Raw genomic sequence first — 54,156 nt, 5'->3', positions numbered from 1 at the left:
TGTGCAACTGCTGTTGACTTTGCAGAAGAGCTGGGCTCCCGCGCTTCCAAGCGATGACTTCAGCGAGTAAACACTTGGCAGCGCAGCTGGCCGCACTTCAGACCGGCCGCTGCTGTTGAGCTCGCTGTCCAGCCAGGTGCTTGGGTACGCACCGGACGCAACGCCTGTGAGCAGGCAGCGGTTCCTGGCAGGCCGTGGGGGATCCCGCTCCACGCTCGTGGAAGGAGACGTTGCCAAAGGAAGAAGAGAAAGGGAGGAGCCGCCAGGACAGCTGCTCCCGGCCGCCGCCGCCGCAGCTCCGCGCCGGGGGCGGGTCCCGCCGCCAGAGCCGCCACGTCGGCGCCACGTCGCTGCGCAGGCGCGGCGGCCGCTTCCGGGGCGGCGGCGGTGGCGGCGGCGAGGGCCCGGGGCCGGGGCTCGGAGCGGCGGCGGCGGCGGTGCGGGCCGGGCCGGGCCGCGCAGCGCCGCCATGAACTTCCTGCGGGGGGTCATGGGCGGCCCCAGCGCCGGGCCGCAGCCCTCGGGCGCCGAGACGGTGAGTCGGCGGGGGGCGGCGGCCGTTGGCGTGTGTGCCTGCGCGCGCGGGGGTGGGGGGGGGGAAGGGCGCGGGGCGGCCTGGCCTGTGCGTTTGAGCACGGCGCCGGTCTGCTGAGACGAATGGGTTTGAGGCGGGGGAGTTAGGCGCTGTGGGGTGTTGTTTCTGAACCCAGGCGGGGCTTTCTGCAGCACTGTCACAAAAGTTGTATGACCGCTGCCGCCTCAGTGCAAACGTGTCTTGTACGCTTCCAGATCCAGAAGCTCTGTGATCGAGTAGCTTCTTCTACCCTGTTGGATGACCGGAGGGATGCTGTACGTGCTCTTAAATCGTTATCCAAGGTTAGTGCCTGAATTCCTACAGATTCCTAAAGCTACATAATACTTTGGGAACGTAGTATTTAAGAAGCTTCGTTTGACGTTTGGGTTGGGCCATTAACTGTTCATTTTTTCCCCCCCGAATAGAAATATCGTTTGGAAGTAGGCATACAGGCTATGGAACATCTTATCCATGTTCTTCAGACAGACCGGTAAGCGCATTGCTAGCTTCTGAGAGTGGGCTCCAGGGGGTGACTTAGTACTGCACTCCCACTGCGACTGACCAGCATGAACTTCTTTCTCAATTCTGTAACTTATATAATGAGAACGGGAACTTGATTTCTAATTTGTGACTCCTCTGTTGCGGTAACTTCTTATGACGATGGAGCTTAATCAGCCTGTATCTAGAGACGGAAGGAGCAGAGATGATGGAATATAGGAAGGTGAGAGGGACAGGAAAAGTAGCCCTGAGGTAGTGATGGAACTGAGGTATACCTTAATTTCTGCTACATGTGGAACAGATGAAACTTAAGATTTAAGTTACCAAGTTAACTCAAAAAGGCATTTGAAACACCCAAATCAACCTGTCACTAGGACAGAAGGTGAACTTGACAAAATAAAATAAATCAAGTCAGCAAATTGATTTTTCTGAGATGTATGTCTTTAAGTGAATTGGTAGAATAGTTGTGTTGTGAGGAACAATGCAGGTGTTTATACCGAAGGGTTTGAGTCAATAGAGCTATGTTCCCTTGATGTAGAAAGGGCTGCTGTCAAGACAAACTACGCTAACCTAAATATTTTTTGTGGATTAGAAGGTAATACTTATGCAATATAGAAGTTAAATATCTTTGCTGTCCATCTCCTTCTGCAACTGACTGCATTGCTGAGCTGTGTTAATAGCATAATAGCATAATTATAATAGCATGTGTTGCAACTTGAAAGCTCTGGTACTCTGTGGAAGGAGAAGTTTCAGAAGTAAGAAAAGAAAGGGAGGAGCCGGGAGGGCAGGTGCTCCCAAGTGCACCTCCGTGGTACTCTGATAGAAGCTTCATATGCTGCTTATTGCCTGATGCTTAGGGAGACAAGTGTGTCTTTCAGTCTGGACTTGAACATAGACCTGCGGTAAAAAAAGCAGTCATAAAGCCATATAAAAATACTTGCGTGTGAATGCAGGTGGAGCAGGAGGGCATCTTCTAATGTTTAGGTGGACCAAAGTTAGGAATACAGCAGCTGAGTATCCAGAATGAGGCCTCGTGAGTCTATGTAATGGCAGCACGTTGCTCCACATGCTTAGGCAGGACAAGAAACCCTTCAGTGACTCGCTGAAGGCTCTTGCTGCCCTTGCTTGCTGGCCAATTACACCAGGTGGGAGAAGGTAAGAGGCTTGTGTCTGAGAGAGACCATTTTATTTCCATTTTACTTGCTGTTCAAGCTGAATCTGTGGGCTGCATAGAATTTCTATGATGAAGACAATCAAAGGGATGTTACGGGAGTAAGTGTTACTCCCATGAAGGGGAAGCCCTTCATTAATTTAGGTCAAGGAGCCTGCTTTCATCCACTTATCTGCTCCTGAGGCCAGATTTGAACTTTGAGAAGGGAGGCGGGGCTCTATGCATCTCCCTTCCTTTGAGATGCTGAATCAAACCTTTCACATTATGATCTGAAGGGTTTTTCTGGGCTCTTTGGGCTCTCTGATTACCTTCTCAGAAATTGTGTGTGCTGGAGCTCTGCTTGGATGCGTTGTGTGACTCTGGCTGCAGCTCAACAAGTGTTAAATACACCTTTGTGCTTTCTAGCTTTTGAGTGGTTTTAGGTTTACAAAAAAATGCTGGTTTCCAAAAAAACAGTGATAGCTTATTTTTCTATTGCATGTTTCATAGTGGAGCGGCCTATCAGCTGGCCTATATACTTGCATGAGCTGGTCCTGTATCTTGACTTTGCTGCTTTGAAGTTTGAGTCAGAGTTTACAGTAACTCGAGTTTGATAAGAACAATTGAAAGAACCATGAAAATAGTATGCTAAGCTCAGAAGAAGGAACTTTTAAAAGTGAGCTTTAAGAGTATTGCTTTTACAGTGATAAATGGCCTGAAGGTCAGGGCCTGACCTCTGGAGGTAAAGCTTTTTTGCCAGCAAGCTGTTGATGGTTGTCATCTCATGTAGATGGTAGGTGATTGGGCATGTTACGCACCTATTTGCCTGTTGTCCTGAGCATATGCCTGGAGTTCTAATGTTTTCTCTCCACCTAAACGTGATCATAACTCATGGGATTCCCCTTGAGGTCCCAGCTGAGTAGAAACAGGGCTTGACTGGGCTGTATCAGGTGAGGCAAGAGAGAATTGTGAGGGAAGAGCCAACAACAGGCATGGGTTGCTGAATTAGGAAAGGCTGTGTGTGTGTGGAATGGAAAGCTGGTCTACAAAGTACTGGCATAATGAAGGTGAGACCAGTGACAAGTGAAAACGTGTGTTGCTATTATGTATTTACAAAAAAATAAGTAGGGCCTGATGTACAAGTGTTATATTTCCAGTGGCATATTTCCTGCTGGAATACGAAAGAGCAGTATGAAAAACTGAAGCAACTTTGGTAAGAGATGGTTACTTTGAATGCAAGCTCATTGTGGAATTGCTATTTCATCTATAAGTCAGTTGACTCAGACTTTCTCAACCAAGCTTAATAGCAGATTTTTTTCCTGCAAATTATGTTAACCACTGTTCATGTAGCCCTTGAGTTTTTAAAAAAAAAAAAAAAAAAGAGGGGTGCAGGAGCCACTTTTCATCTCCAGTGTAGCTCCTGATTTTGGTGAATCAGTTGCTCCTTTCTTTGGAAGTTGATGTGATAAGGAGTAGTGGTGCATCAGCTGTGTAGTAGTTTTTCTTTACTCCCATTTGCAGCCTCTTATTCTGTGGTAATTGCTTACTTTCCTTGTAGTGAATTGTGTTTTTCTTTAGGTCTGTGTAAGTTACACTGATATTTTCTTAATTCTGAAGTTGGTAGTGCTAAGTGAGAGGCATTTAGAGCTTCATCTTCCTACTTTGGTAGGAAGAGGGGCTGGTTTACAGGGTGGCTATGCGGAAATGGTGAGCGCTTCTTGTATTGGGTTCTTATTTCTGTCCTCCGATCTTCCACGGTTGCTACTGGCAGCTTCTACTTTTTTACAGCTGCCTTTATCCTAGAGCAGAGATAGACCACTTGGGTCTTTTAAATGAACGTGGTGTTCCAGTTGTTACGTGGTTTCCTTGTAGGTTGCCTTAAACTCAGTCTCCTGCCTCTGTGAGATAGGCGTGCTTAATGTTGTCCTATAGAAAACTGATTTTTTTGCAGTAGCTTTTCATTTTTGCACATCAGCTATCCTGGAGCCCGATAGCATTTCTGAAGTAGCCTTTAAATGTTGCAGATGTAAAATCTCATACAATCAGTTTACCACGTGTTCACTTCGTAATATGAAGTAGAAACAGTGATCTACAAGGAGAACGCTTCTTCTGTTGACTTGCTCTCTAGATATTGCCACATCCTACCAGGGATTTTTAAAATAATTTGGCATTCACTGTAAAACAGGCTAGTACAACTTAACTGTTGCTGAGAGAGAACAAACGCACCGGAATGAAAACTGAACGTGATCTTTCTTAACTTCTTTGCTTTTGCTTACCTAATGTATGTTTTCAAAAATGGGATGTGACAGTGCCAGTCACTTGAAACATGTTAGAAAAGAATGATGTAAAGCTAGGGTAAGAGAAATCAAATTTTTTTTGTAACTATTAAGTTAATACACAAATCGCAGTTATCTATGTGCTGTCATTTCCAGATGTTCAGAGTTGTGATATGCTTTTCACTAGAACTTTGGTAAGAGGTAAGATGCCTTCATCCTTATCTCCTTGGATCACTTTTCCATGAGTTGAGTTTTTAGGGGGAACAAAATGCTGTCCTCTCCAGGCGCGCTTTCATTGCTGACTTGATAGAAACGCTCAGCTTTCTCAGCTGTACTTGGCAGCATAGCCCTATCTTACCTGTGTTCTAACAATTTCAAAAGTTACTTTTTGAAAAGGTGGTAAAAGCTTTTTGAGGGTTCCCAGCTGGGCAGGATGATACATGGATGCCTTCACTTCTCTATAATTTTGCTCTGCTATTGTTTGGAACTTGTGCAGTGCTGCCCTGATACTTTGGTAGAGTGCCACTTAGAAGCATGAGTAGCAGAGGGAAGATGCCTCAGATGGCTTATGCTGGATTATTGCATTGCAGAAAGGCTGCATCTCTTCTGGATGCATGAGAGACTACAAATCTATTTCTTGACTAATGAGTTTCACTGCGGAGCAAAAGGTGCACAGCTTCAGTCTGAACAGAATAATTGATAAAGTAATCTTGTATGAATTGAACAGCAGATGGAAGCAAGCCAGGGAACAGCAGAAGCTGCTACATGCTGCTGTCCTCGTCTTGTGATGCGGTCCTCTTCCTCAAGAAAAAAGGCCTGCTTTTTATATATCTATATGAAATATAGTATTTATTTTTTTATCTGCTAGGATTTTCCTGGGAGGAGGACGGAAAGGAAAAGCAATGCTAAGGTTTTGGGTTCTTTAAGTCTGCAGCATGTTGTTTCTATGTACTTTGCAGATGTGGAATTGTTTAAGTTATATGAAAAATGTAGGATTTGTAGTAGTGTTTTGTCAGAGAACTAAAATTACAGTGAAGGTAAAATGGAAAACATGCAATCTGGAAATCTGAGCATACCTGCTGGATAAGACCCTGTAAATAGACTAAAGGCTTCCTTTACTTGCTTTGACTAACAGTTTGCCAGAGGAGGAGATTTCTTTTTCTTTTGGTTTCAGCCCGAATGAAAAGCAGGTGGTGTCAGTTGTGTGGCATGCACTGAGGATAAAACTCAAAGTGAAGGAATAAACTGAATCGAGACCTGGTATTTCTAGCCTGTTTAGCTTTTGATTTAGTGGGCAGGCCTTAGAAAGGGAGGTCATGTGTCACTCGAAGAGCTTCCTAAAGCCTTTGCTGTAGTGATACAAGAAGTGTAGGTATGGATTGCTCCATTCTGTCCTCTCAGTGGATCACCTTGAGGGCAGCTCTGGTTTTCCTGGTTGCAACAACTGCTATAGGTCTGCCTTTAATTAGTGGTCTAGCAGAGATAGCTGGCCTCAGTTAGGGCTTGGCTTTTAAACCCTAACTTAAAAGCCCTTGGCTTTTAAGACTGCAGGTTAGGCAGGTTATCTTTAGACCTTGGCTGTGAACTAGCCTAGGAGCGCCTTAAAATGCAAATCATCTTTTGTGTGGGAGCCTTGTATTGTATGCCATGGAGATTAGTGAAAGCAGAAATAGTTGCACAGAAATTTGAATGAGAGGTCCAGTTTTGGCGGCCCCCTCTTCTGAGGGCTACATACGACGTGAGAAGTGAGGGCTTGGTTCCTCCGTTTGCATTGTGGAGGTGCCTTCCTCCGTGTTTTTCATTGACCAGCTGGGCTTCCATATTTGGTTTATGAGGAGACCAGCAGGTGGCAAAAATGGTTATGTTTTTTTCCCCTAAAAGGAGGAACTCCTGTGCTGTTTCTTTGTTGTAGGTTAGGATTCACAGATTGGATTCAGGCTTTGTAATGCCGAAGAAACTAATGCAGAAGAAACGGGTTTCCCCTGTCAAACCAGGGGCTGGCTTATTAAGAAAAGAGTCTTGGTGAAAGCAGGTGAAGTAATGCTTTGGGGTTAGATTGGCTACCCAGTAGCTTCTAGGTGAGGTTAGGAGTTAGAGAGCTCTTCATAGCAGGGTGTAGTCCGAGTCAGTGGCATTTAGACTGGCCTGCTCAGGAGAAGCCCCAGCTGTGATTTTTGCATTCCAGTGGAGTGCTGGAATGGGGCATGTGCTTCTGTCTGATGAGGTGGCTGGCAGGGTCTTTCCTGCGACTGTGCCAATGTACTGCAGCTTCCTTGGGTGATGTCCTCAGAATGGAGCTGAACCCCTCCCAGAGGGGTGTCTGGTATACCTGAGGAGCAGGTTGCAAGGGATGACTCAGGAAACACAAGATATTATTACAGTGAAACTTCCTGTGCTTTTGTTGCCACCAAACTTTCTGGATGTAGCCACCTGAGGGAATGTACCTGGGAGAAGTAGTTTGACTTTACTGAGAGACCAGACCACTCATGGTTGGTAAAAACATGGTATTATAAAATATACGTTAACATCAGTCCTTTCTGCTTTCTGTAATGCTGCAGAGGGAGCTGCCTGTGGGGATAAGCAATGTTACAAAGCGTAAATTGTAAGAGAAGTTGGAAATAAATAAGTCATTAAAGTGGTTCTTCTATTCGCAGTTCAGATTCTGAAATAATTGGCTATGCTTTGGACACTCTCTACAATGTAATATCGAATGACCTAGAGGAGGAAGAACAAGGTAAGCTCTTGGTAATAAGTTTTATTAACTCTGGGGGTGCTTTCCTTGATGGCTTTGTTGAAATTGTAAGCTAATAGTGTGCGATTCGCTAACAGTGGGACTTGCCTCATGATTGTGTAGCTATTATGACAATGCAAGAAATTGTTTTGTGTAGCTTGCATTAAGGTAATACTGTTACTGTCAAATGGGACACTTTCTGATGATTTAGCAGTGATACCAAGAGATGAAATCTTGGGTGCCTATGATGAAGTGGCTGTATGCAAGAGGGAGACTTCTGTTTGCTAGCCCTGCTATAGCTTTTTAGAAAATAATGCTCTTCCTTTCCTTCCCTGGATAATCAAATGTGGAAACAGACGTTTATACATCTATGTTTCAACAATTATTTCAAGAGGTTTCTTACTCTGATGCCTTGAGGGGAGCACAGAGACTAAATAGGCTTAAGCAGCTGACCAAGGCTTTTTGAAATGGACAGATAGGATGGTGAGAAATAAGCAGTGTGCTGTTTTCCACTCCCCGCAGCCTGGAGTTTGTTTTTAAGGGCCTCTCTCAAACAGACACCGAAACTGCTCTCGGAGGCCAATGGTGCTGCCGAAGCTGTTAAAAAGAACTCCTTATTTCACAGGAACACCTTCACTGTAAAGAAAATGGCAGTAGCAACGCAGATGAGGCTTGTGCAGAGAGAATGTTCTTAAAATGCAATACATGCATCGGAGCTGTGAGTGCCTAGACTGAGGAAGAGCCAGATGCTTTTGATGAGTAAAACAGCTGTTGATTTTTAATCACTTCAGGCTCTTGGAGGGTGAACGGTGAGGAGGGCAGGACTGCCCAAGTTCCCTTGTTTGGGAGAATGGGGATGAGATGGAGCTGAGGGCCTTGCAAGCAGCAGTTTGGGAAGGAGCCTTGAGATCAGAGAGTCAAGTCTCTAGGATGCTGAGTCTCTGTGCACTTGCTCCTGTTGCTGGGAAACATAGAGACCAGGTATCTGTTACAGTCGCACAGGCAACTGGCAAGGAGGTAGCTCTGCCAGAAGGGTAACCAGCTGTTATATTGAAGCAAGCTGTGCAGTGAAGGAAACTGCAGGTTGCGGTTAACCTTTTTGGCATGTTTTTTGTCTTATTGCAGGTGTTACTTGGAAAATGACTTCTGTTTTTATTTTTAAATCAAGTCTTGGCCTGACCAGTTTTTAAACTAGGAATCTAAACTGAAGGGCCAGAGGCATGCCTCTTAACATTTTTAAGAGGGAAAAACTCAGCAACAGATAAAAAAGCTCGTAGCACATGCGCTCTGCTTCTAGATCAATCAACTTAAAAATCCATTACACTGGTCTGCCAAAATAAGATTGAAGGTCTTGGGCTAAGCGTGAATACAGCACGAGCGGACTACGTTTAAGATAGGGAGAAAGTCTGAGTGTGTTTTCAAATCTCGGGCATGCTGAATATCTGTGGGTTCCTAGCGTTTTGCCTCTGCCGTGGACCCCAGGAGGCTAACTAGTCCTTGACAGCCCTTGTATCCCATTTCCAGTTGGCATTATATGCATTGGGAGTGTAAATGCTCCTGTGAAACGGCAACATTTTCTCGCTTTTGCCCTCCAAAATGTGAGGTGAAGCTGCCTGTTGAGTTGCAGTCTCTTGCTCTTCACAAGCATTGTTACTGACGTTTTCTCAAGAACAACAAAGAACTGGCCAATTTGTGTATGTGTGATTACCAGTGGTGTTAAAATACGACCTTGTTCTGCTCAATCACTTCCATGAGAAATACCTCAAGTAGTACTTTTTGCCCCAGAGAGCTAGGATGACTGCTTAGGAAATCTGAGCTTATGCTACTATTGATTGTGCTGTTTGGAAAGCTTGTGAACCTTTCTCTTCTTTCTCTTTTTCTTTTATCTGCATTGACAGATGATTCTGAAGGTAAAAGAACCTTTGCTTAACTATGGCACTTGATTTTAGTCTTAGTTGCTATTCACACCCATAACCCTCTGTGTTTACAAGGACACTGTAAAGACTTATAGTGAAGGTTAGTGAAGGCTTCTTGCAATCTGCTCTGAAATATAAATTTGCTTTAGAGCTGAAGTACCTTCCCAATTTCATTTGTGTTCTCTTAGGCAGGTTTCATGCAACTTGTGCATGTTCAATGTCAGCAGATCTCCTGAGATTGAAATAATGATAAATTCTTGTTTATAACGTCATGGAAGTGTGCAGCCTTGGTGCTGGTGGGATTTTGATGAGCAGAAGGGGTGCGCAGAGTTTCTCTTTTCGGGAAGAAGCCTTCAAGAAGTTGACTCAAATGCGTGCACAGAACTTGAGTGTTCTTCACAGTGTCTCTTCTAAGCAATGCATGTTAAAGTGTTCGCTTACACCATAGGTTTGCCACTAATGCTTTGCGTATATCATATCTTAAGCTGTTTTTAGCGAAATGCATTTAATACGTTGACTTTAAGATGAAATAGTAGTGCCGGATGTTGGTGAATCATCGAGAGCTAATTTTAAATGGACATCTTTCCTTTCATTTGGGCAATGAGAATATGTAGAAGTTAAGAGAGATTCCAGACAGGAGTCAGGCTGTAAGATCTGTGGTGTACCCGTCTACGAAACAGAAGATGCACTTTCAGTTTGCTGCTTTGCCTTTTTGTCTTGCCCCTCCTTATTTTCTTTCTTCAGTTTAGTAGAAGAACAAACACCAATAGGAAAAGTTAAGGGTTAACAAGATGTGATATAGCTTTAATTAGGCCCTTTTCTAGAAGAATCCAAAACATCCTGAACGCGAGTCATGCTTGTAGGATAAGCAAAAGCCCTGCCAAGCTTGTAAGAGTCTGTGAAAGTTTGAATCTTTAAAATCTTGGCATCTAGAAGTTGTGTAAGAGCAAGGATTGGGATCAAAAGTAATCTAAAATTCAAACACTCCTTGTAAGTTAACCTTGAATAAAGGACAAGATGTGCAGTCAGTTTGTGGCCAATTCAAAGTGAAATATTTTAACCTAAGCCTTTATTTTTTTTTTTTCAAGTTTGCAGCAATCGGTGTGCGATTCTCACCTGAAGTGCCTCTTATTTGACAGTAGCAAACTAATTCATCTTTTCCTTCAGCAACTGAACTTAGGTGGAGTTGGCTTGCTTATATTTTTTTATCCACCTAGACTGGGACAGAAGACCTTGTAAGCCCCTCAACTTGAGAGTTCTGTATCAGTTTTACCTGCATTCTACGAGAGACTTTACATTCAGTGTGAGAACTTCTTTTGTGTGCAGTATGTCCTTCATTTTGTCAGCTTTTCTTCATAGTTTCTCTTGCTTTAAGTTTACAGCAGACTCTTGCTTCTCTCTCCCTCTTAAAAGCTACCTACTGATCTGTCTGCTTCATGGGAGAAATGTAACTACACTACATTAGAGACATGATAAGGTAGTGTCTGATGACTTAAAGACCAAATAAAAGCTTCTTTCCTCTATTGGCAGTCCTTTTTTTAAAAAGTTTTAAGTTGGTGGCTAGTCATGAATCACCACAGCGGTTTGACTTGAAAGAAAATTGGATTGGTAGAATTGAAATTGTTTTCTTGGTACCAGTGGAAGAAAATACTTACGGTAGAGTCCTTTCGTTTGTTCTGCCGTATCCCTAACAAGGTACAGAGTTTCAAGATTATGGGCCATCTTTGATCCTTTTTATAGCTGCTTAGTTACCAAGGTTTTGTTAGTGATTCCTTGATAAGGCTGTGAAGTCTGCAGTTAAAGACAAAAATCCCCCTGTGATTTCAGTGACCTAAATCAGACTTTTGGGTTTGGCTCAGAAATTCTCTGGCTTTACCAAGTGTGGTGTGCGTGTTTTTTTTCTTTTTGTTTTGTTTTATTTTGTTGTTGTTGTTGCTTCAGGCTGTTCTTATGCCTGTGGCTTCATCAGCTAGCGTGAGATGGTGTCAGAAGTGCTGTATGCGCGTCTGCGTCATTTGTAGGGTAACCTGATTTAGAAGATGATCAGTGTCTTTGCTGCAGCTCTTAACTGAAGCCTTGGTTTGACTTTTTAACGGGCTTTGGCAGGAGTAAATGTAGAGTAGAGCCTGGGCAGGTGATGGCATGCTCGGTGGGACAGGAGTGGCTTTGAGGTTGTGCAGAAATGAGGGAGCAAAGAAGCAAGTGGTTTGGGAGTGCAGGTAGAGGAAGCTTTGTAGGGAGAAGGGTACTTGGCTGGAGTTGGTTATGTCCTGTTTGTCACTTCCCTAGGGGTTATTTTCTGTGCTTTTAGCCCTTTGATTTTCTATGGTGCTGGGAAAAACCTTGTGGAAATGTAACCAAGCACAGTACCAACCTATTTCTAAACTCAAGGAGATGCTCATTCATATAGGTGGTCGTTAGTGTCATGTAGGACTGTATTCCTGCTGCTATTGAGCAGGATTAGGTTTGAACTACTGATAATCAGTTGAAAAGCTAAGGTCTCAAACCATAATGGCGTTAAACAAAACGCGTTCTCTTTCCGTCAGAAATGAAAAGATGATGTCAACCCTTCTTTGATCTGCCGTCCCTGGGCAGCAATTTTTCAATGGACAATTCCTTGATTATTCCAACTAGTAGTACCTAAATGTGATTGTTTTCCTGAAATATCTTTGTAAGCGTTTTCACTTGACCTAGAAAAATGACAGTGGCGCATAGACATGGTTTATGTCTGTTCTGTTGCCTTGTGGGATACTTTCGCATTTGTTGTCTGTCTGCGCAGCAGTGGCACATTGAAGAATTGTGTAAGCCCAAATTGAGGCATAACTTAAATTCCATACAACTAAAGAACAGAAAACGGGATGAACACTTCATCCTATTTGTGAAATCAATTCGGAGTTCAATACTGAGAGGTTTTGATGCTGATCTGTGTCAAAATTACTTGTGCTGATATTTAGATCTCTTTTCTATTCCTAAATGAAAGTAAGTAAATGAGGTGCTTGAACCATTTAGCTTTGGTTTTCATGCCAAGCGGGCTGGTGGGGAATTAAACGTACTTTGGCTTTGCAGTGAGTAGTGAATGGTCCTGACAATGAACTTCTCTGCTGGTTCAGTTCAGCTGTGTGCAGAAATTGAATCATTGAATCAACTGCTCTTCAGTTCAAAGTGAGGGAGGGTTCTCCTTTTTTTCTCTCAATGCTCTGGTCACTTCAGAGCATGACTGGTATTCTGTCTGTAACAGGCAGTTGGAGCAGTGAGAGCGGTGAATCTGAACATGTATGAGTGATGGAAATAATATTTTTCTTGCTGTGAAAACTGAATCAGGTTTCTGTTTGGCAGATGCTTGGTTCTGTTTTTAAAATAACATACCTCTTTGGTTAGAAATACTGTCTTTATAACATAGGTTTTCTCTATCTGTTGTTCTTGGTGCACAGCTTGTTAGCAGTGTTTGATTTGAAAACAAGTTCAATTTACGAACGTTATAACAGTCGTTCTCTAAGCTGCCTTTTTGTCCTCTGTGGCCCTAATTTAGTAAGAATATAACCCACAACTAACTGAATTTCTCCTAATGCTATGTTGTAATATAATGTTTTTTGATTGTTACAGAAGAAAATCTACCAAAACAAGTTGATGACTTGGGAAGTCAGTTCACAGAGATTTTCATTAAACAGCAAGAGAACGTCACGCTTTTGCTGACCCTTGTGGAGGTGAGTAACTGTAAATACTGAAGGTAGCAAGCATGGTGAGCTTATCCTAATGGATGAAGCTGTAGTTTTGCCTTTCTGGTGAAGCCTATGTCAAATGCCAAGTATTCTCAGCCTCTTTCGTATACATGGGTTTGGAGGATGCAGGGAAGAAGGCAACCTGGATGAAGCCCTTAGTGCTACTTTTAAGTTAGGAGAAGGTGAAAAGTGTTTTAGATATGTGATTAGATAGGGTCAAAATTACTGCTCGGCAAAGGCCAGCTCTTGTCACTCATGCTAGGATAACTTACCAGGTGATCATTAAATGCAAGTAAGATGGAAAGGTCAGTTGAGGTACAGTTCAAGTAGGAAGGGTAACTGCTTTCTGCAATGCTGTTTGTAATGATCTCCTGATACTTTTAAGTGATCTTCCAGTGCTTTTTTCTTCATGCGCAGCCTCTTTATTCTTAATTGTTTGCATTTTGTTTCCAACCTGAGAATATTACTGTACTTAAAGGAAAAAGAGCAACATGAATCAGTCTTTTTTTGTCTGTCTCCTTCAATAGAAGGAAGCTCTTTTTTTTTTCTCCTGCCTAGAACTTCTGCCAGGTTTTCAGCTGTATTAAATAATTGTCTGTATATCTGAGGCTTAAATCCTTGCACACTGAATTTCATCCTCAGTAGATGAAGAAACAATTCAGCACAATTTTGATGACTACAGTTAGTCTAAGTGCTAAGTAAAATCCTAATGGTCTTCACAATGAAATGCTCATTTGCAGCAGCTGAACCAAGCTCATCAGTTAATTCTGTTTGTGGTTGATGGCTGTATGAAACTACATTCTGAGTAAGAAAATCTGGCATCTAAATGTATTCCTGAGAGGGGTAAATGCAGTGGGCACAGTAGGAACCTCCAGGATATACCGGTTTCATGAGTCTGTTAAGTTAGGCTTGGGCATTACTCAGCATCTTGGTTCTGTTGATTTTAATGAATCAAACCTAATGATCCAAATGTAAGATCATCTACTTAAAAACGTCAAGGACCTGTCCTACAGATAGGTGAAGCCTATTTTGGAGGGAGCTGTGTGGCTGTTGAAACTGGCTTAGTGTGCAATTGCATGCAACTGCCGTGTAATGGAATTGCACCCCATGACTGTGGAGCTCTGAAAGCATGCCGTGTTTTGTAAGTCACGTGTTCTTTTTCTCTCCAGAGGTAATAGTTTAGCATTCTGCTTGCTAGCAGCAACATGCAATTCTGGATTTGCACTGTACAAAAGAATCAATGTTGGAAAAATTCATCTGTTGTTGCAGCAGTTAACGTTAAGCCTTTTTTTTGGCCACTGCCCTGAGGTGGGGTACTGAGTAAGAGCTGTCATGTACTCGAAACTTTTCCTGGTGACTAGGAAGACATGATTAAAATAAGACAGCTTGTTTAAATTAGTGTATTAAAGCATCACCTTGAAGTAAGCCACTAAACCTAACAGGATTAGAAGTACAGAAAGCTCTGAGGTGACTCAGTTGAGACTGGGTCTAGTTACCAGCTGAGTTGAAGCTGACCTGCGGAGCCCACAGTTTTCTTGTGGTTGATCAAAGCCTGTCCACGGACTTGAGCTGTTGTGTCTTATTTTGCTCTCAAAACCCATTTTTAACAGAGGAGCTGCTGTTACTGGTTAGGAATGGGAAGAAGGTACAAAAGGGCTAGTTGGGGTTGATCCCTGGAGGATGGGCCTTCCTGGTTTTTAGGAAGAGGAGATAGCTCGGAAAGCCAATCCTGAGGGAAGGCAGTGAAGCAAACTGCTGGGAGCTCATGTTCCTGATTGTGGAACAGAAAGAACCCTGGAATAGAAAAGGGTGTTGACTTGCTGTCCATATGCTGAAATAGGATGCATGAGAAAAGAAATTGTCCTGCAGGCATTAAGATCCCTTACCTGTTTGGTCCCTATTCTTAACTTATATCTAGAGAAGAAAGTTGCATACTGAGGAGTTTGTTACTTAAGGTACTCCTCTCCATTTTTGCAGGAATTTGATTTCCATGTTCGCTGGCCTGGAGTGAAACTACTTACATCTCTTTTAAAGCAGCAAGGACCTCAGGTGCAGCAGATCATTCTTGTCAGCCCTATGGGTAAGTGGTTCAGCTTATTGCTGATGAACTTGAAATGGGAAGCTCAACAAAAAAACATTGCAGAAGGCTAGAGGAGCCTTTAGCAAGGTGTTTTAATAACCTCTAGTGTGGAAAAAAACCCTGTTTTTATGCTGTTTCTTAATTACATATTTCTTGCAGGTGTTTCAAGACTCATGGATTTACTAGCAGACTCTAGGGAAGTTATACGAAATGATGTAAGTGTAGAACAAAGGCTGTTTATCCTCTTAGTTAACAACTGCCAAATGAGTTGTTGAATGCTTGTGCAGAGTTTGGATCAAGTTAAGTGAGTGCATGTAAAGAAAGCATTTTGCTAATTGCAAATATTTCAGTGTTCAGTTGAGTTTGAAGCTTTTGTTGGGCATGTCGTCATAATTAAGAGAACTGTGATCGTGTGTTTGATGCAAGCATTGACCATTGTGTAGACTGTTGTCACTTCATCTTTGTCACCCTTCTGTCAGGTCCACTGTTGTACTTCCTTTTCACCCCCACAATCTTATTTTTTCTGGTTATGCACTTCATCTCTTCTGTAAGGTGTGTGTGGTAGTTTCTTTTTTTTTCTTTTTTAATAATTAGTTAGGGTCTTTCTTGGCAGTACTATGCTTGCCCTCTGAATTACACTGAAGCATGCGATAACTGTGGTGTGATGTCGGTGGTGGGTTTTGTTGCATATGCCGAACTGCGGAGTGTGGAGTTACGCCCTGTGATTCTTGCCAAAGGTTATGTTGCTTATGTAGCGTCCTGCTGAGAGTTGTGATTTTTAAAAACTTATGTTCTTTTAGTAAAACTAAGTCTAATTGCTTCTCCCCCCACCTCTCCAGGGAGTCTTATTGTTACAGCAATTGACAAAAAGTAATGCAGCCATTCAGAAGATTGTTGCCTTTGAAAATGCCTTTGAGAGACTCCTGGATATCATAACAGAAGAAGGAAACAGTGATGGAGGTACTGAAAAGTATTTCAATGCTGCTTTTGTTGTGAGTGACAGTATGCTAAAGCTAGAACTATTGAAATGTTTGCTTTAATCCAAGTGTAGGCTAAGGTTTTCAGTCTTGTGTTTCTGCAAGAACTATTAGGTGACAAGGTTTCATATTGATAGTATATGATTGCAATGAGGTGAATGGGTAAAAGGACTGGGAAACATAGCTTGTTCTTTAAAAAAAAAAAAAAAAAAAAAAGCAGAAGCAGCTTGCTCAAGTAGGCAGGGTTTCGTTGTTTTCTGAAATCTAGTCTTGAGATACTCGGTCAGGACATCAGTTAAATTTCTCTGAGCATGTGTGCGTGGGTTGATATGTTTGATATGTTCTTGTCTGGCTCAAGTCTGCGAACATAGATATTTGAAAGGCAGTGTCAGGTTTGCGTGTGCCCCATTTGTCACTTACCAAGCAGAGGGTCCGCATTCCTCCTGCAGGATCCTCAGATGCTTTGAATGGCTGGGTGTAGCAGCTCACTGTATTGTATAGGTTCAGCTTCATTACTAGCTTGACTTTTCTGGTCAACTCCTTGCCAGATCATCTCTACCTGTTCCAAAAGAAGAGTAGGAAAAGAATGAGCGGAAATGCTGCAGTACTCTACAGTGCCTCTGTGTGTCTGTGTGTGTTAAAATTTTTTTGACACCTTGCTTCTCTCCTAACTGCGGTATCCCAGGTACCTTGGCATGGAAAAATTAAGCAAATCTTAGTTTCAAAGCAGCTATTTTTAGGCAGATAATAATTTTAGGGGAGAAGGAAGCGGACTTGGTATGTAAATTCCTAAGTGCTAAGAGTTCTTTGCTTTGCACCCTCTGCTTGGATTTCCCCAGCTGAGGGCTGGGTTACTGGTTCTGGCGCTCTCCAGCGGGAGTCAGAAGGGAATGTGACAGCTGCTCTGTCTTTGTTCTCCCACTCCCAAGTTAAGCACGGCCTATGCCTAACTCTTCCCGAGCCCGAGGAATGAATCTTCATCCTTTCTATCAAAAGTCTAGGTTTGAAAGCATGCCAGCAATACTGGAAGTGGGTCACCTTTGTGTTGTCTTCTGGACGGTACTATTTGAGGATTTCTTTCTTCTCAGACTACATAGTTTTTAAGCAAGCCCTACTGAAACTCCAAGGAGTTCACTGTTAGAATTGGCTTGTTGTGCAGGCTGTTTCTAGGAATTCCTTCTATTTTAATAACAATAGCAAAAAAAAGAGTAGCTTTGAAATGAGTTGGCGTTTTAGCCAGCTATTAAACATGGTGAATGTGTAATCCAATATGATTTGCTGCATTTGAGTCCTGATGCTGTTTAAGAGCAACTTCATTTTAGCTCTTAAAATACAAAGAGCCGGTAGTGTAACCTGACTCTGGAGTCAGTGTTCTTCAAGCCACAAAGTGTTTATGAGGCTCTCTTGTAGTCTTTCCCATTGCTACCCAGCTAATGTACCATACAAACTGGATACTCTTTGCAAATACCATTTTTTTTTTTAGACTTGTGGAAGAAGAATTACAGCTTTTTTTCTCTAAGAAGCGTGCTGGATAAGCATGAATATATCTCTTTTTCAGTCACCTTTGGTTGTATTTTTTCATTCATGTGCTTCACAGCTCTTGGTCAAAATCTAATGCTTCTAAGAACGAGAAGCTCAGAAGCTGTTTCCTGTTATGCTGTATATGCTGAATTACAGTAGTAACTTCTCCATGTGTTGTCTTCCTTTACCTTCTGTCTTCACAAGGGATCGTAGTGGAAGACTGTCTTCTCTTACTACAAAATTTACTGAAGAATAATAATTCCAATCAGAATTTCTTTAAAGAAGGTTCATACATTCAGCGTATGAAGCCTTGGTTTGAAGTTGGAGACGACAATTGCGGCTGGTCTGCACAGAAAGTAACAAATCTTCACCTAATGCTGCAGGTAAAACTCTTTTTATCTAACTCTTAGCGCCAATGTCGACCTCTTCCGCTCTCTTGCAATGAAGAAAACGTGTGTTGTAACAATTACCTGGGAAATCAGTGCACTCTCTTTAGCTAAGTATTAGCCTACTCTCATTCATGAGAGAGCCTACTTTCAGCACAAGCACGGTTTCCAAGTTGTGAACTTGTGATGGGTGGCATATCAAATAACTTTATTTGGTGTAACTTAACATATAGCAGTGATATGGGTTACATATTTGGGTAGAGGTGCTTTTTATAAAGAATCCTTGCGTATGACTTCAAGCAGGATGGTGGTGCATTAACACAGTTCCCATAGCTGTCTTCACTGTGGATGGCTTGCCACCTTCTCTCTGCCCACCCCTCCCAAAAATGAAATAAGGTTATTTTCCTGTTCTATAGCACTTGCTATATATGAGTGCAAGCTGAAGATGCATGATGATGGTAGTTTTAGCCCTGACAAATTGTGAGCCAAGTAATAAACCAGTTTAGAGCCTGATTTTTCTCATCATGTAGTTCCAAGATTTGCAATGGGCTGAAATGGTTGCAGGTTCTGGAGGGGACCTCAGCTGTGAAGCTGGATTAAACTTAAAATGGCTGTAACACTCATGTGATGAAACTGCTATTCCCTTCTCTCAGGTTCCTTTTTAAGAGCAGTTGTATTTTGTGGCTAGGTAGTGAATAGGTAAACTTGTACTGTTTAGCAGTTTCATGCGTTCTCAAGCTCTCTCTGTGCAAAAATACTTCTTTTTCTCTAGCTTGTGCGGGTTCTCGTCTCTCCCACGAATCCTCCTGGTGCTACGAGCAGCTGTCAGAAGGCCATGTTTCACTGTGGTTTGTTACAACAGCTCTGCACAATCCTAATGGCAACTGGAGTTCCTGCTGACATCCTGACAGAAGTAAGAGGGAGCCAAGTACAAGTAGGGATGGGGGCAACAACAGGAGTCCTCGGGGCAACCGGTTGCTGCAGGGACAAACTGTGAAATTATAGTATTTGCCGAGAATGTATTTCGGATGCCAGACGTGTCAGCTGCTTCCTGTACAGGCAATACATATTTATGATAGTACTTTGCGTTATAGTCTGAAAAACTGTAATGTAATTCACTTTGAAACAACCAGGAAGTATTTGCATTTGTTTGGTTTTTTGTTTGTTTGTTTTTTTATTGGATTTAAGTATATCCCAAAGAAGCCTCATTGACTCCCTTTGAGAGAGAGAGGGAGACTGTCAAGAAAGTCTTCTCATTTCACAGAATTCCAGTGATGAGGGACGACTTAGTTTTGAAGAACCCTATTGCCAGTTTAGGATGAGGTGTTTTTTTTACTTGATAAAATGGTGTGCTTGCACTGAATGACTGTCTAGAGCTAGAAAAATTACTGGGTGGTGTGAACCAACCACACCTGTTCTCTGCCTCACGGCAGCCTTGAGCTGAAAGAAACTTCATCATCAGCTTTGCCTTTAGAGTGGGCCCAGAGTTGGGTCAGTTGGCCCCACCGCCTTGTCTGACATCAGAGCAATTTGCTGTAGACAGGCTCTTTGAAGGTGAAAGAGCTGACAGATCCACCTGATATAGTTTGGCAGCTTTCCTAGGAGTTACCACTAGGGCTGCTTTTCTGTCTTGAAGCACACAAAGTGGTTTGTGTTGCTGCCTGGAGAATGGAGTGTAGATTGGGCCTTTTGGAGGTGGCCCCCATTTCAGTGGTTCTTATCTTAAGATGGTTTTCAGAGGTACCCTTCAACTTTTCTTTTCTTGAACCTTTCTTCAGCAAGCCTCACATTAAGGCTGTTAGTTATTCAGTCTCCTTCTGAAATCAGTTTCTTATCCAAATCTCTATATTGAGACTTGATCTGTGTGGTTTTTTTCCTCCCAATACCAAACTGTCATGCTGATTGTGTTGTATGAATTGGATGATTGCTGACGTTTAACTGTGGTATTGTTTTTTCTTCTGCTGTTTCTGTAGACCATTAATACTGTATCAGAGGTCATTCGAGGATGCCAGATAAATCAAGACTACTTTGCCTCTGTAAATGCACCTTCTAATCCACCCAGGTAGAGGAAGAAAAGTGTTTAACTTTGTTAGGTAATGATGTATTGGTATGGGCGTTTGCAGCCTAATCCAAAGGGTTGTTTAACTTTGAAGTTTGGAGTTGAAGTACATTGAAACAGCTTTGAGTTCAGACTGGGGGTACTGGGTGTAATGTGAAGGTGTCAGGTGTGTTTCCACAGACATGAGGTCTAGAACTGATATCTTTTAATGTTAGGTGGTATCTGCAAAATGAATGAGCAGTAGTTAAGAAATAGCCATGTTAGGAAGAGCTGTTGCTGTTTGTCAAAGGACAGTATACAAAAGAATGTAGAGGCTGGGAAAATAGCCAGGAAGTTCATTTTTACTCAGATCGGGGAATGGCAAGGTGACAGGTATTTATCTCAAGATTTAAATATGACTAGGGTAGAAAAAGAGCCTTCTGTGTTGTAAGTCACTAATGGTGTTATAAGGAATCCTCTGCAGTATTACTGGAACCAGCAGGGAGAAGCAATGGGGACTCCATGTGAAATGAAAACACAGCTGATGAACACTAGCTCATTGCAGTCACATCTAATGTATCTGCTTGTGTTTTGTCTTAATTAAGTGGAAAAACTCCCTTTTGAAATAAGAAGTTTTACTCCGTTTAAATGTTTGAAATGGCAATAGATAGGGAAGACAATATTTTTTCCTTATTTAGAGCAAGTAACCCAAATTTTTTTTTTGGGGGGGGGGGGGGAGGAAGGGAGAGAAGGGATGATAAATAAAAATTTGGTAACTATGTGTTACCATACAAAAATCATGCAAGTGTGGGATTTAGATATTCCGTGTCATGATCTGTGGATGCCCTGTGCCGATGTGAGTTTCCATTGTCCTATAGTTTCCATGTTTGCTGTGTGATCAGTCCCCAATGGTGTGCACTTTTGGCAAGTGATGCACATGTCATTGCATCAGGTCCTGTCACTCTTTCCCTGCACCTGTTGACCAGATACCTGCAGTTTTGCGACCTTGTGCTAACAATTTTTCTTTCTTTGCCGAACAGACCTGCAATTGTGGTCCTTCTGATGTCCATGGTAAATGAAAGGCAGCCTTTTGTGCTACGTTGTGCTGTTCTCTATTGCTTCCAGTGCTTCTTATACAAAAACCAAAAAGGACAAGGAGAAATTGTTTCAACGCTTCTGCCATCCACTATTGATGGTACGCACGATGAACCTTTTTTAGAGCTGTGAACTAGACTGTTTTTTAATGTATCATCTGAAGTCATCTGCAAAATTCTTTATCTGCAGCTGGTTGTCAAATCCAAGCAAGATTTGGATTGTGGTTTCTCTAAACTTGAGACACACAGTCCTCTGTTTTTCTGAGTTTCAACCGCATGCTTCTGTCTTAAAGATTTTGCAGTTTCTGTAGCTTGTTTTAGTCTAATTTGTACCTCTTGGCTGTTTGTGGTAGCTACAGGTAATTCTGTCTCAGCTGGTCAGCTGCTCTGTGGGGGCCTCTTCTCAACGGACTCTCTCTCGAACTGGTGTGCCGCTGTGGCCCTGGCCCATGCGTTACAAGAAAACGCAACTCTTAAAGAACAGCTCCTAAGAGTTCAGCTAGCAACGAGCATCGGCAACCCACCAGTGTCTCTGCTGCAGCAGTGCACCAACATTCTCTCGCAGGTACAGCACTGACTGTCCCATGTCTTCATGATAAAACTCTGGGTGTGCAAGAATAGTATGTTTCTCATAAAGGTGTCTCATAGGAAGACAGTAGCATTAGCTTAATGAGAAGGAGCGTTCTCTCTCCTGCTGAAATTTTTTAAGCCCTTCTTGAAACGCTTGGCACTTGAAGAAAAAAAGAAGTCCATCAGTGACTGCAGCTTAATGTTGCTGTCTTTCTGAAGTCGGGGTCTTAAGACTGAAAGTTACTGTCTTACTCTGCCTGGCTTTCCTTACTCTCATGCATGAGATGGAGATGGATGTTAATTGAAAATAATTTCGTTACAGTCTGAAACTAAGTTGTTTGCTATGGCAAGGGAAGTTCACTATGCATTATAGAAATGAAAGGAAGGTTTGGTCAATTCGGGCAGTACAGAATGCTTTTGCAGGGCCACTCTTAAACCCTTTATGGGTCACTGCTTTTTTCGCCTTGTGAGGCGGAAACTCTTACTACTATCAGTAGGCAGAGGATCCTGAAGTGCCTAGAACTTTACCTTGGTTGAAAAGACATGGCATATGGGTAAGACCCCCGTTCGTGTTATGTTGTCCCGCAGGAAGTGCATAGTTAGTATTTAACGCGTAGCTGCTAACTTAAACTCTCAAAAATACCAGCTTCTTGTATTCTGGTGGTTGTTCATTTGGTGGTTCAAAGTTAAAAGCTTTTTTTGAGGTTGTTCACCTTTGTAACACCTGGCTTTGCAAATGACATGTGATCATACTTTACCTCATAGACCGCACTTCCTTGTGACATTCACTTTTATTGGTAATTACTTTTCCCCTAAATGACAGTAATGATAGGAGATAGTTAACTGACAGTGACTAGACATTCCTGCAATTAAGAAAAATGGCAGAATGCTGAAATTTGTATTTCATGAATGTGACTTTTTTCCATCCACTTTCCTGAAAATAGATAGTCTTCTCTGTGTCCTTTTCCCTGCGTTTTTTGTCTGTTAACGTGGATTTGAGTCAATGAAACTGCCTGTGGCTTTTTAGGCTTAAGTGATACAAGGGGCTCGAACTTTGGGGGATGTTTCTGAAATGTGTTGTTCCACTTAACAGTTCTCAAGTAATGCCTGTGTAACTTGCAGGGTGATAAGATCGACAGACGGGTATGTATTTCTTGGCACAGCTTTGGCATTTTCTTGCCACGAGCAGGCCTTTTCCTCCTGTCTTGGGTTTTGCTTGGGGGGATTCTTTAACTGCTTTTTGATGTGTTTCCACTTACAGCTTTGTGTGGCAGTTGGGTTTGGGTTTTTTCCTAGCATAACAAACTTTTTCTCTGTCTCCAGGGGATTCTCTGGGGCGCTCTAGGAAACTGTGGGATCAAGGTTTTGGGTAGCATGGGTGCTTTCTTTCCAGTGGGGCATATACATTCACCGTGTTTACCTGATAGATGCACTTTCTTGTCAGAAAAAATTAAGACTGTTAGAAATGCTGTTTTCTCAGACTGGCCTGTAGCAATCAGCTGATACAACTTGAAGTGGGAACCTGCTGCTTATTTCCTGGCTGCTAAAAGAAAAAATGTGTTGAACCTGCATTGCAGCCACTTCATATGTTCTGCTTACCAGCAGAAGCTCTTACGAGCTTTAGCCATGGAGATTTTGGTTGTAAGCAGCAGGGATCCGTTTACTAGCAAACGAACCCCCAAAGTGATGTGTTTGACTTTCAGGCCATGTTGCTTAAAGCGCTTCTGAGCTAGGCATCTGCAGCAAAACAGTTGTTTATACTGTGCTGTGATATGGTCTGCTCTATTTGCCGTATTTATCACTGTTGAGCGGTGGGACTGGACTGTTTCCAGCCTCAGATTTTGAAGAACAGCCACGGAGAACTGTAACTTATTCCAGCAGGAGTTATAACAGCAGGTCTGGAATCTAGCTGTGTATTAGTTTTTCAGAGAGCGTATTTTGGGCTTTGTGGAAAGGACTGAGCAGGATGCGCTAACCTGACCTCAGTATAGCGTGCAAAGCTTGAGAATAAGAGTTGTGCGTGACTGCTTTCAGAAGATAATTTGTCCTGTAACTCCCAAGTCATGCAGACAAATGCAGCTTTGTATTTCTGACAAGATTTTTAATAAGAGCAAGCTAGTGAAAGTGTTACTTTGGAAGAATGATGTATGCAAACGTGCTGTAGCACAAGAATGCTAGTTCAAGTGGTTATTCCCAGTGAGTAGGAACCAGGTCTTCCCTAGTGCTGGGACAATAAGCTCCAGTCTTGGAAACATAAGAGAAGAAGGGGTTCTGGTGTGTTTTTGCTTTGTTGGAAGCAAGCATCTCCCTTTCTGTTCAGCTAGAGGAGAACCGACTTGGTCTTTTCAAAAAGAGCAGAAAATTGGTATGACTGAGATCTTTGGTAATACCTGTCTAGCCATCTTCTCAATAATTATTCAGTCTGAATTTATGCTCTTAGTTTGACTCATTCTGGTCACTCCAAGTAACTTCTCTCTGTCCTAACAGGGTGGAAGCAGCGTTGCCAGAATAGTTAGCGTGAAATTAAATGTAGACTCTCAGTGATAAAACTAGTGTAGTGGAAGTCTATGGCGTATAGAGGAATAGACCTCCTGTGCCCGAGTTCCCTAGACTTGATAGGGGAAAGCACAGCAAAGGGCATAGCTGCTCTTCTGGGGCAGGAGAACTGGGGAAAGGGATTCCTGGCAGTTCAGAACCTATCCGGGGTGAGGAACACTGAACGGGAAAATGGACGTTTCCCAGTTTATTGGATCCTGGTGTTTGTTGGTGGTGGTGGGGGGGGGGGTAGACAGGAGTCCATCCTTCAGTGCTACTGCATTATGGTCCTGTTTCCCAAAAGGTTTCTGCAGCTGGCAGAAGAGGGTAGGGGAGATGCACAGCTCAGTGAAGGTGGGGAAAGCTAAGTGAGCCAGTTTCTAAGGGAAGGTAGAACAGAGTTAACTGAGATACAGGCAGCTTGGAGTGAGACCTAGGTCAGCGGAAACCAGTTATGACAGGTAGCTAGAAGGCTACAGCAGCAAGGAATATAATCTGTCCATTAATGCAACATCACAACAGGGTCACAGCAAAGCGGCAGACTAACTTATAGCGAAGAAAATAGCAATTGCTAATGTGGTGTGTAGTACTTACTGTGGAAACAGAAAGGCAGGTGCTGGGTGGTCATAAGCTGTATTCTCTGCTCTCTGGATGTTCCTCGCTTCAGTCTCTGGAAGTCGTGATGGCGATCATGAATAAAGTGCTTCCTTTTCCATCTGTGAAGCACTAGAAATGCCTGTCACAGTCTGGGTGTCTGCAATTTGAATTCTCCCTTCTCCTTTAAGGAGGTTGTTTCATCTCGGTGATTAATTGGAGCAAATCATCGAAAGCAGTCCCTGCGGAGCTTGGTCTTTTCACTCAGCATTGGTAGTTTTGATAGATGGTAGTTTGAATACCACCTGTCTCACTGGGACCCTGCTACAAAAAGATGCTTCTTGCCAGACTGATGTGTGTGGCTGTTTTGGTGGTCAAGCTGACTTATTCAAAGAGCTTGGGAGGTTTGTTTTTGTTCTTTACCTTGGCCAAGGGAAAAAAAAAAACAACAGCAAAAAAAACTCACACACACAAAAAAAACCTCAGTGCTTTTAACCCTAAAACATAGGCATGATCAGAGGCATGGATGCAAATTCAAGATGTCTCTTGAGCATGTGTAATTCTTAGGCAGGGACTCTTTATTTCTCATTGACTACTCCTCATCTTCTTTGCTGCTGTCTTGATCCCTGTGGCCATTCGTTCCAGTGTGTTTTCTTGCCCCTTTTTTGAAGACATCCCAGCTGTTCTGCGCACTTCATCTCGCCTTCCGGACTTGACTTTATTTTCCAATTACTTCACCCAGTTTACTAGGTGCTTGTTTGAAGGTTAGTTTTCTATGCAAGGAACTTCTTGCTTGGTTGTCTTCTCTGAGGATTGACTCTCTGTGAAGATGCACATGCCTGCCTTGGTGCTACTGTGCCCGTAGTATCTGCAGCAAAGACAAGGGAGACAAAAATGTGAAAAAAGGTCAGTTCTGTGGTTACTGAGGAATTAGCTAGTGCCATACTAACTTATGCAGTCTACTTAGTGTTAGTACCTCAAACTTATTTTTTACCCTGGTTGTTTCTTTAGATTGCCGTTACTTGAGACACTTGAATTCTTCAAAATAGCAGAGTTTCTTGATGTGCTTTAGGTGCTGAAGTTACTGGTGGATCATGGTTGGTTGGATTCACGGATCAAAAACCAAACTTAAAATTGCAAATTTCTCTTTTGTAATAGAAACCATCTAAAGGCTTTCTACGTAAGCGTTGTGTGTATTATGTGCGTCAGCAAGAATCTGAAGTGAATATTCAGATGAAAGCTAATTTTCCCTGGTTGAGAAAAATTCAATTACTGCAGTTTGTGTCTTACGTTGCTCTTCCTGGCTTAACGTGTGTATTCCTTTGTCTAAAGAAAAAGCTATTTCAGTGTTACGTTTCTTTATTTCAAGCGTATTAGGAACACACAGAAATTCATAGGCAGCAGCAAATGGAGGAGGCTTTAGTGATGTGCGCCGCCTTATAGCGAATCCCAGCCTGGCTTAATCTGCCCTGCCTTGTTCGTTCTCTATGGGAGTTGTGTATCCTTGTCTTACCCTAGTATTAATTACAAATGCAGAACTAATTTGTTAGGGTTTTATATTGGTGGTAATTTGCATCGAGTCATATTTCACATCTGTGTTGCTTGTTGACTTGCTCTGAAAACAGTTAAAACATGTGAATGACTCAATGTTTTTCATCAAAGCACTAAAGCTGTGTTCGGTTATAACTAACAAATGGGTATTACGGAAGATGACTTGTGTTTTGTTTTAAACTGGGTTGAGCGTTGGTGAGTTCTGGATCAGTGCAGTTTTTCTGATATTTTTAGTGCTCCATTGTGTTAAGATATTGATGGAGTTGTTGTTCTTTTCAGGGCAGCAAAGTACAGACCAGGGTTGGATTGTTGATGTTGCTTTGTACCTGGCTAAGCAACTGCTCAATTGCTGTCACACACTTTCTTCACAATCCAGCCAATATTCCTTTTGTATCCTTGACCTGCTTGCGGAGTAGAACCATGTGCCTAGGCATTACTGGGCTTACGTTAAGTTTAAATGTTTACATAGATCAGTTTGCAGGGATGTGGCATGACATAAAAGGAAAATGCGTCCCGGCAAGAGATCCAGCCAGCCTTTTGTTGGGTGTTCCTTGAGACTGTGTATGCTGACCTGTCTGTAAGATGCGTGTGACTTCAAGCACAGCAGAAAGTTGTCACTTGGGGTGGGGATTTTGCTAGTTAAGTGGGGGCAAGGCTTCACTGCAACAAGCCCATTGACATTTTAGTATGACTTACGCTTGTCATCTCCAAAATGTGTAAGCATATTTTCTGCTTTTAATTGAAGCTTGCTTTTATGCTTGCTCTTCCTAACATGATCTATCTGAAGTACGCTATGCTAAGCTGTCACCTTATCTAAATTAAGTATCGCTGTGGAATAAAACTGAGTTGTCTTGGAACAACAAAACAACTCTTTTTTACTCTTAAGCTGACCATCACTGAGGAAGAACATCTCGGGGACCATTGATGACCCAAGCCCTTTAAAAGAGGAGCTAGTCTAGGGAGGTTTTCATTGAGTAGCTCTCCAAGTTCCTAATTGAACTTGAGTTTACATGTGCAAAAACTCTTTAACAAGGAACTTAGCCTGAGATGGCATATTTGGAAAGGAGAAGTATGTTATATGTGTGGTGCTTGTGAAATATCTCAAATATCCTTAACAAAAGGTCTAGCTTACAGGGCAGATAGCTGAAAACCTTGGAGAAGAGGAGCAACTGGTCCAAGGCCTGTGTGCGCTTTTGCTGGGCATTTCTATCTACTACAATGACAATTCCCTTGAAAATTACAGGAAGTAAGTATGATACAGAAAAAAGATGACTGCTGGGAAAGACAGTGTGAAAGGTAGATGGTGGTTTAAGGGGCTTTAAACTGCAGCAGTGTAGTCTAGAAGGGTTGGAACTGTTTTCTATGCATGTTCCTTGAGGTACCGAGTATGTTCCTTACGGGGTACAAAATAATTGACCCACCTTTAGCTAGGCAAAGTAGATGATTGTTTTGCATAGGTCCTACTAACCTGCTTGTTCCTAGCCTGAAAACAAATGACAGTGGCACGCTGCAGAAATTTGAATTTCGGACACTAAGCATCTAATACAGATAAGAGTTGAGACAGATAATCAAGTTGTAACTGAAAAAAATCTTGAGGGAAGAATGGGTTCCTTTTTTTCTTGGCTATTGTGTTGTGGTTAATTGTCCCTTTCTTTTTAGGGAAAAACTGAAACAGCTGATTGAGAAGAGGATTGGCAGGGAAAATTTCATTGAGAAGCTTGGCTTCATTAGCAAACACGAACTGTATTCTAGAGCTGCTCAGAAACCACAGCCTAGCTTTTCTAGCCCAGACCACATGATGTTTGATCATGAATTTACCAAGCTTGTAAAGGAACTGGAAGGTGATGTGTGTTATGCTCATTTCTGTAGATAGTGTGACAAACTGATGACTGAACTACTAAATGTGCTGAATTTAATTCTATTAGAAGTAATATGATCATATTAAAATGGAATATTCTGAAAATCATAGTAATTGCTATAGCTAATAATATACCCAAGCTTGCAGTTTGCAGTTTAAGTATTCAAGTAAAATACTGCCAGTACAAGTCCATGTTCATGGCATGTAACTTAAAACTCAAGTGAAACGTTTCTCAGTACATGCTGTGACTTACCACACTGTGGCGAAGAAGTTTATTTACTTGTGTTCCTGTAGTGAGTTAAATGCTATGCTTTTAGAAAGCACACAAAAAGATGGTCATAGAAGCTGAATTTGTGAAAGGACATGAAGAACCTATATCTCTTTCATTTCTAACCGGTTCATTATCGGGAATACTGAACTTCCCTGTTAGAAGAGATAGGGACATTCTCCTTTTTAAAAAAAAAAAAAACAAAAAACAAAAACAAAAAGCCCCCTGCTGTCTCTGTCCTTCAAGACAGAGACAGGATGTGGAACATCCTTTACATTTACTGTTTTTCTGTTTATTAATATTGGTCAACTTAAATCAGTCTAGAGAAAGAAACTTTAAGTAGCAGCAGTAAAGATGATTTTGACAGGTCAGGTTTTATCTGCATATCACCTTTGTAGTTGTGCGTCTTCTACTTCTCTGCGCAACCACTTGGGAAAGCAGTGGGTAGTGTCTAGCCTTATTGCAAGTAAAATGCATGTGTGCTGACAGAAAGGATTCAAACATCCATTCGTTCTTCTGAAACTGTGTGAAGAAGTAAAAGTGCAAACCTTGGCGCAGGCCTATGGGAAAAACTGCCGTTTCCTGTTTTGTTTAAACCTGTATGTGACCATTGCCCTTTTCACTTCAAAAGGACGGGTTGTGTTTCTTGTCCCATGGACTTAGTTAAACTAGCAAGACTAAGGACAGAAGAGAACATACCAACTGGGTTTTAGCTGACAAACTCTGTTTTGGACAGGTGTCATAAGTAAAGCTATTTACAAGTCCACTGAAGAAGATAAAAAGGAGGAAGAGGTCAAGAAGACATTGGAACAGCATGACAACATTGTGACTCACTACAAAAAAGTCATTAGAGAGCAGGTAAGAGGGAGTTACGCTGTACAAGTCCCTTTGGAAGTTGTTTGAACTGACTTTTGGAGACGCACAGTGCCGTTTCATACCAGATGTTCCAAAACAAGCAGCAGGGAATCTGGAAATGCAGAACCCTTTCTGAAAACGCTTAAGCTAAGAATTTCTGGCTTAACATCAATATCGGAATTGAGAATGCTGATAATGCTGAGCTCTTTCCCTGGGATACATCTTCTCTTCTCTGTGTTAGTGTTTCTTTTCAAACAAGTAACTGCAGCCCTTCCCAAAAAGGTGATTCTTCTGTGCTCTCCCCTTTCAAAAGGTGGGAGATTAAATGTAGCTGAAGGGAAAAATGAAATTTATCAATGAAGTTCTCGTGAACCTTGTATTCCTGCTGTGGCTGGATTGTCAAAAAAGTTTTTCAGCAGTAGTTCACTTGCTGTGAATGTGTGGTTTTGTTTTTTTTTTTTCCTTCACATCTCAGATGGAGAAGTAGTGGAGTAAAGTTGATGAACCTTCATAGCTAATGGGGAACAGGAAAAGTGTTAATAGCTGAGACACCTGAAACTGACACTGCCTATGGCAGTACATGTGCAGTTGGGAGAAACTATTGAACCTCCAGTGAAGCTTTGCTGACCACGCGGTGATGGCAATAACCGCTGCCTCTTTAGAGGCTTTGTAGATGGGCCAAATGTGTTCAGGCTTCAGTGGGGTGGGGAAAAATTGCAATCACCAGATTTGTTCTCTTTAACCCTTCCTGTGCTGTTACTGGTATGGGGTTGCTGGAGCTCTCCTTCAGAAGGTTCAGCGGGCATCAGTGTGGCATGACAGAGTGAGTTGTTTGTCCCATGCACCCCACCCCACCCCCGAGCCTTCTGAATTTTTTCCTTGTAACAGTTACCTTAGTTTGTGAAGCTTTTCTACTAATCTGTCATAGGTAGCACTGACAGCATGCTTATCCAGTGATATGTATTGACAGAATAAAGTTTATTCTGTTTTTATTTTCCTTGCAGTATTGCACTCAAATGTTTTCCAATAAGTGCCTTTTTTCTTTTGCAGGACCAGGAACTTGAAGAATTAAAGCAACAAGTTAACACTTTAAAGTCTCAAAATGAGCAGCTGCAAGCAACAGTTACGCAACAAGTGTCACAGATCCAACAGCATAAGGACCAGTATAATCTCCTTAAAGTACAGTTAGGTATGTTTCAGAAAGGATAATAAATAATCATCTCACTAGTGCTCAGGATCTTGAGTTACACTTACGGCAAGCTACAGAACAGCTTCAGCAAACAATCTTCTGTCATTTCAGGCTTGTTGGCATGTGTTCTGCAGCATATGAGAACTTCCATAGAGATAAAGTATGTGTGGGGGGGTGGAGTTTTTGGTCTTATTTTGTTAGTTGAATTTGAACACTGAGAGCAACAAGTTTTTTTTTTTTTTTAGGCATCAGGTTTGCTTTGTTATCTGAAAATACTAGTTCTTGCTTGAAATGCCTTCTAACTGCAGAATAACACGCTGTGAGAACTGAGAGGATAACTTGGAAGTGTGAATGTATTATAATTTCTTCTTGATTTTTTTTTTTTGTGCTCGAGTCTTTGGCCTCTTGAAATAATAGTCTGCTTTCTGAAAAATCTTTTGCATCAAGTATGTTAATGCTAGGGCCCATCTGCCGTGTAGGCCTGCACACTGGGAAAACAAGCACCCGAAGATGGCTGTAGACCAGACACTTCACATAGATGCACACATGGAAATATGGGGGTTTATAACAGCTTTTTACCTGATCTCGCTATCGCTTTGTTGCCCACAGTGAAAAGGAAGCCCTTTACTGCCACCTTGGCTGCTTTTCTGCAGCTATGCGTGGTGAGGGATGAGAGCTGAAGCTGATGCGGGAACTGTTGGCTATTGGGAAGTATTGCTAGAAGCTTTCCACATGAGTTGGGGAAAAATTATAGTACAGCAGAGGGGTGAAGTAAGACTTATTGCTATCAGCAAAGCGATAGCGAACTGAATGCTTAAATGCAGAGAGTATGTGGAAGTTATTCCAAGCTCAAGATGCCTGATTTGGCCTGTATGCCATAGACCTGTGCTCAAGAAGTAATTCTGCTTTTAGGATCTGTTATCATTAAAAATATGCAAACAGACAATTGCCTTTCTTCCACAGAATAAGTTGCTTGTGAGCTTACTTGGAGTGAACTGAATGGCTAATGGAGCACACAGATGCAGCCACAAATATATACTTGAGTGGCGAATTGGAGCTGTTGAATGTACTTTTACTAGTGAATTTTTCAGCACTGCACTTTCCTCCTTTAATGAGAATGGCTTATTGCCATGTGGTGGGGAGAGGAGGAGAAGCAGTGAATGGTTTCATTTGCGTGTTTGAAGCTAATCTTAAAGTGATGTCAGTATTGTAACCTTTGTTACAAACTTTGTCCTATAGGAAAGGACGCTCAGCATCATAATTCCCACGGTGAAACATTTCAGGTGAATGGCATTCAGCTGGAAGAAGTGAGCAGACTGAAAGAGGAATTGGAAGAATGGAAAAACAAGCATGAATTGCTGCAAGAACAGCTGAGGGAGAAGGATTCTGTGATTGAAAAGTTGGTAAGAGCTAACTCAGCGGAACTTGGAGTAACTTGTAATTCCTGTTATTTACCTTTGGCTGTAAGCTCTTTGTTATGGTGACAGTCATGTCCTAATTGATTGCATGCTGATCGTAGGAAATGTTTGGACGTGCCTCTAGCAAACCTTTTCTGCTTGACGGTATGCCCAAGAGGAATTTTGCAGCTCACCTATTATACTGTGGGACCTGTGATACTGGTGGGATGGGGGGGGAAGCTGTCTCCTGGGAGGGTAGTGGGGGTAATGCCTGAGACTTTCTTAGGGTGGCCTGTGTTTGGTGGCCTGCTTGTTGAAATGCAGGATGATGCATGCTCCTCCTTGGAGCTTGTCTTCTGTGTTTTAATTGGTGAAAGACGTTTCTGTCCATCTCGGAGGCTAGCCAGCTGCACTCTCGTCAGAGCTTTGCGATATCCATTTCTTGCCCCTTCTGCACCTTCTCTGCTTGGAACTCTGTTCATGCAAGCACACAGCTTGTTTACATCAGTAACTGTTCTGACAACATGACTATACGTAGTCCGTTCGGTTTTGTGGTTGACTTTTCTATTGCTCTTACAGAAGTCTTTGCAGTTGGAGATGGGAACGACAGAGCAGTCTTCACAGACCAGCAAATCTGGTGGCTTGGAGCTCAATAATGAACTACAGAAGGTGAACTTGTACTACTTCAGAAGTCTTTGTACTGTCATCCGTTGGGCCAAACTGTAATCAACAGTGATAGCTCAGGACAGGAAGGGAGTTGCATCAAGATTCAGGGAGCAGGACGGATCTCTGAGCATGTTGCTATTTTACCTTATAACCTTGGTTTATGTAATGGTGGTGGTAATCCTGGAGTATCAAGATTGTGTCCAAAAACTGATGTGTTTATGCTAAGCGGAATTGGGCAAGCAGAAGGTTGGACTGAAGTTTGAAACTTGGCAGATTTGTCTGCTTATCCATTGCAAAACCTCTACTTAAACATTGAAAAGAAAGCTTCCAAGTATTAGATGTATAGTACAGAAAAGAGGTGCTTAGGCACCTGTAGGTTCAATTAGTCAAGAGAGCTGTTGCCCAAAAAATGCCCAGCAGTGTTCCTCTGATTAGAAAGCTAATTATTTTTGGGCTGATATACCTTAATGGGTTTCTGCACCGTAAAATGATACATATAGAAGATATTCATGGGAATGCTAGTGTTGTAGCCCAACTTTCATAAAAATTATTGAGCCTCATACAGGTATCTTCAGTGTTTTATGGAAGAAAGTTTGTGTGTGTTGTGGGGGGAGGATGATGAATGTTGCTGAGGAGTCTTGTCTTCTAGAGAAGTGGCTGCTGTGCCCTCGTGAGAGGAGTACATGAGTTTCCTCTCACGTAACTAGTGTGAAACAGTATAGAGTGCAGATGGTAGCATTTAAATTAAGAGAAACTTAATGCGAAATATCTACCTTGCTACTTTCTCAAAACTACTTAGAAGTGTATGACTCTCCTTTGTTTCCCAAAGGAATTGGAAACACTAAGGAGTCAGATACAACTGCAGTGTACAGAGATCTCTCAGCTTCAGACTGAGAATCAGAAGCTACAACTAATGGTATGTGAAAGACTTCCTTACCTTCACTTTGGAGGCTGAAACTTCAGCTGTCTTTCCAGGTTGTGCTGTTTGTCTTAAAGCAAGCTTGATTTAACAATATACATCAGTAAATGATTCCAGCAGTGTTTTAAATCACAGAATCGTTTAGGTTGGAAGGGACCTCTGGAGATCATCTAGTCCAACCTCCCTGCTCGAGGAGGGTCCTCTAGAACATATTGCCCAGGATCACATCCAGACGGGGTGATCTGATGACAGGGGTGATCCAGACGGGGTGATCAAATGACACAACTTGCTTCCTAGATGTGCTTTTCATGAAAACAGAACTTTCAAAAAAGCTAGTGTCTTTATAACACCATTGACACTTGGTATTTTCAAATAGAGGAATGATCTTTTTTTTTTTTTTTCCCAGTGTTTTAAGCTCATACTATTATCAGAGCCAAAAAAAGCCACCACCATTGCTGTCTCCTCTGAGAGAAAATTTGTGATATAATATAAGTTAGAGAGGTTGTTGTTCTTTCAAAAGTAATTGAGGTACTGGATTGGAAGTTTACGTAGAAATGGGTGGCAAATAGGGTAGATGTTATCGGTCTATGCAGATATCCAAATACTTCAGAATTTTTAGTTGCTTGCTGTAAGGATTTGCCACTAAAGCATTACTGAATAGCTAAATACATGTGATAATGTCCTCAAAGCTAGCTAATGGCATTTAAAAATTACATTGAGCTGGAGTACTTCACAGTGAATTGCATGAACATGCCACTGACATGTTTCCATAGCAAAGCTAACGTGGTTTAAGTTGCAGGAGCGCGGACCACATAAAACTGAATGGAAAACCTTATACAATGTTGAGTGCTTAAGCAAAACCAGGATACCCCTGTATGCCCTGCACTGCAGTAGTGAAGACTGATAGCCTGTGGTAGCTGGCTTCACTTTAACTATTGCTTCCAGCTGGTTTGGTCCGACTTGTGCCCTAAAGTCTAATTTAAACATTACAAGACGCAGAACTTGAATCGGAAAAATAACAAGTGTTTAACATGCAGATCATCTGAGCAAGGAAGGTTTTGAACACTTCCAGCATCAAAAGTCTCAGTTGCTCTGGTATAAGATCCCACTTCGCTTATGTTGGCCATGTGTGCTGGTGAGGCATGTTCAAGTGCTCCATGCTGCCACCAGTTGTCAGCCCACTTCATTGCCGTCCTACGGACTGCTTGCTTTTCCTAGAGCTTTGACTTTAAAATGCTGCAGGTGGAGAAACAATTGTCCTGCATTCATGCTCTGATGATAGTTTCAGTTAAAAGACAGCTGCCGCCTTTCGTAAATGTTCACTTTGGGTAGGGCTGGCTGAGAAACTATTGCTCTTCTTAGTAGCGTTGCGTGCAAAGATTCAGGTTTTTTGCCTAATAAAAATCTTTGGCACTTCTTAAGTATCCTGAGTGAAGCTTAGCGGTCTGTTAAACAAGGAGTCTGCCTACAATAAACAGTCAGACTCTAATTTCTATGACATAAGGGTCATATTTTGTGTTGAGATGCATTTGTGCATCTGTGCATTTGTGAGGGGCATTTGTGTTGAGACCTGAGGACACATAGGCCTGTCTTCTATGCCTTACGGTGTGCAGGATGTTTACAGCACCTTGGCTATGCTGTAAGGAGAAAATATGCTTTAACATATACAACTCCTTGTATCATGTCTTGGCTTGCTGCCTTTGCATGTGAGGCATTCAGCGTGCCTCATACTTTTATTTCTGTTCCACAGAATACAGCTGCAGATCCTGTATTAGGAGACAGTGGTGCGGCAGCAGCCAAGAACTCTGAAGTAGAGGGACGACTCTTGCAAGAAGTGAAAGAACTGAAGGTTGGTAGTGGATGAACACCGAATCTCACGTTTCTTGCTACCCAGGTTTCAGTTACAACTTGCACAGTAAGAAAGGCTTTGGGTGGAAAGGGTGGCAGTGCCATGAGTGCTTTAGGATACAAAAGGGAAACCGAATGTCTGTTCTCCTTCATTTTTCATGTGAGAAATTTAGGCTTTTAAACGCTGGTAAGGAGACTGAAGGGAATAGCTTTTCTACGTCAGTAACTTTAGGTCAGCTGGGAGCATTACAACTGAATGTGAAGGAGAGGTGGGGGCCTCAAAAGATAGCTGGGTTTCAGTGGTATAAATTTAAAAAGGCGGGTGGATAGTGGTACCTGAACTAGACCTTACCCTAAGAAGCTTTAGAGTGGATTTAATTGGAAAGCATTCAGTTTAGCCTGGCACTACCGTCATCACAGGTGCAGTGCACACATGCAGATCAGAACTAGCCACAGTACTTGCTTGGCACGTTTCTCCTGGCTGGCGATAGGGGGATATGAGAAGAGTGGAGTTCGGGTAGGGAGTGGTGGGAGTGAGGCCACAGGGCACTAGAGGGGATGGAGGTGTTATGATTAGCCTATGGAACATGTTCATAGGAGGTGAGACTTCAGCTGTTCTTCTGCTCATGGTCTAACTTGGTGTGGTTTTTTCCCTGTTGCCAGAGTGAAGTCAAAGCTCTTTCTGAGGAAAAAGCATCACTAAAACAGCACTTGGATTCATCCAACAGTACGGTTGCCATCTTGCAAGATCAAAAAAACAAACTTCAGCAAGAAGTTGCAGAATCAAAAAAAGAACAGGATGATCTTCTGGTGCTTTTGGCTGACCAGGATCAGAAACTGTCTGCACTAAAGAACAAACTAAAGGAGCTTGGTGAGCCGGTAAGCAAAATGAGGGATTGAGTAAGTTCTCAGGTCTGAGCAGTCTGGGTAAGGCAACGCTATATCCACCAAGTCTGGTGAGGCATTTTTCTGACAAAGGGGATGTTGAAGTTACCAGTGTTGCTTTCTGACCTTAGAGTAGCAGCCAGCGGGAAAAGACAATGACTGCCTCTTGGAAATCGTGTTCAGCTCAGGAGTGCTCCGAGGTATCTGCCTAACTGTTGTGATGGAAGTTACTTGTCATGTATGTGTCTGGAATGATACATGACTGTGTGGCTGGCAGTGCTGTGGCTTATCCTGGTTGCCAACTGGAAAGTAGATGATTGAGATGATGGAAAGGGATTGCTCCATGGAAAATACAAACGATAAGGAGAAAGCTTTAGTCAGTTTGCTAAGCAGTGCTGCAAACTGCTCTACAGAGTTGTGCTTTAACATGTGGAACTTGCCTGCTTGGGACCCACTGGTTCACCTGTTTCCCTCCATAATGTGCAGGACCCTGGGCAAACTTGAGCTTATATCTGCTCTCCTACTGCCTTAAAGTACTTTGTGTCCAGGAGCCTGAGTTGCGGGATTTCTTTCTCCTTGCCCTGTGCCTGGGTTCGTTACTCTTCGGACACAGGCAAAGGCCTGTCTCTTCTCTGTTCTCGTCGTATGTGCTTCTTCAGATCAGAAGTTCCTTAAGTGCAGCTTCTGGGCCAACTGCAGTTCACAGAGACTTGATACGTGAGCTGCCAAGGGGCTTGTAGATATTTACTATATAATGAAAACGAACGCACTGTACTGAGATTGAATTTTTATGCATGCCTTAGCTGGATGCCCCCTCCCTCCCTTAACCTACCCGAACTCTCTTTGTATGAAACTTAGGGGCTCCAGGATGGTGAGAAATGACAGTCGTTTTTGACATGTTTCTGAGCCGGGTAGGATGGCAGACACAAATACGTGCAGTCGATAGACTTGAAATGTTGATTTTCAACAGTGAAGTGTCCTTGATGAGTGGATAGGTTTGGGTGAAACGGGCACTAGTACTAGCTAATTTGGGACAATTTACTAGAGCAGTTGGAGAGCCTCAGCTTCTGGGAAATGTCCTTGCGACTTAACTGTAATGTGCGCATAACTAGCGTTTGTGCTGCTGTTTTTGTGGCTGACTGCCTGACTTCTGCACAGATTTCCTACTAGTAGGCAATCGGGTATGTCAGTCAAATCCTTTATCTCTTGAAAGATTTACTTTTTGGTATGACCAATTATTTTGTTCAGCTACAGCTGTATGAATAAAGTTTTAAAGGGTGTGCTGCAGAATTATTCATATTATTTGTAGCGAGTGTAGATCCTACAATATAGCAAAGGAATTTTTCAGAGCTTGTACACTAAGTGGCTTTCAGAGGGAAAGTACCCCTGGAGACATTAAGCAGCTTCATTTGTGGTAGTGCAAAGCACAGGACAGACACGTTTTCTTCCTCAGCCAGTCTGTGTTTGTGCATACAGCTGTGTGGGAAACTGAAGAATGATGTTACTTGCTCAAATGTACATTTGACTGATGATTGAACAGAGGCTGCTGTTCCAGTAGTCAGCCATCCTTAGCTGAGAACTTAAAAGCTGTGTGACGCTGTAAGATGACGGTTGCCTTTATAAAGAACTATTCAATATAGTGTGACAAACTGCAGGTAGTTTTATGCTTAACTTTCATTGCTTTAGCGTTTGTCCTGTCTTGAAAAGGTTGGATCAGAATAAGGGATGTTATTTCTCACGAAAGGTATTTCTCAATTTCAGGTTGAAGATGAAGATGATATTGAATCTGGAGATCAGGGAGATGATGATGAGGATGCAGAAGAGGAGGATGATCAAGACTAATGTGTTCTTTGTGTTACCCTGAAGACTAGATTGCCTTGTGTTACGGAAAAAGCTAAAACAAAAACTGTTATTGGTATACAAAGCAAAACATCTGCTTAAAAAGCAGAGGGGAAAATGGTAACCGTGGGACTAGTTCTAAGTTACTGAAGTGTTTGGAAACCCTTCATACTAGCAAAAGCAAACAAAAATCACTGTGTTAAGTTCTACATGAGCATCCTAAATTGTACTCGTTTAGAAGTTGCTTTAGACACTGTTTAAAGCATGGTATGACAATGCTTCTGCCTCAGTTGATTGTCCTTGACAGGAGTTCTGCGTGTTTGTCTACCGTTTTAACTTTTTGGAGCTCTTAACATGATTAAATACAAAACTATTTGGTTTAACATCTGTCAAATGGATTCATTGCCTCTGCCTTCAGCACGGAGCTTCCGTGTAATTCGTGGCAGGGGTGAGGTGGAAGGGTTGGGGTGACTGCAGTGTGCCCTGGCTCCCCTGCCAGCCTCCTGGACCCGTTCTCTAGAAGCAAATGAACCTGCATGGCGTAGAGTGCCTTGACACCTGACACAGCTGCATTCAGGACCTCCCAGAGGAAACCCAAGAGAAACTGCAACACTATGCTAATAACGTGGAAGAGGTTTCACCAAAATCTGCACAAGAGAGGTAGCATTTTTAAGAAGAATATCTTTTTTTCCAAAGACAAAAAAAATACTCATACTAAGGATATAATGTGCTACCACATCAGCATAAAGGAATATATAATTCTGTTGACTACTTCAGTGAGATGACAACTACTATGATTTATATAAATTATTGGCTCTTGATGAGTAAATAAAAGATTAAATTTTAAAAGAGAAAACTGAATACAGTAAATGCATCAATTTTTTTGGTAAAAAAAATAGGTATGTCCACTTAGTGCTCATTCATTTAATTCTCTTGTCCAGCTTAATAAAATATTTTAATACAAATGTACAATTGCCTAAAATACCATCTAGCTGGTTAGATGAAACTAATACATTATAGTGACCTGGGGTCTTACCAAGTGCCCAAATATTGGGTACAAATTCCATCTTTGTATTCCTGATGGACTTACATAGCTGCTTAACTTAACCTTATCAAATGATAAGCTGTGGGCAAGCAGCTTGTGATTTCTATCCTCAACTGCTGCCTGTCCAACTTTTTTTCTAAGCTGTGCAAAAAATGCAATAAAACTTAGGGAAGAGGCTGTAGGCCACAGTGGTTGTTTTGCCCAGCTTTAGTTAGTACCTCTACTTAGGTGACAGGGGTTGCAGATGCAGCAACATCTTATTAACTCTACTTTGATTGCCAAGGACTGCTTCCTGTATACTTTAAAAAAAAAAAAAAAAAAAAGGCAGGGGGGGCAGGAGATGGAAAAACTGCAAAGAGTAAAAGAGTCAGAGCTAAAGGCCTGAAGTGTTTTTAATGCATGTGCAGTGATGTGAACGACTTCTAAAAGAATGGACATCTGGACTACCTCTGAAAACTTGTAAGAAGAAACCCTGTGCAGAATTAGGGCCAGCCAACCTCTAATTGAATTATAGAACAAGTCTTTGTTCCAGGTATGGCCATACTCTCCTTTTTCCAGGAACCACATGGAAGCTTAGGCTACCTTAGACAAAGCTATTACGTTTATCCAGCGAGAAATGTGAAGGTGTGGGGTACTGTCCCAAAGGAAAATCAGCACTAGCTGTTACCCTGTAGAGAGTCTATATGTAAGAGCCATGAGTACAGGAAGCATTAGAAAGTATGAAGCTGATGCAGCTGCTCCCGAAATCAGCCAGATTTGCTTAGCAGCAGTGTATGTGGGGTTGATTTTCAAAGTTTGTCCTCAGTACTGTCCTTGATCCCTTTGGTGTCTGGGGTTCAAAGCTATGGTTGCACAGATGGTTGCAATGGGCTGTTCCTTCTGAGAAAGGTTCAGTGCTGCTGCCAAGTTTCAAGTGTTTGTAAGCATGGCAAAAAAGTGCTCTCCGAGGAGAACAAGAAGCAAGTTTTGGACTGCTCTGGACTGAGCTGTGGGGCAGGCAGTTCTCAGGTAAACTGTGACTTAAATTGGAAAATTATTGCTCTTAGGGTTTTGTAGGAAAGGCACAAGGCAACAGGTTAACTCCTGTGTGCAGTGTCCACTGTGGACTTCAGGAGCTGCTTTTTATGGCAGCCTGCCTCAGTAGAAGGTGGCATAATAGTGGCACTGACAACTGATAGGTCTTGCTGCCTTTTTTGCTTTTTGTTGCAAATGGAAGAAATGAAGGGCGTTTTGCTCTACCAAGAGTATTTTGGAGGTCTGAAAGCTGGATTGAGTGATGCATGGCTTTTAATGTTAGTATAGGGAATAATAAAAAAAAGCAGTGTAGCTTCTGTTGATATGTATGTTGATATGTTTCGCTTTCTGTGTTTGAACTTATTACCTAGTAGCATACCTACCACCCTCACAGAGATACAGTAGTCACAGAATGAGATTACCAAAAATAGCTGAAGAATTTAAATACCAGCTCCCACCATGTGCATGGTTATAGGTTGAAATCTCTCTTACCCCCTGAAAATTCTGGGTGTCGTTGTAGGAATCTCTAGTCGCAATGCTATGAGACTCGCTAAGCATGGTGTCCATGGCTCTGATATACGTTTAGTCAAGAAATCATCTTTGGCTCATAATGTTGTCTCTGTAAGCTGGGAAGGAAAAAAATGGGACTTAGGCCTGGATTTTGTGGTAGGGGTTTTATGTGCGATGACCTAGATCGTTCAAGTTGTCAGCTCCTCTAATGCTGATGTGAGATCAGAGCCTCGCCTAAACTGAATTTTGCCATGACAATTTTCTTCAACTTTCAACCACCAAAATATTCCTGGGTGTTGGAAGGAACACATGCCAAAGCACCAGTATTACAGGCAGTGGGCGATGGCTGGATCAGCTCCTCAGTGCCTTGGAGTTATTGGGATGATGAAAAATATCCCCTGGAGTCATCTTTCATGAGAAAACTGCAAAAGCAAGCATTGCAGTTCAGCTCAGTCCGGTGGGCCTCCCTGGGAGACAGACAGCCCTTTGGGTGTCCAGAGAGGGTTGTCTATGTTGGCTGTCTCGTGTACTGCTTTGTGGACTTAGCACGTGCTGTCTCTCCTGACCGGACCTCAGGCCTATTAACTCTTGAGGAACTTTCAAGTTTCCCACTGGCCTTACTTCCACTGCGGTTGGAACATACAATTAATGTGGTGGTAATCGGAGCTCAGGGTGAGGTTATCCTGACAGTTTGAGTCTCTCTTATAGAAATGGTATTGATGAGAATTGTAGTGGGACTTTTATTCCAACCTGGAAGGTAATTTGGGTGGTCCTGGAGGTTATATTCCTCAGACATATAACTGCACCCTTTATAATCAGAGCCTGGAATTGGGGCCATAATTGATTATGGGTGGCCCTTTAATAGAACAGTTGAAAAGAAGCCCATGTTGGATTTTAAAGAGCCACAACATAGAGTGAATGACTCAATAATCACTGTTATCAGCAGAAGAAAGGGGAGTGCCATTCTGGATGTGTTAGGAAGACAATTGTAAACAGAGGGTCGTGGTTTGGTTTTGTTTTGTTTTTAAACCCTGGTGGAGGTGACAGCTTCAGTACCCAGGTGTCCTATGAGTGTCTGTCTACATTACAGTTTGTTGCTGTCAGCAGTACCACCCCGAGGGAGCTGGTGACAGCTTGTCCTACCCTACTTAGAGACAGACCTACTTGCACCTTTTCCCTCACCACTGCCAACTGTCCCCTGAAGCACTACTTTTCTTTGGCAGCGTTACTGCTGGCTCCTTCAGAAAAGAGCAAACGTGGCTATGGAGAAGGAGTGGTGTCAAGAGGCCTCCTGGCTTTGTCACACACGGAGAGCCTGGAAAGCTGATGGGACCTGCAGAGCTGGACCAACCCTTGAGAGAGCAGCAGCGCAATCACCTCCTCCCTCCCTGAACTATGCCCCTGGGCCCTGCAGGCTCTTTTGTCTGTTCTACATACCTTTTATATTGCCCCAGATGTTTTTATTTTACAATCTCCTGGGTGCCTTTCTGCAACATCTGTAAAAAAGCTGTGGACAGAAATAAACGGGTATTTATATAAACTATCTTCAGGATTCAAGAATAACCTAGAAGGCAAGTGTGCCTGTTTAGCCTGGAGGGAAGGGGAGTGGGGAAGGAAAGATAGATGAAAATAAACAGACCTTGTCCTTATGCTGAGGAGGCAGAATCACCTGAAAAATAATGGTAAACACAGGTTCAGGATGAGAAAGCACAAAGCACACGATGGATGGCCTGGCCTGATGTTGATCAAAGACTGTTAATCTGGCAACCTTACTTGGACGTCAGTGCCTCTCTCAAATGGTGGTACACCACAAAAATTTTTGTGGCCGTGCTCTGCAGTGTTGTACTTGACATTTTTACTTTTGGATGCAACTCCAAAATGTTTGAAATTGCAAAAATGAAGGAAGAGATAACTAGGCAGGGTACGAAGTTCAGGAGACAGACAAACTGGTTACAAACAGGTTTTAAACGGACTTGTTCAAAGCTCTCCTCACAATTAGAAAACCTGTTTTTGGTGAGGATTTTATTGCACCATCCTAGCGGTACATCTTCCTGCTGGTAGCAGACGTGTATAGATTATAACTGTATGATTGTCAAATGGGTGGCCTTTGCCTGGAAGGTATTCACTTGACTGTGCACTCTTGACTATGTCATGAAAAATGGGATTTATTTTTTGTTTCTTTCGAATCTTTTCTTGTCCCATTGTGATTGGGACATCGTGAATGTGGAGTATTTTTTCTCAGTCTGAGCTGGTGTTGGATCCTTTTCACGTAGTCCCTTTTGAAAGTAAGCAATTGATACTGAGATGGGAAATACATCATAGATATTTAGCTTGTTGCACGTACTGCGATCAGTAGAGATAAACAGGCTAAGAGGCCCCGAGCTGTAGAGAGTATGAGAAATGAAGAACAGAAAGCAAGTAATTCTGAATATTGTATGTGAATACTAAAACACCATAACCCACCTTGGGTGCGTGTTCAGAACCGGCAGGTTTACTCCCTTCCTAAACTGCCTCCCTTTCACTGCAAGCATGTTCAGGAAGGGCCCAATACTGTGTGGTCTGAACATGGCAAGTCTTTGCATTTTTCTTGCAGACAGGTGCTGCAGCATCTTCTGGATCAGTTATTTGCAAGGTATGGTCTTCAGGGAAGCCAAAGCAGCTCCGTGCCATTCTGGCTGAGCTAGCTCGAGGCTCCCCTGGAGCAGCAGGTTAAGACTGGCTGCTCAAAGCCCTTTCTCAGAAGCTGTGACCTGAGTTTCTGTCCTTTTCAAAGCTCTCCCTTCAGCAGCCTTTTTGACAGCAGTGAGCCAAATTGCAGCGTTCTGGGGTGGTTCTGGTGAGAGCAAACAGCTGACGGGTCAAATATTTGTGATGAGTTCTTGCTTGCTAATACTACCCTGTTTCTTCACAAGCTGCCATGGAATAGTAGCAAACAAGTTCTCTGCTCAGAGCCTATGTCCCTGTGCATTTTATGCTTGATCCCAGAGCTCTCTACCTAGGCATTCCCCAAGCAGGGTTCCCATCCTTCCTCTGGCTTTGTTACTTCTCTCTTACCTTCTTTATTGTGTTTCTGCATCTCCTTCTCACATAAACCCTCACTGAATGCACCCCTGTCTCCTGCTCTCTCCCTTGCTGCTGCCTGTGTTTGCAGATAGAAAGGCCACTCTTGTTTCAGCTCCGTGGTGTATTTATCCCCTAGTGAAAATTGATTTTTTCACTTTCTTCAGTGAAACGTCAACAAGTTCATCACATGTACTGTGCTACCACAGCAAAGACGTCAGAATCAAAACGCCCCCTTATAAGGGAGGTTGCAATCTATTTGTTAACTAAGAAATAGATTGCTTCTCAACCTCAAACCATTGGCTGTAATGTCTGGTTAAAGACTGCCTTTTCAGGAGTGCATTGATTGCTTTAAAATTATGAGTGCGGACTACCGCTTCAGACTGCAGCCTTACCTGTGTTACACAGCCTCTGCCTGCTGGTGGTCTTTTGCAAACTGAAAAATGACCAAACCCTGTTCGTCTGAGTGAAGTCCTTCCTAGAAAATAAAATCACAACAAAGGGTTCATCAGTGTGCAGAGGCTAGCTAAAGTGATCGTTTTTTTGGTAAATGCTTTACTAAAAATTCTCCCTTTCTTAAAACTAAAGGAATAAGGGAACATTCGAAGGGGGAGAGATTGGAGGCTGTTGAGCGAAGAAACCAACTGCCAAGCAGTCAAATTCCCAGTCTGGGGGATGCACAGGTAAAGGGGGTATATGTGTCCCTGAAACACGGCTGCTCACTCAAGCCCTTGCGCTGACAGTTACTGCAATCACTGCGTTTGGTGGCGGGAGTGGGACTTATAAGCTAGCAAACTTGAGGCACCTCAGGGGACAGGTCTGGGGCCTGGGTACTGGCTGCAATGTCATTCCCTCTTCTCTCCAAGTTTTTGTACCTCACTGCCCTCCCCAGGCCACCTTGCTCACTGAACCATTCCATCTTGTGAGCGGCTCAGGTCTGGCCCTGTCCCGCGTATGGGTCCTCCCTTCTGCCCGCAGGAGACACTGGAACAAAACTGGCCCCTTTTCTCCTGCTCCTCCTGAGGGCCCGAGTGTTAACTGAAGAACAGCATCCCAACTTAAAAGAAACTAGCTGACCACTTTACTCCAGTCTCACGCCTTCACGCCCATGCAGGAGGCAGTGCAAAAGCAGCTACCCTCAAGCAAGAGCAAAGCTGCTGCGGCTGGCTGAGCTGTGCGGGCATGAATGCACAACTGCAATCTGCATTTTCTGGCACAGCAGGAAATGCTCCGCGGGTGCAGCGCTGAAGGACCAACCCATCCTCCTAAGACTTGGCCTCTCTACAACAGCTTAGTTTTCTCCACTCCAGAAAAGGCCGCAGAAGGGGGCATTACAGTCATTTCCAAAAGATTTACGATATGTGCTCCGCTACCTAACTAGCACTGTATTACTGTGGCATAAGGACAAAGGCCATTACACTTACAACTCCCCCAGGGAAGGAGTGGGCTCTTTGTTAGACTACGATGGCAAGATCTTTCTTTGCAGTTTCTTGAGTGTGACACACATTTTTCTAATGCATTTTTCCATTAATGTCTTGTAGTTCTTACTTTGATACTTTGATTGGCTGTATTCTTTCTTCAAAAAAAAGGGGGCTGGTTGCTTTTTAACTGTAAAAGAAGTTTGGCTGTGCTGTAGCCGGGAATGTGATAATGAAAATGGTGTGTTTTCCAGTTTGCCCTTGCTTCTATTTAAGCTGTTAGGATATTCTGTCAGGTCAGATGAAATATCACTGATTTATGCCAAATCCATGACACTCTTCTCTTGCTACAACACACTTGGGTCACAGTGATTGGATAATCTCTTTGCACAGAGGACAAACTTAATGTGGCTGCATTTTTTGTCAAGGAACAAGACATAAGGACTTATGCTAAGGCTCCAAATTAGTTCATTACGACAATCAATTATTCCCTTCCCTGTTCCCTGGGTAGCAAGGGAGTAAACAAAATTCTTTGTATTTCACAGAGCAATTCCTGCAAGTAGTAACTCATGCCTTTTGCAGCACAGCTCTGGTGTGAACAGGGAAGAAATAAAACCCTTTTTTGATCCCCACTGCTATTTGGGAAATGAGATTGGAAGGTGGGACTGGAGTCCTATTACTTGTTTCTCGCCGTTATACCATTTGGCATGTTTCTGCATTCCTCCTCCTGCCTACACGTAACTGCTGTGTGTGTGCGTGCATACGTGTGGTCTGCGTGAAGCAGCCTCGTCACAGACCCTTCTCAGAAACGAGTGCTGGGAGGTGCCATCTACAGCCAAGTCCTCACCAGGCGCGATGCTGTAGCTGACTTGGCACGCTAATCTGACCGACATCAGTGCAATGTACATGCACGTAAGCACTTTGCTGAACAACCCGAAACTGCATGAGCTTTTGGGAGAGGCTGGTCACCGCTCAGAACAGCATTTAAGTCTTTCCTGCTTTTCTCCTGGGAACTGGGCTGGTACCCTGCAGCTTAAACTGCCTGATCGAGCTCACAGGAGCCAGTAACAAACCAGGCACAGGCTAGCAGAGCTGCCCGTCATGAAGGTGGTTTGGAGGAGTGAGAGGTAGGTAAGACCCTAGTGACTGGAAATTGCTTTTCAGGGCACCCGTTGCCTTTCTTAAACCTTGGCCCCTCATTGCGAGGGAATGCGGTGAATTGCTGTCACCGGAGAGGTAGTTGCAGCACTTAAGAGACTGCTCTATGCTAAGTTTTGAGCCATACTATGAAAGCATTAGGTTTGCTGTGCATATTCGACTCTTTTACTCCACACAGCAAGCAGAGAACATGCCATTTATTTGGAGGAACATTTCAGAAAAGAGAAATTGGTCTGGAAGTCCCTGTGATTACCTCCTGCCACTTACATCAGAAAACAATAACCTTATGACACTGTTCTTGGTAAAGGACATCTTAGCAGGAGGAAACTGTGACACAACAGACTCAGATCCTGCGGCTAAAGGTGAAGGTCAGGCCAAGGCTGAAAATACCGTTGGTGCATCGTGTTGGGCCTTGAAGCTGAAAATGTCACTGCTGGGGAGAGAGGGGACAGTCAGCGGTCAGTAACAGTTGCTTGCAGGCAGCACGTGTTTCGCTAGAAGCGGTATAATAAATCAAAGGGCAGACAGCTTGCTCGATTGGAGGAGATACTAATGCCTGTGAAGAAGAGTCGTTGCTCTGCAGGCTAGCACATACACGAGCGGGAAGATCCTTGAGAAAGCAAGTGCTCTGGGGTTAGTGTAACAGAGGGGCCTCAGACAGACCCCTATGAGATCAAGCGACAGACAAGCCCTGACTCACAGCACCGAGAAAAATGAAGCAGCCCCGAACGCAGGTGAGACCTGAGGCGCAGGACAGCTGAGACTCCCCCCAGCCATGTCAGCAGACCCAGCCATCCCAGCCAGATCGGTATCACCTTACTGACCCAAGGTCTTCTGGCTACGTGACAGACTGGGTGAGAAAACTGCTTCCCACCTCGCAGGGCTGACAGGGTGCGAGCTGGGGGAAGCGGATTCGCTGAGGAGGCCTGGGAACGGCGCACGTGGGTCGCAGCATCAAGTCTGTGCTATGGAAATGAACCATTTTCCATTCTGTTGCTGCATTTTCACGTAGGCAATAGAAGAACAGTCTGCTTTTTCCACCAATCTCTGGTCAGAAAAAGTCTCTGGTTTCTTCTTGTCAAGAAAAACACCAGGAGCTGGGCAGTATGGGGAGGCACAGGGCTCTGCAGTTTCTTTTCTCAACTAAGACAGGCCCCATGGGGGGACTATGCCCCACAGCCAGAGACCAGGAAGTCTCTCATCTAGGTTTTATCGCCAACGCAGGGTTCCCAGAACTTCCCTGATGCCTGCTGAGGTGTCGGGGCAAATGCCTGGTAGAGGCAGGGCTCTCGGCAGGGCAGGAGTTTCAAATTGCCCTGTCTCAAACCAAGGCGAGCCTGAGGAAGACAAGCTCAGCATCCACAAAGGGAAACAGGCTGGCTCCTCGGCTTCTTGGCACTTGATGCCACGAGGTGTCTCAGGACACGGAAGCACCAAAGGTGGAGCTGGTGTTTATGCAGTTCTTAATCATGCAGGCCCCAGACTTCCTAGAGAGCAGCAGCCAACCTCTGAAAGAGCACAAGTCTACAGAGGTGCTTTGCTGGCACGGGGATGACTGCTTATTTGCGTCTTAAACTCGGCATCACCTGCTCCTCTCCCTCACTGCAGACAGGACGCAGATGTGGGGATGTGAGCCAGGCCTGATACTAAACCCACTCCCTCGTTATCTTAGGGCTTTTGACAACCGTTCCTCAAGAGAGATGCGGAAAAAAATACAGGAAAAAAGCACTGCATCAGGGTCCACAGCTTTTCATTACACACTGTGTACAGGCCGCTTTGGTCTGTGTAAAACAGGCTGCATCTGCTGTCAAAGAGATACTAACAATGGGATCCATCTCATTCAATTTTAGATGTCTACACTAGAGATATTGCTGTCAGAGACAGCTGTCTGAAGCGCCATCCATATCAACACAGAGAAGCTGCCACTTTCACAGCATGGATTCTACCTGGCCTGTTTTAGTTCTCTGCTCCAGGCCTCAGTGGAGGGAAGGGCCACGTTGCCACGGGCTCACATTTCTGACTCTACAGGCTCTCTCTTTGGGGTGTGCCATGCGGACGTTAACCAGTAAACCCAGCACAGATTTGGACACACAACTGGGTAGACAGCTTAGCTCCCTATGAGTTATGATCCAAAGGAGGAAGGGGGATCCACCAGTAATTAGGGGAGCCCTGAGACACGTACGGCTTAAGCTATCAGCACGAGCCTTTCTGAACCTCATTTGAGGGACAGATTCTTGCTGCTGAATGCTCACGCTGAGGGTCAGTCTAAACTGAGACCAAAGCACAGTCAAACCCTTGCCTTCCTGTCCTCCCCTGTGATAGGAGAAAGCTGGGTAATCACAGCAGAGTCACAAGCTGTGACTCTGTTTACCCTCCTGGGGGATCCCAGGCTCTCCTCTGTGTGCTTTTAGCCCCCAAATTGGTGACGCAAGGTACAGTGGGTTTGCTGCAGGCTGCGTTCCCCTCCTGGCAGCTCGGGAGGGTGTGTGTGGGGCTGGGAGGTAACAGGAAAGCTGCGGAGGTGATTCGTTAGACCTTGTTTAGCCTCAGGCACATCTCTCTAGCCATCTGGGCCTACCACAGTGATCCTGGGGGGCTCTTTGCTACCAGATACCCTGATGACCAAGCGCATAGCAAGACTGATGCAGGAATAGCATTTGCCTAGGGAAGGATTACCAAAGAAATCATAAATGTAAAATAACCAAATGAGGGTTTTGGAGCACAGTTATAAGCCTTTCTGCTTTGGGGCACAATCAGCTGATTTTCATAGGTTAAAAGAAAACTTTCTTGTATGGGCACAGAATTGCTTGCTGAGCGTGTTACTGTCCAAAGCCTCGTGGCCCTGCTTGTTTTCCAGTGACTGGCAGCTCAAGATCAGTTTGCCCTGCTTCCCCTCAGATTTTGCATGTGTCTGCGTGGGGAGGGGGACTGCAGTTGGGCACCGGTCTCCAGTGCTTCCAGCACTACCAACCAACCAGCGTTACTGGATAACGCTGGCCAGACCTGCCAGGGCTGGTACTGGTGATCCCTGAGCTTGGGTCTCTGCCATCCGAACTGAGCTGAAGACTTCTGCAGTCAGACACAGAGCATGAAGGGTAATGCACTCTGAGCTTCAGCTTGGCCACCAGAGGTCGTGGTGCTCACACACGGAGTCTGAAAACCCATATAAAGCCGTCCCGAATTGTATGCTGAGAACTGAAAGTTGCAAATACAATAGTTAAAAGAAATGTGTTTCCAAACTAGCTAGATGGTTGCTTTTGGTTTTAAATAGAGCTTTAGGGCAAACATAGCTAAAAATACTTATTACTTTGGGGCAAACATAGCTAAAAATACTTATTACTCTGCTACCAAAGTCTAGTAATTCTCGATCCAAAAATCATTTTAGTAACTGCCACAGTTGGAGGGTGTAAGGTTATCTGAAACAGGAGCTCATAATGGAACTTGGGTTTGGATTTGAGCTGCAGAGGGACCATTGCTCTCTTGAGGCAGAGCAGCAAACAGGGCTGCTCTGCACTGACCTCAAAGCCGCGAGGGCCACGCTTCCCGCAGCCGGGGCTGGGCTTTGTGGGAAGAGCTGTGCCCACTTTGGATACAGCGTGAACGCACAACCACAGGAGGGCATGGCCACCTCAGGCTCCACTGAGCCCGAGAGCTACAAGTGGCTGGTCCATCACTTGAGGTACCTACCTACCTGCCCTGTGCTACCACATATATTCAGGCTCACTCAGGACCATGTTGACTTTATGCAGTTCAGACTAACTTCTGGCACTGTCTTGCCCTGTCATCCCAAGAGAAGGCAAGCTTATCTTCTAGCATCCCAGCTTAATGAGAGAGGTACTGCCAGTTAAAACCCACCTGACGCACATTATTGTAAGAGAGTTGTGTAGGTGATGAGGTAGAGCTGGCCTTGATAGACTGGAGGGAGTTGTAGTGGGGGTACCTCCTGTCTCTCCTAATACGGTGCTTACAGAGGGGAAAATAAGATTTCCCGCTTCCTGGAGCTGCGGGCTTTGGTCAGGGACAGAGAGACAAACTCTTTTCACTATCTGCTTGCAGGCTGCTGTCTCGCTGCCTTGGGGCTTAGTTGTTACCATCTCCAGAAGTACCTGAGAGAGCAGGAGAGCAGTGTATCTCCTGCTTATCTCCTAAGGCAGGTGTAGCGTTCCTCTTGGATGCCAGCTGTGGAACAGACCAGACAGGGCTCTGTTGATTGCACTGCCTACCTTCTGGTGCGTGAGCTATTCACAGCACTGGACACGTGGACAAGATTTGCACTGGGGACTAGGCCCCAGATGCTTTCCTGCCTGGTACCACTGGCCTAGCTGGGACTGGCTGCAAATTGCACAGTGTAATTTTATAGCTGGGGGCGGGTAAGGAGACTGTTGCTGCATGGAGATCTAACCTTGGACATCTCTGGGCTTCACAGGACACAGATGACGGAGAGTGCCCTGCTCCGTGTTTGCAGTGAAGACTGAAGTGAGACAGTCTCTAAGGTAGAACAGAGCTGGGTTGGCAGCTCCTCTCACATCTTGCTGGCTGTCAACCTCAATGAGCTCTTGGCCATAACTAGAACAACCGGACTGCTTGTGGGCCACTGATTGCTGTCCTTGCTCCATCAGAGGCACTGGTGGGGGCTCCAGGAAAACAGTATAGTGGGTCTTCCCCGCATTGAGTATTAGGGCATGGTCTTCTTACAGTGTGAATGTGCCTTGTCTGCTGCAGGTCAGGGTGTTAGCATGAAGAGCAGAAGAATATCTCTTCCACAGATACTCGAGGCAGTCCTACATTGCAATATGACCACACCGTGGCCAGAGGGGACCCTGGCCTGCCCTTGACTTGCCCATCTCATCCCATCTCCAGACTTTTCCTTTTCTGAGCTGTCCTTGCAGTGTTTTCCTGTAGGGGTATATGCACTAAGCAGCAGAACTGTCTGGGTTTGTGGAGGAAAGGCTTAAGCAGCAAATGTGACTCTTCAGCTGAGTTTGCCAGTGGATGTGCCTGGCAGTTATGAGATGATCAACTCCCCTGTCCCTACTCCTTAGGCAAAATAAAAAGAACCTTTTCTAACTGGAAATACCAGCATGCTTGAGATCATGCGCAGCATCAATGGTAGGTAAAAGCGTTCTTTTTAAAGAATTTCAAGTTGTTCTAAAGCACAGAGTAGAAGAAAAATCTGGATATAAAACAATTCTTCACAGAATTAAACTCTTCCACCTTTTTCAGTATAAATTGTGTCCATGTTTCTCTTTCCTCACACAAACGATAGGAACCAGAACGTGCCGCCTGAAAAGCTTAAAGGTAGAAGCCCTGTTGTTTGTTGGGAAGGCTGCTTTTTGGTTTCTTTTCAGGGCAGTTGTTTTGCCAAACACCTTTGGCTGGAAAAACATTTTCCCAGGTGGCTAGAGAAGATAGCCTATGTTAGGATGTGTGGTGAATGTGCAAAGGGCTTCTCCGGCCTGTCAAAGGCCACAGATGAGTGCTGGAATATGGGCGGCAGCCAAGCGACTGATTCAAGGGAGCTGCTTGCCACAGGAGCCAGTCATTTTTGGCCCAGAGCAACATAGCAACATGCAAAGAGAGCAGTGATTGAACCTCGAGATGACAGCAGCAAGAAAACTCTCGCCATGCAAGTTGGTCCTCTCCTGCTCCCTCCTGTGTAGCTGCCCCAGCTTGTGCACAGCGAATACTCTCAAGTGCTGGCCCTGGTGGCTGATCCAGCAGGGGCGAGGACAGAGTACTCTTTATTGCACTACTTGTATGGGTAACTGATCCTTTCTCAGTAGGAAATCATGGGGCTGTGTCAGCAAGCCCAGGTGTACAGGCACATGCCAAAGGTAGAGTAGAAACATGCCAACTTCACTCATCACTCCAGGAAATCCGTTTGGATAAGAACATACTTTCTTTGTTTTTTTTTTTTTTTAAATCTCGCAGACACCTACACTCAACTGTCTGTCATAATCTGTCTGGAACTGATTTTATCTGTGCACTTCAATGGGAAGGAAGGGGGTGGCGGTTGGGCAATTGATACAAGGTTTCCGCTCTGAGCAACCTCAATTTCAGGGAGTGGATTACTCACGCCTCTCCCTGGCAGAGCCCAGTCAACCTGCTTTTCACAGGTATTTCTAAGTGCATGTGTAGCTGCATGCCATAGGACTGGCTGCTGTGCCAAGACTAATGGGGCTTGAACTGGTGTCTGAAGGGCCTTGAGTTGCAGGGAGTTTTGCCAAGCTCTGGGCAGCTCTGGCAGGTCTGCTGTCCTTCTGCAGCTGCTGTGGACCAAGAGTGGACCTGCTGCTTCTGGCCCTGTTTTCTTCTCTGTTGCACAGGAAGGATAAAGAGCATCTTTCATCTAGAGGCTAGAAGCTCTCAATGGGGAGATTAAACCTTCACCCCCAACAACATTTTCAACCCAGATTTTTCTTAATCCAAGGCCTGATTAAAAGGCCTCTGCTCTCTGGGATTTCCAGCCCATGTGGCAGCATGTCTCCCCAGCATGTAAGTGCAGGTCCAAAGGGAAAGGGAGTAAAGCAAGATTCCTCAGGACTGTCATTCTCCGGTCTTGGCAGATCATTCTTTGCACTGGTCATCTGTAGGTCATGTTTGTGGAGTTTCTGCAACAACCATTGCAGATGGATATAGTATAGGCACCTGTTTGTTTGATTTGGTTTTAAATGGAAGCCAGGATGCTGAAGAGTGACGTCTCGCTGATGCTATCGTGTGTGTCACCGCTTTGCCCGATCCTCCTGTGCTTTGTGCTGCTGGAGCCAGCCTGCATCAGCTATGACCAGTTCCATGACCCATCGCTACACCGTTGTCGCGGTGAGGTCCCCCTTCCCCAGCTTGTTCTGCCTGCACCAGCTAGCCAAATGGGCTCAGAGATGTGCTCAGGGCTTTGCTTCAAGTCCCTGTGCAGCCTCGAGGACTCTGCATTAATACTCCCCAAATGATGGATGCTCCTGAGTAGCCTTGCCAGTAGTGCCAGGTTTCTCTGGCTATGGCTGAGTAGTGGCCTTGAAGGGATTTCCCGACCACAAGAAATGTCACAACTTGCACTTCCTTATAAAGTGCCTTTGCAAGTTCACAGAAGCAGCTGGTCTTATGGCAAATGTGTCAGACACCCAACAACTGAGGAAAGATGCCCTTTATCCAAAGCTATCTTGTAGAAGATACGTACTCCTGGGCTGGTTGCATCATCTGCACAAATCATTTACTTGGCCATCTAAAAAGGAGTGCTCCTCCTATGCACACAGAGAGTAAGGAAGTCTCTGAGCTGGACCCAGCTCTGTGAGTGAAGTGCTCTGACGTGAGTACTGTGGGACTCGTGACAATTTCCTGATGAAGTTTCATATACTCTTGAGTCACGTCTGCACTTTGCTCTAGAAACCTCCTCCTTTGACCTCGACACGCAGCAGGGAAGGCAGAATGAGAAATTCCTCCAATTCCTGCTTTTAGCCTTTAAGTGTAACTTTTATAATGGAGCTGGCTATACAGTATTTTTCCTCATCCTTCAACTCCCGCTTGAATGTTCCTGGTGATGCCCCCAGCTCTTCATCAGAAGTTTGTGTTGACTTCTGATTGAGTAGATAACATGAATGTTAGTCTTTCTTCCCTGTTGCTTCAGGGATATGCAACAAGGCATCAGTCAAAACAATTGCTTCCAGGTACCTGCTGGTTCAGGAGTGGCCTATCTACAAGTATCTGTTACTTGCAAATTTGCTGCTGCGTTTCCCTGAAGCATCTTCCAAGTTGCAGGGAACGGGCCTGATGATGCAGCACATCTTTCCATCTTTAAGAGGGTGACAGAACTGATAGCAGCTGTAAGTCAATGCAAGATCACGAACTGCAGAGAGCATCACTGGTTTCTGTTGAAGCCACTCCTTACATCCAGTCCTCTCTGCCAGCAAGGGAAAGCAGGGCCCCCGTCTTTGGAGGATGATGGCAGAGATGCCTAGCCAGGCTCGTAATGTGGACTGGCATTCAGCAACATGCATGAGCTGGGTAGCACTCTGAGAGCGTG

The 54,156-nt window shown here is 43.8% G+C and overlaps 1 protein-coding gene across 3 annotated transcripts; it reads left to right on the top strand.

Annotated features, from left to right (window-relative positions):
* Positions 1-383: 383 nt before the first annotated feature.
* On the top strand, positions 384-38,317 carry USO1 (USO1 vesicle transport factor). Of its 3 annotated transcripts, XM_068941309.1 has the most exons (25): positions 389-535; positions 790-876; positions 1,000-1,064; positions 7,153-7,232; positions 12,749-12,849; positions 14,842-14,944; positions 15,104-15,159; positions 15,784-15,904; positions 17,647-17,825; positions 18,601-18,741; positions 19,802-19,890; positions 20,907-21,061; positions 21,314-21,525; positions 22,653-22,673; positions 26,490-26,600; positions 27,338-27,456; positions 27,870-28,051; positions 29,073-29,194; positions 30,242-30,380; positions 31,620-31,783; positions 32,357-32,446; positions 33,273-33,359; positions 35,113-35,211; positions 35,874-36,089; positions 37,857-38,317. In XM_068941309.1, the coding sequence occupies exons 1-25, from the start codon at positions 470-472 to the stop codon at positions 37,935-37,937; spliced, it is 2,886 nt and encodes a 961-aa protein (XP_068797410.1). In that variant the 5' UTR covers positions 389-469; the 3' UTR covers positions 37,938-38,317. The 3 variants fall into 3 exon arrangements, with proteins under 3 accessions (XP_068797411.1, XP_068797410.1, XP_068797412.1); XM_068941310.1 differs by lacking the exon at positions 22,653-22,673 and having other exon boundaries at positions 384-535; XM_068941311.1 differs by lacking the exon at positions 389-535 and having other exon boundaries at positions 787-876; positions 7,158-7,232.
* Positions 38,318-54,156: the final 15,839 nt, after the last annotated feature.

Source organism: Struthio camelus, chromosome 4, assembly GCF_040807025.1.
Source record: "Struthio camelus isolate bStrCam1 chromosome 4, bStrCam1.hap1, whole genome shotgun sequence".
NCBI lineage: Eukaryota > Metazoa > Chordata > Aves > Struthioniformes > Struthionidae > Struthio > Struthio camelus.
Note: the sequence above shows the minus strand (reverse complement) of the source record. Positions and strands in the feature narration are given on the sequence as shown.

Coding starts and splice junctions, on each gene's coding strand:
- USO1 (XM_068941309.1), top strand. CDS start 470: ATGAACTTCCTGCGGGGGGTCATGGGCGGCCCCAGCGCCGGGCCGCAG. Junction 7,233..12,748: donor CCTAGAGGAGGAAGAACAAG/GTAAGCTCTTGG, acceptor TGATTGTTACAG/AAGAAAATCTACCAAAACAA. Junction 29,195..30,241: donor AAAAAGTCATTAGAGAGCAG/GTAAGAGGGAGT, acceptor TTTCTTTTGCAG/GACCAGGAACTTGAAGAATT.